At 40.6% G+C, this 72,089-nt stretch overlaps 2 protein-coding genes across 3 annotated transcripts; one reads left to right on the top strand and one right to left on the bottom strand.

Moving 5' to 3' along the window:
* Positions 1 to 22,379: 22,379 nt before the first annotated feature.
* leo1 (LEO1 homolog, Paf1/RNA polymerase II complex component) lies at positions 22,380 to 28,741 on the bottom strand. Its single transcript, XM_057348673.1, has 11 exons — positions 28,625 to 28,741; positions 27,290 to 27,940; positions 27,085 to 27,177; positions 26,800 to 26,894; positions 26,477 to 26,625; positions 26,221 to 26,400; positions 25,989 to 26,123; positions 25,418 to 25,553; positions 23,971 to 24,160; positions 23,058 to 23,155; positions 22,380 to 22,640 (listed from the first exon to the last, which is right to left on the bottom strand). Exons 1-11 carry the CDS (start codon positions 28,680 to 28,682, stop codon positions 22,533 to 22,535), a joined length of 1,893 nt encoding a protein of 630 aa, XP_057204656.1. The 5' UTR covers positions 28,683 to 28,741; the 3' UTR covers positions 22,380 to 22,532.
* Positions 28,742 to 31,022: 2,281 nt separating this feature from the next.
* Positions 31,023 to 68,008, top strand: tmod2 (tropomodulin 2). 2 transcript variants are annotated; one of them, XM_057348225.1, is made up of 10 exons: positions 31,023 to 31,202; positions 50,525 to 50,698; positions 53,114 to 53,270; positions 62,183 to 62,305; positions 62,597 to 62,668; positions 62,817 to 62,947; positions 63,213 to 63,320; positions 63,544 to 63,687; positions 65,361 to 65,505; positions 65,694 to 66,315. In XM_057348225.1, the coding sequence occupies exons 2-10, from the start codon at positions 50,573 to 50,575 to the stop codon at positions 65,762 to 65,764; spliced, it is 1,077 nt and encodes a 358-aa protein (XP_057204208.1). In that variant the 5' UTR covers positions 31,023 to 31,202; positions 50,525 to 50,572; the 3' UTR covers positions 65,765 to 66,315. The 2 variants fall into 2 exon arrangements, with proteins under 2 accessions (XP_057204208.1, XP_057204209.1); XM_057348226.1 differs by lacking the exon at positions 65,694 to 66,315 and adding an exon at positions 66,381 to 68,008 and having other exon boundaries at positions 31,039 to 31,202.
* Positions 68,009 to 72,089: the final 4,081 nt, after the last annotated feature.

Genomic DNA, 72,089 nt, shown 5'->3' with positions numbered 1-72,089 from the left:
GGGAGTGTTGGTGGCTGTGACAGCTTCATCTAGGGTCCACTGGATGGGACAGACAAAGATGAAATCCGGTAGGATGGTTTCCTTAGGGGGTTCTTCTCCAGGTGGGCTAAACATTCGTGAGAGTGCATCGGCTCATGAATTCTTGGATCCAAGATGGTAGGATATAAGGAAATGAAATCTGGAGAAGAACATCGCCCATCGGGCCTGGCGAGGGTTCAACCGCTTTGCCTCTCGAAGGTACTGAAGATTTTTGTGGTCGGTATAAATCTGAAACGGGTGCGCCCCCCAACCAGTGTCTCCTCTCCTCGAGGGCGAGCTTGATGGCCAACAACTCCTTGTACCCGATATTATAATTTCGTTTCACCGGGGTGAGTTTGAGGGAGTAGAAGGCGCATGGATGGAGTACTGGGGAGTTCCCTACTGCTCCAACTCCGGTGGACAAAGCATCCACTTCCACGATGAAGGGTTGCATGGGATCTGGATGATGTAGGAGCGGTGCCGACAAGAAATTCTTCTTGAGGGAGTCGAATGCCTCTGTGGCCAAGGGGGACAAGGACAGGGATTTAGGCTTGCTCCGTAACAGGTTGGTAAGGGGAGTAACCATGGAGCTGAAGTCTTTAATGAACCGACGATAGAAATTCGTAAACCCAAGGAAGCGTTGGAGTTCCTTGATGGAGCTTGGGATAGGCCAATTCCTTATTGCCATCACCGTCCCCCCGTCCATGGAAATTCCTCCGTGGGAGATGTTATACACAAGGAATTGGATTGGTGAAAGCTGCATTTTTAGGCCTTGAAGAAGAGCTGGTGTTCCCTTAGCCATTGAAGGACCTCCGCAACGTGTTGGTGGTGGTTCTGGGGATCCTCGGAGTAGATGAGGATGTCATCAATATAAACAAGCACAAACTTATGGAGAAAATATCGGAGTACATTGTGCATAAAATCCAGGAAGACTGACGGGGCATTGACAAGTCCAAGATACTCGTAATGGCCTGTGGGGGTAACAAATGCCATTTTCCACTCGTCTCCCCGCCGATCCGTACCAGGTTGTAGACGCTGCGGAGGTCCAGTCTTGAAAAGATCTTGGCTCCTCTCAGCTGCTCTAGTGCGGAAGGGACGGTTATCCGATTGAGAGCTCGATACAAGGCTGATACAAGGCCGTAAACCCCCTGTCCTTCTTGGCCACGAAGAAAAAGCTTGAAGCGGCAGGAGAACGAGAAGGACGGATGTACCCTTGTTTGAGAGCTTCTGACATGTACTTCTCCATGGCCCTCTGTTCGGGTAACGACAATGAATAAATTCTTCCATGGGGCACTGGCTCACCCTCCTGTAGGTCTATGGCGCAGTCCCATGGTCAGTGAGGGGATAGCTGGGTCGCCCGTGCAGGACAGAATACGTCTCGGAACTGGTTATACTCCGTGCGCACTTTGGCAGATGACTTCTCTGGAGGGCGATCGATGGTGGTGGCTCCGAGACCAACTGGAGTGGATGATTTGTGTTGAGGAGCTGCCAGGTTCGGGAAGCACATTGGATAACAATCCTCACCCCACTTGAGAATTTTTCCGGTTTTCCAGCAAATTTCTGGTTGGTGACTGATGAGCCACGGGCGACCCAGGATGATGGCCGTGGTTGCCTGCTCCAGGACCAAAAGATCAGTCTCCTTTTCATGACACCTATTTGTAGATGTAGAGGTCCCACTTGGTGTTATACTGTCCGTTTGCTCAGTGGCCATCCTAAAATGGACCGAACTTTGTAGTGGACAGGGATGTCCTTCTTCGGATGCTTGAGCTGGTGGCAGAGGGCGCCGGAGATGAAGTTCCCGGCGGACCCAGAGTCGACGAGAGCTGGGAGAACAATCACAGAATCAGACAAGGACAGACTGACTTCAATGAGTAAAGGATCATGACTAATGGGAATATTCTAGATGTTACTCACCAATGTACGAGGAGGTTGGATGGGGCATGCTACCAGCAAATGCCCCAGGGCTCCGCAGTACAGACACAGACCCTGGATCATTTTCCTCTGCTGCTCAGCTGATGGCAAACGAGCACCCGCCACTTCCATGGGTTCCGAAGGGTTCTCTGGAACAGGCAGGAAATGGGAACTCTGGATGGCAGAACTGGTTATGGCGGAGAGAATGGCACTTGAGTAATTTCTCCAAGCCGATGGAATCTTCCAACTGGCAAGATGTAGTTGTAGCTGGTGTTGAAGTCCATGGCGGTAAGTAGTTATTAGCGCTGATTTGTTCCATCCACTCGCGGTGGCCAGAGTATGGAATCTAATGGCAAATTCATGAATAGTTGACTTTCCTTGACAAAGAGCATATAACTGAACACTTAAGGTCTTTGCACATACAGTCCGTTTTTTCGTATTTGTCTCTCGTTTGTATGGTGTCTCTGAATTGTTATAAAAGGCCACTCAAAATGCTTGATACGGATGCGAAAACGCAGAAAATCGAACCCGGTCCGAATTTTTTTATGACGGACGAAAATATCGGAGGCAGTGTGTAAATGTGATAGACACAACGTGAGGTCGTATTTATTTTTTAACATGCGGAAATTTCGGACGCAAATTTCGGACTCAATGTGCAATGGGCTTTACAGAGGGATCTCCAGTGCACCGTCCGAAAACTTCCCGGAAGTATTGTAGAAACTGGTTGAGCGACTGCATTGGCGGACAGACCTGAGCCCAGATTGAGTCCGCCCATTGTAGTGACTTTCCGGTGAGTAGAGAAATGACGAAGGCAATTTTTACAGTTTCTGTGGGAAAATAGTGTAAATTATTGTCAATGAAGAGGGTGCACTGAAGAACAAACCCGTTGCAATCCTCCGTCAGACCAGAGGGGAGCTGGATGGACCATGGGAGGTGTTGGGTGTTAAAGCCCTCTTTAGCGTGTCCAGGATCTCCTGAAACGGGTCATGTGCGCTCATCTTGTAGTGGTCTGGTCTTCTGTAATAGAACCACTAGCATACGAGATGATGAGAGTTCAGACAGGGATTTATTTGCACACAATGGGCCTCATTCATGAAACACGAGCAGAACGATTTTTTGTGTAAATCGTTCGTAAAGTCTTTTTGACATAAATTTTCATATTCATGAAAATGTTCGTATTTTCAAAATGTTAGTTGGTACGAAAGAAATGTACACCTGCTCCATACCACGTGTAAATAGTGTGTAAAACTGCACGTAACGTTCTGTATTATTTTAGACAAACTGATGACACTGCATTTTGATGCACTATGTATCATAATGATATTACACAAGTTCTTTTGCCCTGTCTTTTATCATTTTTTACTTTTTAACTTTCCGTAAAATGCAGAGCTCGTCACTGTCCTTTTTTACACGGCCGTCCAATCACAATGGAGAAGAGGTGGGACAAACTACATTGACCAACCATCATACACAACAATGGAGAAGTTAATATTAATGGTTAATACATTTTCATATTAGGTAATATTCTTTAAAATAAGATACTAAGTAGGCTAAGTGTTGAGGATATTCTTAATAACACCACCAACCAACGCATCTCCGGAATAACGTGCAGTGCCTCCAAAGCGTTTTCAGGCGCCACCAGCTGGTCATTGCAGAAGAGCACCAGGTTTTATTATTTTAGCTGGCTAAAAACGCTTTGGTGGACACAGTTTAATTGATTAATTTATTGGTAAGCATATAGCCTATTAGTATCTTATGTATTTATGCAATATAATGCAGCCAAACCAGAGAATGAAGTCCAGAGGATTCCAGCATTCCTAGATATATAATTTGCGTAAATGAAATTCTTAGGCAGGGATTATGCTAATTTTGAATGAGCATGCGTGCGCACCCTGTTTAGGAGTGATTGGAATTCATTAACATACACACATTTTACTATCAAACCTGATGTTTACGTCTTCGGGACGGTCTGTTTTACACGCAAATTACTCGGAATTTACTCATATATTTACGAATGTTTTATGAATGAGGCCCAATGTTAGCACAGGTGAGTAAAGACATAGAATGTAAGCAGATGGTTGTTACTGTCTTTAGTTCCAGGAGATCATGGATGGCTGGCAGGTGAATCCGGGAGTGTGCAGGTGAATGGGAACCATGCAGAACTTGGAAGGCTTGCAGACACGTAGAAGACTTGGAAACACTTTAGAAGACTCAAAGACACTTGGGAGACTTGGAAGACTTTGAATCACTCTGAATACTTGGAAAACACGTTGAAGACTTTGAAAACATTTATGCCTCGTTTCCACTGAGTGGTACGGTTCACTACGGAACGCAATTTTAGCGAACTGTACCGTACCACATTTTTTGGGACGCTATCGAAAGGGTACCTAGCACAGTAGTACCAATAGTACCGGAACCTAATGGGTGGAGCTAGTCTCACTGCAGACCACTGATTGGTTCACTTGCACGTGCTACAAGGGGAACGACAACACAGGAAACGACTTTTTTGAAAACACAGCTGAGACAAGAATACAAGAACAAGGATCTGAAGCAAGAACAGGATCTGCTGTATGTCCTCCATTGTTGTTGTTTATTGATTGCTTCCCGGTGTACACCGCGCATATCAAGTGACGTCGATTGCAACTTTCTGGCATACACCACGCCTACCAAGTAAGGGTACTGTTGGAAGTGGAAACACAAGCCTGATACGGGTTTCCTGTACCGAATCGTACTGTACTGAGCTGCACTGAACTGTACCGCTCAGTGGAAATGAGGCATTAGAAGACTTGGAAACACATAGAAAACTGGTAGGTAACTGGTAGAGAGACCGTATTCAATTTTGAGACCAGATGCTGACTGAGTGTGAGTCTTTTATGGTGAGGCTGATGAGGGCATTGATTGAGTACAGGTGCAGGTGATCAAAACTCTGGGGAGCGTGAGCGGAGTGTGGGAGTGGTGAGAGATCCTGTTGTCTCCGTTACAAGTGAAAGGGGCAAATTTTGAAGTGAACTACTCCTTTAATTTGTGTTCTGAAGACGAATCCTATGGTTGTGGAACTACTTGAGGTTGAGTAATTCATGACTGAATTTTCATTCTTTGGATGACCACTTCGATTCGTATCACTTTAACTACTCTAATACGGGTATACCAGATGTGCCCATGGCTTTTTTACTGCCCTTTTGAGAAGGCAATACAAGACGCCGCTCGTTTGCTGAACGCAGTGTTCTTGATGGGATGTAGGAGGGTGCGAAAGTATGCCGGTGCAGATCCAGTGATAGTCCTGTAGGCATCTGATTCAGGCTTCAACCGGTAGCCAGTGGAGAGAGATGAATTTGAATTGTTAAATGTTGAATTTCAACAAAATCAAACCTCAGGAGTGACAAGGTCATCCAACAGCAATGTGAAAAACGGACATCGTGACACATGCAAACTGTGATCAAAATCCAGGTTATCGCATTAAAAAAAAAAAAATTGGAACTTTTCCTAAATACATGTAGAAATATTACTGTTGTAAAAGTGAATATGAACATGTTTTCTTTGCAGTGAGGTCTGAAACAATACTGTTTCTCCCATTTTAATTTTTTGCAAATAGAAACAATATCTTTATATTGAAATAAAATATTGTTTGTAATTCACATAATGAAACAAAAATGATCATTTTAACTAAACACATATGCATATAGCTATAAATAGTATATTTTAAAATCGGAAAACGGTCGCTGAAATGGCCTCTTAATTTTTTCCGTGGTTGTGTGTAGATAGATGCCACATTCGTCAGTTCTAGACGGGTAACTGCTGAGGCTGGTTTCACTATTCACCAGTGAGTTGTGCGTTAGCACAATAGATTTATTCTGGCACTGATGTTAACAGGTTAGAAGCAATTGGTTAGAAGAGTTGAAACCAATGTGAAAGTTTGATTTAGTCTTGAAACAGCAGTGCAGCCAGCATTTTACCACTGAATCTATGCGCCATCCTTGCATTTCTATGTCTTGGACTACCCGATGCGTCGACGTGATTAGTAACAGGTTTATGACATAGAAAGGCGGGGCAATTTCAAACCACCTTTTCGATGCTGTCTTTGGAAAATGTCTTGGTTACGGATGTAACCTCTGTTCCCTGATGGAACGAGACGCTGTGTCGAACTGACAGATGGGGTTAGACTTGAGAACCTATCATCTTCTGACTAGCTTTGAAAAGGCCAATGAAATTGGCAAATTAAATTTGCATGCCGGACTCCCCCCCGGATATCCGGGTATGAAAGGGAGACGGCGTGCTGCATTCATTCACCTTTTGGGTTGAGGAGCCTGAGAGCATTTCTCGACTGCTGCAGCGGGCGGCCAGCATGTCAGAGATTGAACTCCACGCAAACGATGACTCCCTCGACGCCCAGGATCCTCCTGTGTCCACAAGCACCGTCCAACACCGGCCGGCCAGGCCGCCTCAACCGAGCCCCCAGCTGCACCACGGACCCGCCGGCACTCTCGTGCCAAGGAACATCTTCACCGCCAAGGCACTCACCACCTTCTCCGGTGTCCTCATATGCTTCGGTTCTCCCCTCTGTCCCCGCCATCGAGAATTGGACCGTCCTGGGCCTAAGACAGGCTCCAATCAGTGCTGACGTCTCCTGCTGGCTAAACAAGGAGGAATTATACGACCTCCACTCTTCCTTCCACCAGGAAGCTCCGTCCCCAAAACATACTCCCCCGGCGAAAGTCAGCAACTCCCAAAGCCAGGCCTGCAAATCCCCATATTCTCGGCCGGCACAATCCGCTACTTCCGCGAGGAATCAGACCACCGCAGCAGGCCCTTGGCTAGCCTGAGCTGTGCACCCGACTCCCCGGAGGATAGCCCCAGCCCGGAACTCACAGCTAGAGCATGCCTCCGCTAGCGGCTCCGGCGCTATCTCCGGCCTTCCATCCTCCACAGCTGCCCAAAGAGGCCTCTCTCAAACGCAGATCCTAACACTCAGCCGCTGGACGTCAGAGGTTTTCAAAAGCTACATCCGGTCAGACCACAACCACATCAGAGAAGCCCACCGAGCCCTCATCAGCCAACTCCTGTAAAAACGACCCGTTTCCCCTCCCAGCCGAGTAGTCCCAGTAGTGCCGCTTTCCCAGGAGCCTTTCTCTTCCCCACTGTACCTGCTCTCGCCCAATCCTCCTCGAGGCATAAGTAGCATCTCTCCCACTCACTCCCGCAGGAGTCTTTTCACTTTATCTCCTTTCCTCACTGCCGCATCAGTGCCCTCTCCCGCAGGAGCCTTACCTTCCTTCCTCTCTGAGCCTTCTCCGAGGCCGTAGCTGCATCTCCTTCCTTCACTCGTAACTTGCAATGTATTTCCGATAAATTATTAAACCTTATATGGACTGTACTAGTGTTGTCAAAAGTACCGGTACTTCGGGTCCAAGTCGGTACCTAAAAATAAAAAAGTTGTCGGTACCTAATTTTCATAAGACCCGGTAGTACCGACGTACCGGGTCAACCGGGTACTGATGCTCTGTCTGACAAGTTGTCAGTCGGAAACTTTTCATAGACGCAATAAGACGTGATGAGCGGATAAGCGCGGCTCCGATCCACAAGAGATGCGCGCAGAAATACTTCAGATTAAAGTCATATGACGAAGAAAACGAACAGAGTTTTGTGGTGAAAGGAAGAAACATCCGGATTTAAGTAACAATTCAAGCGGTAAGTTTCAATTTCTGTTGCGTTTGCATTATGAATGTTGTAGCATGTTAAGTTAAAGGTTACGTCAAAATAAACGTCCCTGTTTGCGTGTTAATTTGTTAGCGCCAATGCTAACCCAGTCAAGTGTCCTAATTAACCATTTAATGCTTTTATAACTGTAATGGGGTAAAATAAATGGGAGGACAGGATGGGGTTTACAGTACCTATTTTATTTAGGCCTATCTGAAATCTATGTGCTAGAAAACTATCATACTAACTGTATGACTAGCAATGTGTATGTCTTGTATGGATAACTCTATTAGGTTTAAAAAGCCACATTTAAACTAAAGAAAACTATATCTGTTGCATTTATTATTTTAATATACAGTTACCTTAATGTAAGTAATCTTGTGTAAATGCAGTATAAAAACTGATGTTTGTTTTAATATTGCATATGCATGTTTGTTCAGTCAGTTGACTTACTGAAGTTTATTCTATTTGTCTTATACAGCAGCAGACTGAGGAGGATGTTCATCAGCATGAAAGACCCCAGTGAGCACACAACCGTTTCAGCAACAATTAACTTGTATACTTCATGTATACAAAATGGCATTGCTTTCTATACATTCATATTAACAATGAGCTTTATTAATAAAATTGTGTTTCAATTAGCATGTACTGGTGTATTGCTTTGGTACCGAAATTGGTACCGAGAACCGTGGCATTTTACTGGTATTGGTACCGACTACTGAAATTTTGGTACCGTGACAACACTAGACTGTACCATAACTTTGGTTTGCAAAGCTTAAAGTGATAGTTCACCCAAAAATGAAAATTCTTTCATCATTTGCTCACCCTCATGTCATTTCATACCTGTATACATTTTTTATTACTTTTTTCTGATGAACACAGAGAAAGATATTTGGAAGAATGTTAGAACCCTGGATCTTTTTACTGGAAGGCGGGGCTTTCTTCGCTAGAGTGGCCATATTGAGCATTGCCAGAGGTGGGTAGAGTAGCCAAAATCTTTACTCAAGTAAAAGTACAAGTAACTAGAGAAATTGTTACTCAAGTAAAAGTAAAAGTCACTAGTTTAAAAATTACTTGAGTAAAAGTAAAAAAGTATGCAATGAAAAAACTACTCAAGTAGCTAGTTACTTAGTTACTTTGTATCTGATTATATAGGCCTACTACATAAAATTAATATTAATGCCAATATTTTAATATTACATTTTAATCAATATTTTTAATTATCATAATTTTATTTTTTATTTTAATTATCACAAAATCATAAGCAGATATCTTTGCAATATACTAGAGAGACTAAAGAATAGACAAACACAGAAGAGACAAGCATTTCTGTAAATTTCATCTAGTCCTGATGTCAATGTAGTTTACACAACTTATTTAGAATAATAGACCATGTCAAACTAAAGCATGAACTAAACTCAGAGCATTTCCTAAGATGATCTAGAACATCTGCAGTGCTCTCTTAAATGAAATACACATTTTTGAACAAAGTTCATGTTTTCTCGTGTTGTGTACCGTGTGTGTTGTGAAACGCTCTTACTTGTAAACAAACAGTAAACAGTGAACCACACGCCCATCAACACGTTTTCTTCCTTCTGTTCTTCAAATGTATATTTCTGCAAGCCCACGTCTCTGTGTCTGACAGGTAACGCGCATGTTGCTGTGTCTGACGAACAGGTCGCGTGGGTGCGCGCATATGGCGGGCATTTATCATTGCTGGCAAACAATATGACACATTTGCAGTTTTGATTGTATAAATATAGATTAATATCCACTTCATCCAACGCTTTTTGTGTTCTGCCTGTTCTTAAGTTTCGCGCTACGAGGAGTGAGTAATCCTGCTTCAGATGATTCGGATCGTGCTGCGAACTGAACAAATCATTTGAACTGATTCATTAGCCTATTCAAGTGGTTTTGCCCATTGTTCAATTAATGCTTTCAAAAGAATCGACTCAAAAGAATCGATCACTCGGGAATGCCCGTAAAAAGAGACGACAACCTTGAAATAAACAACGTGTTTTAAAAAGCATATTTTAAAATGAAGGAACGAAGGAACGTCACGCAATGTAAGTTATGTAACGAAGTAAAAGTACAGATTTTCTATTAGAAATTTACTCAAGTAAGAGTAAAAGTACACACTTTTAATTTTACTTAAAAAGTACATATTTTCCAAAATGTTACTCAAATAAATGTAACGAAGTAAATGTAGCGCGTTACTACTCACCTCTGAGCATTGCTTTCCTCTCCATTCATTGTAATGGCAGTGGCGCATCTTGTTAAAGTTATCTTTAATGTTATTTTTCAGTTGGTGATGTGACAAAGCTGTGCCAATGACAGAATCTGGACAGTATATCTTGTGAACACTAATCTTGTGATTTGTGACTGCTCACATGACAGGCAGACCAGGTGCAACACAAATAAAATGGAAAGAGAAATAAAATGGTTTAAGACTACATGTAAAACCGTTAAAACTCTAATCTACATACAATCGTAATATATACATATAGCCCCGGTTTCACAGACAAGGCTTAAGGCTAGTCCCAGATTTAAAGGAATTTTGAGCTGTCTTAACTGAAAATATTTTGCCCTGACATATCTTAAAATATGTCGGTGCCATTTTTTTGTCTCAAGATGCACATTGGTTATGTGGTTTCTAAGGCATTTTAATAAAAGCGACTTAAATAGCCTAAATTAACTAAGGCATAGTCCTGATTTAGGCTAAGCCTTGTCTATGAAACTGGGCCATGGTGCTTAAAACTTGTGTGCTGTGTGATAGTCTTCTGGATCAGTTGTAGAATCAGACTCGTAGAGTCGGATACCCAATCTCTGAAATCAGGGCAGATTGATCAACCCCGTCCTCAGAGAGACAGTCCAGCATGGAGCTTATGTATTTATTTAATATGCTATGACATGTGTTTGACTGGAACGCACTGAGGTCAGAGGTAGGCCATTTGAACTGGGATGTTCCCACCTCCAACTTTGTTTCAAACGCAGCATTAGTCCTACAGCGTTTAACTCTGATCAAACATAACTGAACCAGCTAATCAAGATCATCAGGATTACTTGAGTTACAGACAGTTGTGTTGGAGCAGATTGGACCAAAACTTTGCAGGACAGTGGGCTCCAGGAGCAGGGTTAAAGACCCATGATATTTATCATATGCCTGCTTGCATTGTCAGCATTTATGAGACTATTTAGTGCAAAAGATGGGGTGGTTCATGACCTGCATTGATCTGCAGATGTTTATACTGGTGTGAAATTATAATCATGCCGGACATTTTCCTCTAAGTCTCCTAAAACAAGTCTAGTGGCTCTTAAAACAGCTTAAGGTGCAGTTTTGTGTTGAATGTGGGATTACTGTTGAGCAGCAGGTTATGAAAGAGATCTAAATTCACGATCACAGCTACAATAGCCGTCTCTGTTCAACTCAACTGGTCCATAATCTGCTCTCATTCGGCAATAACAGTGAGCTGAACATGAGTTATATATATCATGAGTTTCATTAGAGATGTCCTCAAGAGTAGAGAAGAGCGGAAAGATTACATTCTTAAATGCCTTTTATATAAACACGTACACATACACACATATACACTTAAGGGCTTAAATCTAGTCCCAGACTGAAATGGAAACAGTGCTTTATTCGCAACTGTTTTATGCGATATTCCAATTCTGCGCAATAACTACATTTATAACTGTTTTTTTAGGACGTGTTTATAAAAGCTACTTGAATGTCCTCATTTAAATAAGGCCTAACTCTGGTTTAATCTAAAGCCCTGTCTGAAAAGCGCCCTCTAGTGTGTATGCTATGTAAGTATGCTTTTTTACTTGAGCTGAACATTTTATTGCTTTGGAAGAGGTCATTCACAGTCAGTTACTTTAGCTGTGACATGCTCGCCGAGTCCCACATTAAAACACAGACGGCATTTATCAGCAACACAGAAATCAACCTATAAACGGCTTACTTATAGTTACAGTATAGAATAACGAACCCATTCTCATCAATTGCGTATAAATAACATGCACTGTTGCAATATCGTGTAATACGTACGCCAAATTTCAATTGTGCGTGCATACAATCAGAGGTGGGTAGTAACGCGCTACATTTACTTCGTTACATTTACTTGAGTAACATTTTGGAGAATATGTACTTTTTAAGTAAAATTAAAAGTGTGTACTTTTACTCTTACTTGAGTAAATTTCTAATAGAAAATCTGTACTTTTACTTTGTTACATAACTTACATTGCGTGACGTTCCTTTGTTCCTTCATTTTAAAATATGCATTATAAAATGCGTTATTTATTTCAAGGTTGTCGTCTCTTTTTACGGGCATTCCCGAGTGATCGATTCTTTTGAGTCGATTGTTATGAAAGCATTAATTGAACAATGGGCAAAACCATTTGAATAGGCTAATGAATCAGTTCAAATGATTTGTTCAGTTCGCAGCACGATCTGAATCATCTGAAGCAGGATTACTCACTCCTCGTAGCGCGAAACTTAAGAACACGCAGAACACAAAGAGCGTTGGATGAAGTGGATATTAATCTATATCTATACAATCAAAACGGCAAATGTGTCGTTTGCCAGCAATGATAAATGCCCGCCATATGCGCGCTCCCTCTTCGTCAGACACAGCAACATGCGCGTTACCTGTCAGACACAGAGACGTGGGCTTGCAGAAATATACATTTGAAGAACAGAAGGAAGAAAACTTGTTGATGGGCGTGTGGTTCACTGTTTACTGTTTGTTTACAAGTAAGAGCGTTTCACAACACACACGTGACACAACACGAGAAAACATGAGCTTTGTTCAAAAATGTGTATTTCATTTAAGAGAGCACTGCAGATGTTCTAGATCATCTTAGGAAATGCTCTGAGTTTAGTTCATGCTTTAGTTTGACATGGTCTATTATTCTAAATAAGTTGTGTAAACTACATTGACATCAGGACTAGATGAAATTTACAGAAATGCTTGTCTCTTCTGTGTTTGTCTATTCTTTAGTCTCTCTAGTATATTGCAAAGATATCTGCTTATGATAATTAAAAATATTGATTAAAATGTAATATTAAAATATTGGCGTTAATATTAATTTTATGTAGTAGGCCTATATAATCAGATACAAAGTAACTAAGTAACTAGCTACTTGAGTAGTTTTTTCATTGCATACTTTTTTACTTTTACTCAAGTAATTTTTAAAATAGTGACTTTTACTTTTACTTGAGTAACAATTTCTCTAGTTACTTGTACTTTTACTTGAGTAAAGATTTTGGCTACTCTACCCACCTCTGCATACAATATGCCAATCTTAGTGTGCATATAATACGTCAATTTTAGCGTGCGTGCATAATAAGCGGCAATTTGTCCTATTAACCTGTACCCAAACCCTAAACATGTTAACGTGTGCGCATATTATAACCTGTACCTTAACCCTAAACCTAAAGGTATTATTTTAATTATTTCTTTGTTTCTTCATGTACGTTTCAAAATGTCTGTTCTGCACCGAGATGCACGCAAACATTAGCGTATCATATGCACGGACAATATTGCAATAGTGTGTTATTTATATGCAGATCGATGAGAACGGGTAATAACACTTCACCTTTACACAAGAGATCAATCAGTAAATCAGTAACAAATCAGCAACTTCTCTCGAATGTTTTGACTTACTTAGAGCTTGTGTACAATAAAGAGCTGATTCCTCAACAGAAATCTTGAGGAGCTGCTACAAGCACACACTCAAATGTGTAATAAATGACAGTGTTTAATTTCAATGATTATGTGTTATCATGTAAATTAATTGAGATGTGGGAGTAAAATATAATGGCCCCTTACAGACGCCTGCTCACGGTTTTATTCTTATTTGGACACGCTGTGGTTTTCAGAAGGATGCTGGTCTGATATCATCGCTGCGTGGGAAATCCATTTTTCCACTCTCTACACAAACAAGAAGCTCCACTCACTGATTCTTGTGTACCTGTCTTTCTGTGTTTCTCCTGTTATTTAATCTCACATGGAGATGGGAGGGTGAAGCAGACATGCAGAGAAAGATTGCTGAGCTGGGATTCTCACTGTTTATGTTGAGTTAGATAATGCTTTTGTCAGGGTTGATCGCAGATCCCAGATCTGTGGCTTATAAATGGAATGTTTTTCATCAAGGAAAAAACCCCACAAATGAATATTTTGACAGATCATGACATTTTTATCTCACATACCAAATCATATGCTGTTATTTGTGTTCCTGTGGAATTGAAAAGATTTTTGCAAGAATCATTAAAGTAGTCCACGTCAGACCAATATTCCACAAGTCCTAAAGTCATATGTGTGGAAAAACAGACCAAATGTGATGCAGTTTTTGTGGTGACCATTTGTGCCATTTTTCCAGGACACGTCCTGCCCAGGATTTCGGATGTGTCCTCCGGAGGTCGCTTGTCAATTCCATAAGTAACCGAGGTTTATTATTTCAAAGATAATAATAATAATATTACAAAGATTATGTCTTAAGAGAAAGAAATATGATTTTTATAATGTTTTTGTAACTGAAATTAGACAACCTCAATGACAAATGCGACATCCAGAGGACGCAGCCGAAATCTTGGGCAGGGCGTGTCCTGGAAAAATGGCACGTATGGTCACCCGAGTTTTTCTGTGTCTTTGGTGTGTTATAAGTTGCCCATGCATGTATTAGACACGTAAAATTGCAGAAATGAAAGTGTGGGAACAAAAGATGCATTCTATGTAAAAGCGAATGCTCACCCAGACCTGCCTGAAACGCCTCGTGTAGCCACACCCCCACAAATCTACGTCAGTTGGTGGTCTGATTTGACTAAGACCGCCCAAATGTATACACAAGTGAGGTGGGCGTACCTGTCAGTACAATTGAAGAGGAACCTGATGTTCCAAATATGGTAAGAGGCGTTACATTTCCCTCACACGCTTGCAGTATTCGACCAATCACTACGCACTGGTTAACTGGCCAATCACAGCACACCTCGCTTTTCAGAGCCATGAGCTTTGTTAAAAATCTGCTCGTTTCAGAGAGGCGGGGCAAAGAGGAGATACAAACATGCACGGTGTGTGGAAAACACAGCGTTTTTGAACCTTAAATCATATATACACATTGCATTACATCTAAAACAAACCATAATATTCCTTTTAGCCGTGTCATATGAGTTTTACAACCAGGTTTAGGTGCTTTTACACCGTTGTTATTCACCTTTCATTTTAGGGATATGTTAGCGGTAAGGTTTGGGGTGGGTATAGGCTTTCTCTACAAAAATGTTGTTCTGGGGTCAACAATGTACATTGCCCCAAGAACATCTCTCATTTGGCAACATCAGTTCGAGCACGTCAAGTTAGAGATGTCAAGAGATCTACAGAAGAGACCTGTGCTCAGATTTGCCAAGAGACCAAAGTCTTCAATCCGAAGTATGAACTCATCTGAAACAAAGCAGATACGTTGATGAAATCTCCAGAGATCAGTCTGCCAGCAATACTTTTTCTTCAATTTATTTTTCTTTGAAAAATGTACACCAATGTAGAATGTTCTTCTGGTTTCAGTTATTTGAAATCCTGGAAACCCGTTTGGAAGAACGCACGACCCATTTACTGTAGGTTATCATCACACTATCATTTTCATTTTGATAGCGTTTTATCATTAACCCGCAAGGTAAAATGACCTTAAGATAAGTGGCGGTTTGCTTTGTGCTCATTCTCTGTGACGCATATTAGGTAATGTTGTCCTTGGACAATATCGCTCTTATCCCTCTTGCCAAATAACCAGGATGTAAACCAATGACGTTATAGGCAGCAGTCCAAAGCCAGCTGGTGTGGTATGATGCTGGGAGGAAATTCCAAAATGCAATAGAAAGATTGATACGTTTCGATATGGCTTTGAAGAGCAGACATACTCTTATGGATTCAAGTCATGTGATCCTGACATAGTGGTCACTACTAGAGGAAGTCAATGTCATCGGGTCAGTGCTCAGCTGGTTCGATTTCACAGTTAATGACAGTGTTTCGTTTGGCTAGATCTTTCTGCTCCTCATGTTTTTCTTCACACTTTCCACATCATAAGAAAAGTCTGACTGCTTGAGAAGCCTCCAATCTTCGATGAAGTTCAGGCGGCTTTGCGTTCAGAGATGAAGTGACTTTTCTGGCAGTCAGAGTGATGTTCCTCTTGTGTCAACTCACGGCAGGGTCAGGTGGGTTTTGTTTTCCCAGCCCCCTTACCCTCCCCTTCTGTGTAAAGAAACATTTTCAAAATAGCAACAGACTTTGTTATATCATCTGAAGCAGGGGATTGTGGGTCACGGCAAAGTCCCTTTAAGGAAAGAGCAGCTGTTTCATTCATACAAGGAGACGTTCCATCTACTTGAAGGGGGGTAGACAGTCGCTCATCACTCATTCTCTAATATCTTTCCTCATGACGACAATAAAAAAACATTTCCCACCAACAATTAAACCTGACATCAGCCGTACCATACATTTGGTTTCTTAAACCGTGTCTACAGCAGACGCAGCACGACAAAAGAATGCATTAGAACCCATTATAATTTAAAATGTTCTCCACACTGGATGCGGCACGGTGCGACAATCTCATTAGAACCATTCTGTGTAGGTTGTGTTGCGCCCGGTGTAGACACGCCGTTAGGTTTAAATTGCACAAAAATAGCACTTTTCCCCCAGAACGCTCCAAGATGCTCCTTTGCATCCATCTTTGAAATGGAACACATAAAGCCTAATGTGTTAAAGGAGTAGTTCATTTTCAAAATAAATGTTCATGATAATTTACTCACCCCCATGTCATCCAAGATGTTTATGTATTTGTTTCTTTAGTCGAAAAGAAATGAAGGTTTTTGATGAAAACATTCCAGGATTTTTCTCCATATAGTGGACTTCAATGGACTCCAAGCAGTTGAAGGTCAAAATGACAGTTTCAGTGCAGCTTCAAAGGGCTTTAAACGATACCAGACAATGAATACGGTTCTTATCTAGCGAAACGATCGGCCATTTTCTAAACAAAATAAAAATGTATATGCTTTAAAAACACAAATGCTCACCTTGCTCTGTTCTGCGATGCGCGTTCATGACTTCACCTAATACGTAATTACGTTGAAAAGGTCACTCTTTTTTAATATTACAACATCCAGGATACGCACACGAAATGACCATATCCATATTTAATCACGCCAGTTTCAGCACACTATCTGCTATGTTGAGACCAGATCTTTAACATGGATTTTTGCATGTTCTCTTCATTATTCTGCACATTATTCATTTAACACACACATTTCAGCTTAATATCTTTGAATTTGGTGTTAGATATGCTGATGATTTGAAGTATTGCTTTTTGCATGACATATAGTATGAAAGAATGCATAATTCAGATGTGGTAATGTCTCACTGCTGCAATGGCCACAGCTAACAGGGTATACAGGGAGGAGGGCATTGATGAAATACTGCAGAGGTCTGGAAACCCCCGTATGTGTGTCGACTGGCCAGCACTGTCACACCATTACATAACCTACTGCAGAGAGAGAGAGAGAGAGAGAGAGAGAGACTGCTGCTGATAAGCTATTCGAAACACTCACACTTTGCAGGTTTATACACGTTTGGCTGCAAAAATAAAAAAATATAAAGTATATAGACTGCACAGTAAGGTGTTTAGCACGTGACTGCTGACTCAGTGTGTTTTGTTTTGTACCTCCTGTTTTGTCCATCATACCTCACTCATCATCTTCATGTGTGTGTGTGTGTGTGTGTGTGTGTGTGTGTGTGTGCGTGTGTGTGTGTGTGTTAGAAGGATTTGCGTGTGTGTGTGTGTGTGTGTGTGTGTGTGTGTGTGTGTGTGTGTGTGTGTGCGTGCTGTGCGTGCGTGTGCGTGTGACAGACGCAGAGTGAAATTACTTGTGTGTTTATGCAATTCATTCAGACGGTACAAATCTGAGGCAATATGAAGCTGAACAGCATCTTTGTGCTGAAGAGGAGAGTGTTGTGGAATGAATAAGTAAGGAATACTTGACGACGGGCCGTTCAATTATTCGAGAGTTAATGCACACCAGGTGGTAACGACACGGAGTGGCTGTGTGCATGAACTCTCGTATAATTGAACGGACCGGAGTCGATTATTCCGGTTACCACACCACAGGACATTGTTCAAATGTTTCATTTCAATGTTTGTCATGTTATCGTCTTTTAAATGCTGTTGATGGTAGGACTACTTTCTTGCGCTTCTCATTTCCGTTAGAGCGAACGGACTCTGAAACTTGAGCCACGTGGTGTGTGTGATAATAAACAGTAAAGTTTGACATGATAAATGTCAGATCGAGAGCAGGGTGTTGTGCGGTGATGGCCTGTAGGCTACACTATAACCTTCCTGTTATTTAAACTTGGCGAAGTGATATGGAACTGTAATGCAGTCGGCAGACCTGGAACACCTTCATAGGTGTGCATTTACTGAAAGTTAATACATACCCATAGAACGTTTGTCAACCAATCAGACTGAAGCATTCAACAACCCTGTGGTATAATAACTATTAAATCACCTGCCTTTACTTCTCTTCATTACAGAGAGCACATAAGGGAGAGAAAGAACTAGATATCACACATGTGAGGGATGTTTGCTTGTACAATACTGTGATTAATATGAATTAGAAATAAAATACAGGGTGAAGGTACATGTGTGCGCGTCATTCTGGGGCAATGGGGGCAGATCAGTGTATAAGGGTCTGCTCATTTTTTTGTGTGTCCCTGTGGTTTAATTACATTTAAAAGGGTTCAAATTTCAAAATAAATTTGCTAATTATTTGCAAACATTCTCTTTTCTGAGGAACAAGACTGAATTTACGGTTTTAAAACATTTTGAGAGAATATTTGGGGAATAACTGCAGAAATGTCTATGTGGCAACTGTTAAACCTTGATACCAAATAATTGATCTTGTTTAAAAAAGGTGAAATTCTTTGGTGAAAATCCATTTTAATAGTAAACAAAAGTAAATGGAACACCATTGTTCTGAATATTATAATTAATTTGGGGAATCATGCGAGCCAAGTGTCAAGGTGGTGTAATCACCATTCAAAGAGCAATTTTGTTAATATTATTTAAGAAGACGTGTGACAGAAAATGAATTTACAGAGAAGAACCCCTGGTGACAATAACTGCTGCATGCAAAGGTTAGTAACTCTTAAAACGTGAGATAATTTGACATTTTAAGGGTGTGGTCAGGTTTGCTTAGGTATACATGTCATAAGGTATGACAACAGAAATACAATGATTATTCATCATTATGATAAAATGATGAATTATTATAAAAAACAGTTACACTAATGGACTTCTATCACAAACCTATCTGTAAGGGGCCCATTTAGTCAAATATCACTAGTTTATGCTTAATTTTAAAAAGTTTAGTTAAAAAACTAAACTATTTGGAACTATTTTCAAGTGTTCAATGTTATATTTTTTGAGAAAGTGGTGCCTTCTCAACTTTAGAATTAAAGCTCTGAAAGTCCAAGATAAACTAGATATTTATGTTGCTCATCATTAAAAATGTTTTAAAATGTTTAGCTTTAATGCATATTTCTATTCAATTTATTTACCATTTTAAGCAATGTATACTATACTATAATATAATATAATGTATTAATGATTTATTAATGTAGCAGAATGAAGTGGGTGTCTACATTTCAACATAAATTTAGTGCTAAAAGAAATTGTTTTTAATTAACATGATATAAAATCACTCTCATACACCGGGTGCTCTCGTGGACAGGCGTTGGAGACTGGTGCAGAAGTCAGAAAATTGTTTTTTTTTATTGCGCACCAAAAATGTTCTTCTCGCTTGTTAAAATGAAGGTTGAACCACTGTGGTCACATGGACAATTTGAATGATGTCTTTACGCTTAACTTTCTGTGCTTTGAGTGTATGTTGCATTGCTGTCTATGTTGGCAGTCCGAAAGCTTTCAAAACCATCTTAGGATGCTTTCTCACCTTTAGTTCGGTTCATTTGGTCTGGACCAATGGCAAAAAAATTATACATTGTAGCATATTTCAGCGGTGTTGGTTCGTTTTCACAACACACTGATTGCTTTGGTCCGAACCAGTTGAAACGAACCAAAATGCAGTCACGTGACAACATCCACATCACTAGATGGCGAGAGAGAATGTATTTCCTAAACTGTTTTTATAAACAAAATATAGTCACGTCAATATCGCGTGTCAGATGTGGAAAAAAGTTAGCCCGGTCAGCTGTGCTAGCATCAGTCGCATCATGGTTAGCGGCGAAGGCGATCTCAACAACATCCATCGGGTCAACGTCTGGTTTTGTCCCAAGTATATTATCGAGGTCATCGTACCAGGGGAACTTGGACATCCCGCACTTGGATGTACTGCTGGCGGAGTTTCTTTACCTAACCCGGCTTTGTTCCACAGATCCATTAAACCTGAGTTGTTTGCTAAACAATGAAAAAAATGCGCTGAGAACCGCACCAAGAAGAAAAACAAACTCTGGTGCAATTCAACCGTACTAAATGAGTCGGGTGTGAAAGCACTCTTATTTTGTGTTCTGAAGGTCAAGTCAACTTTATTTATATAGCGCTTTTTACCATTTCATTGTTACAAAGCAGCTGTACATGAAACATATTGACTATAAGCAAAACATTAAAGTTATACAAGTAAAAACAATAAAAGTGAACACACACAGAAAACACACACCCACATGCATAAAACACAACTCCTCATGCACAGAGCACAATATACACACGCACTGACACACCCAAGCACACACACACACACACACACACACACACAACACGCGCACACTTACAAATGAAGATGATGAGTGTGTTTTCTTGAGGTATGATGGGAGAAGGTACAAAACTAACACACTGAGTCAGCAGTCACGTGCTAACCGCCTTATAGACTTGATCTTTTTTAGGTTTCGATATATTCTTAAGATGGGGCCTTATAACAGCCACCTTATATGCTTTAGGCACACGTCCTAGTGTCAGAGATGAGTTAATAATGCTAAGAAGGGGATCTATCATTTCTGGGAGCATCTCGTTCAGTAGATTTGTAGGTATAGGGTCTAGCATGCATGTTGTTGATCTAATGATTTTAGACAGCTCATCGTGATCTACGGTAGAACATGATTGCAATTTCTCCTTAGGGCCGCTGTGGTTAGTTGTTTGATCAGCTAGTGTAGCCTCTGGTTGCATAGTTATCATTTTTTCTCTAATATCATCAATTTTATTTGTGAAGTAGTTCATAAATTCATCACTGTTATGCTGATATCCAAAATCAGAAGTCGCTGACGATTTATTTTTTGTTAAAGCGGAGCCATCATGCCATGTCATGCATTCTGACTTCTTTACACTGTTAAACGTGCTGGCTTCTCATGTTTAACATGGTCAACTTGTTAAAAAACGTGTTGGACGTATGACGTAGTATTTCTGTGCTTGATACCCTCCCCCAACACTCCAACTTGTTTCGGAAAGATTTTTCTAATTCTATATTCCTTTTATTGGCCAAAAGCACGGCAAGGCGAAAGAGCCCGCCCACGAGCCAACCGACGTGCATAATGTACAAAACACGAAGGGATGATGTGTTGCTTGCTCGTGCTGTAGTTCCGTCCCACTCTCCCCACTAGTTTCACCTCCAGCAGCTCGTGTTTTTCTGGAAATAATCGTACAGCTGTATCTCTCTTTTATAAATGTGATCAAACTAAATACCCTTCAACGTATGCAATACTACTGTATAGGCACTCAAGATTAATAGATTGGCAGAAACTGCCTGTGATACGCGATCTTCAATTTAGCCACTTTGTTAAATAAAAACCTAGGGTTGTGCTGGTTTTCTTTCAAAGGTCTTACGGTTGTGAAATGATTTGAGGATTAGTAAATCATAACAGAATTTTTATTCTAACCCTGAACTAACCCTTTAAATGTAGTTACAATACGAGACATGATGATTTCTTGTTATCAGATGTTTTTTCAGCATTGCACTTGTCATCGATCACGATCATCTGTAGAAGCGAGACGTGTAACTGGTTTTGTCAATTGGCGTAACCAGTATATTTCATTAAAATAGAATTATATAATTAAACCAATGTGTGAAAAAAGAAAAGCATCTAGTTTAATGTATTAATATGGTATGAGTGTGTTTACATCCCATCTAGGTGGATAAAATATATAATATTTCTCATTCTTTGCCAGTTTCACCATGTGACATTTTCAGGTACCTTAAGTCTTAATTTTCCTAAAAAATGGTGCAAATGCGATTTTTAATTACACAAACATCAACATAAATACACGAAGTACATTTTAAAATATCTGGTGCATGCTTTTAGAACAAGTTTTTAAGATTTTTTAATTTCGCTCTCACACGCACGCACGCACACACACACAAACACGAGTATACTAGTGAGGACATTACATAGACTTCCATTGATTTCATATCAGGCTTATGATATATTCTATCCCCTATCCCTAAACCTAATAATAACACAAACATGTGCCCTCTATTCCACTTAAAGAAAAACACTATTTGAGCGAATTATGAGCCATTTTATTTAGTGAGGACCAGTAAAATGTCCTCACAAGTGGGTTCACACGTATTTCACTGTGGTACTGAGGACATTTGGCCCTCACAAATATAGCTTAACCTGTACACGCACACACACACCAAATCGAGTCTTGCTTACGTTACAAAATGATTAAATGTGTAACTGAGACTTTCTTCTGTCAAGCACAAACAGGCGGTGTTTTGATGATTCTTCTTTATTGATGTGTTGCAATGATGAGCATTTTCACTCCTTACAAAATATATAAAGAAAGCACTGCATTTTGTTGGGATACTGGAGACTTGCATTATTGTGATCAACCAATCACAGAATAAAAAAACAAACAACTGAACATCACTCGTCTTCCTCCTCCTCTTCATCGCTGATGACATACTTTTTGTGTTTCTTGGCAGCAGATTCCTCGTCGTCTTCAGCCTTTCTCTTTCCAGAGTTCTCTCCTTCCTGAAAGATTGAACAGATAAACACATTCAACATTTTTTTTTTTACAAATATTACAAAAATACAATTTACAAACATTTTCAAGGTAGAACTGTGACAGCTGTTAGGCACTCATCAGCACAATGCATTTATATAAAATAAACTAAAAACATGGAATTGCCTAATGGCTTACAGCTCAGTGTGTCTGTAGCTCAGTTGGTGGAGCGCGATTGCTTTGGGTTCAAATCCCACACCCATAAAATGTCAAGCTTAAATCCAGCCGCTGTTACCATGGGAACGGGAATCATGTTGACGTGTGAATTAGGACTTTTAATATGTTGAGGCACTTTTAGTTGTAACAGCACAACCATTATGGTTTTATAAAGAGTTGCGGTTTGGTTTCAATAAATGTTTTGTGGGGACCAATGGACGAGTCCTCACCTCATCGCTGTCCAATCTCTTGGCCTTCATCAACCGTTGGGCTTTGTCTTCATCCGAACCTTCATCGCTGTCTGATGAATAAATCCTGGCTCGGTCCTCTGTGACCCACAAACAAACACACAAACATTTTTTTTTTTAAGTACAGCTCACAAATGTGAACCTATTTTCCCAAATGTACCTCCATTCCAGAGAGATGTTCTTTTAGTTAAATACTTCTTACCAGAACTAATCTAAATCTCAGCCGGACTCCAGCATAATGCAGTCTCAAGGAGCCGGCAGGAAATCGGCTAACAGCTACAGCTCTTACTGTCAGCGGGAACGCGTGTGTGTGCGTGTGACGTGCTGTTTTGGGAACACAAGCTGTTGTTGCAGTGCAGAATGTTCTGGCTGATCGCAGCAGGTCTCAAACTCACTGAAAGAATCTGTTGTGCAGAAACACCGACCCGCAGGGGGCAAGGGAATACAATCTAGAGACGAGACCAAAAACCCGGAGTGGTTCAGAGGGCATCTGTACTGCCCTAATTCCTGGAGACACGAGGACAGCTTTCACGCTGGAGCGTTCAGCGATGGGTTCTTATGGTTCTCCACTTTCACGCTTTTTCATAGAATCAAAAAGTACTTCAAACACTTTCTGTCCTTTCCGTCTGTTTTTTCACAAAGACATTGTATGGATTTAAAAATGAATGTTTTGGGATTTATTCACCCTCGTGTCATGTCAAACCTGTATGACTTTCTTTCGTCTGCAGAACACAAAAGAAGATATTTTGAAGAATGTTAATAACCAAACAAAACTGAACCCCATCGACTTCCACGAAACCAGCGACACAGTTCTCAAAATATCTTTTGTGTTCCACAAGAAGAAGAAAGAGTCATATTACAATATAATATGAGTGGAGGTTTGTATGTCACTCACCCCTCAGACCGCCGCCCTTGTATTTGCTCTTGATGGCAGCCAGGCTGATGGACTCTTCACCCTCTTCATCCTCGTCGTAGCGGTCGGGCTCCAGATATCCAGCGTTCAGACCTCGCTGATGCTGTTTCTCTCTCATGCGTCTCTGCTGGGACTCCCGGCGGATGGACGCTCGTAACCTCTCCTCCTCTTTCTGCACACAGAGTTCAATACCAATAACGCTAATGTTCCGGTAAATGTTGACAAATATAAACATCGTTAAATGACTTCATTTATAAACCTGCTATAATAAAGTCATATTCTTAGATTCCTGCACTTTTTAACAACCAAACTGACATTACCTTCGTAGGCATTCATCATTATTTCATGTTTTCTATAAAATACTCTTAATAAAGCTCATGAAAACATGACTGTAGCGTTATGTTGAGGTTGTCTAATGGGGCGTTTCCACCGCGGGAACTTTCCCCCCGAACTCGGGACTGTGTTTCCACCGCAGGTGCCGGGATCAAAACAAAGTTCCGGGTAAAAATCCCCCCCAGAAAGTCCCTGCTCGTGAGGTAGTACTTTTCCAGAGTTCCGGAAGATTCGGGGGTGGGCCTTGGTCGTCGAATATGCTCAGTTCACGATTTCACTGGTTGACTCTACATGCTGCATCGTGTTCCGGTAAAAACAAACCACCATTTTTAAAAGTTTGTTGCGGTGCGTGTAGTTTCAGCTGTTTAGTGTTTGAAACGGATAAAAAATACGACAGATGGACCGACGACGAGGTCCAGGCTTATTAAGTGTTTTTGCTGAGGACGAAATCCAACGGGAATTGGAAACGATGACCCGTAATGAAAAGGTATACTTAAAAATATCGAGTTGGTTTTACAAGATGCGCATTGTTGCACAAAAAAAAATGACGAGTGTCCGTCGCTTTATGTGAGCCATCGTTGTTTGACATAACCGCCCCCTCCTGGACTGGGAGGAGCCCTTACATGCAGTCCTACGTCATGGGACTGATTTGCCTAATCTTCACGGTACTTTAGACCGTGCGCTATGGAAACACAGACAGCAACAGGTCTGGGGAGAAAAATGTTCCTGGGACAAATTGTTCCAGGTAATTTCGTTGGAAATGCGCCATAAGGATTACTGGGTCTTTACTGCTGGCATTTCTGACTGATGGCTGATCATTTGATATGAAATCTGGACCTTTGGACATCAGACGTGTATGTTGAGATAAGAAACACAGCGCTCCACCTCAATCAATCTGTTTAGATAACTCGGTTATATGTGCAACTCCCACTGTCGTAGAGATGCATTACGTGCCACGAGCAAGTGCGAGACCTCGAAATAAGAATAATGTGTCCCCATCAGAAAATAACTATAATTATACTGTACAACCCATCAAATGTTTTTGAGACACATTTTCTATCAGTCTTGTGTTGAACTGAAAATGTGTGTGTGTTACCTTGATCATCTCATTTCTCTGGGACTCAGGGTCTCTGCCAGCCATGGGCAGGATGCGGATCTTCTGTGTCTTTGAGCAGCGGTCAGCCAGAGAAAGCGTCATCTTTCTGTGTGTAGCGCTGTCTGTGGAGTGAGGTCTACACACATCACACACACAGCTGTTAGTTTAAACGCACACATATATACACAAGTTTACTTTTTGAACAGATCCTGATATGTACGTGGAAAATCACAAGGCAACGTTTTCTACACAAAACCACTCTGTGGTGCTGCAGAGACTCCTGCAGGTGGAAAACTGAAATGATTCATCGGCTGAGCAACATTGATCATTTACTCGGTGACGGCCTTACAAAAAGCTTAGATCAGCCTCTGCAAGATTCACAGAATCCGGAAGCACACATTCTGGAGCAGACAGACATCTAAAATGTGACTCTGCGTAGACTGCAAAGTCAAATGACAGTTTTTTTAAATAACAGCTAAAATCTGCTTGAAAAGTTGTTTTATGTCATACATTCATACTCTTGAAGCCGATTCATAGCAACAAAGTCACTAATTGTGTGTGTGTGACACACCTGAAGGTGAGTTTGGTCTTAAACACGGCCTGTCCCTGCAGTCCTGTACCCTGACGGATGAACAGGTGGTTGTGGTCGCCCTGCAGTGGTGCTTTATACACATCAAACACCTCATTGCCCAGGTGCAGAGACATGCTGAGAGAGAGAGAGAGAGAGAGAGAGAGAGAGGTTGACTTCTGCTGCATCTCATCTTCTCACCTGCGCGGCACAAATGACGTGTTTGTCTCCTCACCTGCCGTCGGACCATTTCACTATCCGTGCGTTGCTCTCTTTGATTTCATTTCCTTCTTCGTCTCGACGAGAGCGCCACCTGATCGTGTTCTCCACCTTCAGCTTCAGACGCGTCCGCCCTTCCTCATCCAACATCTCCTCGTCCTCAAACTCGTCCTCGTAGTACTGTGGGTCAAAGGGCCTGTAGAAACGCAGAGAGTGAATCAATGCGAGGATGAAGCAGCCACGCCTTCAGTGCTTTGAATACGTCAACACACCTGGGCTCAACGCTGAGGAAGTTGGGTAATTTGACGAAGTAAAGATCGCTGCCCAGATCCGTGCTGACTTTAGGAATCTCCACCTCAATCCTGGTCTCTGGAACGGACTCTTCCTCGGGCTGATCTCCGTCCATGCCGTCCTCTGCGTCCTGAACATACAGATCGCATCAGTTCAGTTGATGAATCGCATGCAAAGACGTTCAACACAAGTCTGAACACAGGTACAGACGTCTGGAATACGGCTTTCATCATAAACATTAAACAACATGTATACTGATGAAAAATATGATTTACAACCCGTGACATGCGTGTACATGTCTCACCAGTGGTTGTCCAGGTGTGGGGGGCTTCTCTGCATCGCTGTCGGATGAAATATCATCTGCTTCTCCGAACAGGTCATTCGCTGCCGTTTTCTTGCCTACACACACACAGATGCTGCCCTTTTAACATCTAACTCTTCTAAGCTGCTTGATAAAATGGCAGGAGGACTACTTGAAGTTACTGCATTTACGTAATTTTGATCAGTCAGTGTATTTCTGGGTATGGAAGCCGTGGCCCTGGTGTTGTTCAGCAACGCTTCATGAAGCCGTACACTGCGTGTTACTCACTGTGTGTTCCTGAATCCGAATCCGAGTCTGACGCTGCATTTTTCTTTTTCCTTCTTGTGATTTCCTCCTCGCTGTCACTGCCCTTTAGAGATTCTAAAACGAATCACCGCAAACATCTACATCAACCTCTACATGCGTGTCTTTAATACAGGACAGATGTCTTTTGTTAGTAAAAACGGTCCGTCTAAGGTTCAGTCCCACCCACCTGACTTCCGCCTCATCCCTTCCTCCTCTGAATGCTCCCTCTCGTCGTCTGAGTTCTGCGGTTTCTCTTCGTCCTCTGATTGGTCACTCTTTCCATCCCCACCCCACTTCTCATCTCCCGAGTGCTGAGGGGTCTCTTTCCCTGACCCTTCACCCTCTGAATGAGGTGTGGCGGGATCCGAGCGACCGCTTCCTGCTTCTGAGCATGGACTTGCACTTCCTCTCTCGGACCGGCGACTTCCTGCCCGTGAGGCAGGGCTCCCCACGTCTGACCTGTGACCCCTTTCATCATCATCCTCCTCATCATCATCCTCCTCCTCGTGATGCCGCTCTGACCCGCTGTGCTCATTGTCCGAGTGCATGCTCGCGTCCGACTGGTTGCCAGATCGCTCCGATTGGCTGCCGCTGTGCTGGCTGCCGCTGTGCTGGCTTCCGCTGCGCTGGCTTCCGCTGCGTTGGCTACCGCTGCGCTGGCTACCACTGCGCTGGCTACCGCGCTCGTCTTCGCTGTCATCTCCAAAGAGTTCTTTATTGCTCGGCTTTCCCCCGTCCTCATCCTCGTCTTCATCGCGATCCCTCTCGCTCTCGCTGCCTGAAGCATTGCTGACGGATCTGGGTCTCTCGTGCTCAGAATCAGAGCCAGAACCAGACTCTGAAAACCATCAAGTACACATCCAGTTCATTGAGCTGAGGCTTTAATTCTAAATATCTAGTTACTTATTTAGCGTTATAAACTTGAATCATATACCACAGGGCAGCACTTTATGAATAATAAGTTACACTACATATTTAAACCTACAGAACATAAACAATAGATTCGTAAAAATACGTCATAAATACGTAATGCATGTAGTTGTCAACAAAACAAATGAAGTATCGTTTTGCATTAGCTGTTGAGTTTGTGTAATTGCAATTAATGTCCAATAGTTCCATTTTTGTATAATATTATGCACTAAACAAAAATTCTAGACTAGAGATGTTTTAGGGCTAGCGCAATGGTAAATTAAATGGATTACTAGATATAATAAATATGCAAACACATTATAGAGAGTAAACGAGTACTGTTATCGACACTTTCTTGAACAAACGTTTCTTATTTGTTTTACATCAAAAGACCACTATTATACCAGCTTGTTACAAATGTAACTGTGATATTTAGGCAGTATTTTAATATCGTTGACCTGATCGCTGATAAATGATCAATGAACTCATTTGTGCAAGACTAAAACTGACCGATTAAAACTATACAACTGAATAAATACGAGACCAGGTAATGCAAAGAAATATAACACATAGATCCAGCAGGTTTTCAGCGGTGGATGAAAAGTGAAAGCACCTCGCTGCTCATTCTCGCTGTCTCCATCGCTGCCGAAGAGCTCATCCATGTCCGCCATGCTCACCGCCGCCAGCACGAATCATCCCCAACATCCGGGTGAACATTTACAAAATAAAAGCCCCAACAGAGCCAGATGAAAACAAAAGCCCGGTGATTGCATCGACTCACTATCACCACGCTATGGCGGCAGAGAGGCGTGTTGTTAGGGCTTTTTATTTGAGACTTATGTTTGGGCCATCATTTGATTATATAAAATTGGCGTCTAATAATGAGTATAATAAGAAAGCTCTTATGCAGTCAAATGTAAAAAAAATAATGAAAACTTTTGGACGAATACAAATGTTTTATTTATTATTATTTGTTAACATGTATTATAGTATGTATATTTCTACTTGAAGGGATACTCTACCCAAAAATTAAAATTATGTTACGAATTACTCACCCTCAAGTTGTTCCAAACCTGAAAACTGTGATCTACCTGTGACCTTTCATCTGACATATTTGATTGAAATGAGCATTATATTTAAAGATTATGGGGGAAATCGCTCATCTTTTGAAAGTACTAGTGGAGGGAAGGCTGCTGCCGCCCTCTGGGGATTTTGGTGCAGGTGAATGTGACGTGTCGTTCAACATGTGCACCGATCTGACTGGTTTTACTACAGTCCTTCAAGTATCGTATTACCGGCTTTTAAGGAAGTAATTTTCTGAAAAGTGCTTCATTTGATTGATCACCAAAATTATCATATTAATCGTACTAACCATAAGAACACAATAACACAAACAATAATACATTTAAATTGTAATATTAATTAAATTGGAATAATATTTCAAACAAAATAAAATGTAATAAATACATAAGCATATAAACAATTCAATAGGGAGGCTAAGAGATGACTAATTTTCGTATGCAAAACCCGGAAGCGAGTTAACATTTTAGGATTTCCGGTTCGAAGGCTACGGGTTTTTGGTAAATCGCCTGAAAAAAAGTCTGTGGTAAACAAAACCTCTAAATATTTTCACATTTTATTCCATGACATAAAACACACGAATTATAACCCACTTGTGTTGCTAGCTTCCTTTGGCGGGGCGCTCAAGCTCACAAATAATGCAACATGGGAACAACTCTCTTAAAATGTAGATGCGGAGTAATTCACGGAATAATTACTTTCTAGCGAACACTTTTTAAATAAAGTTTGAAAGAGTTGTCGGAGGCTTGGTGGTGGTGACGTTGATATCGAGCGACCTTAAGTGTAGCTGTTTATAGCATCGTGTTAGCGTTTTACTTCTGCCGATTGTATTTCGGCTTCAAAAGTAACAAATGTGGTGTTCATTTATAAAGATTATCTTGATATACAAAACGTGTAAGCATCATAAACCGTTGTTAGTCACAGAGCTTATTTTTTGCGATCTTCTAAGAGTCTATGGGGAAAATGCATCGGCTTTCGGTCGAGGGATCCAGCGCGGCGCTTACTTCCGGGTTAGCCTACAAAAATACGTCATCTCTGAGGTACTGGATTCGAAGATAGCCTAATGACACACCCATGTCAAATATTAAGAAATACATTAGATCATACATTTGATAAAAAACAGTGAAATATTTCAGAACAGCTTATCTAAATTTTCCTATTCTCCCCAAGGTAAAAGAAATGCAATTTAAAACATTAAATGATATATATATCCTTCCAATACATTTTTACATTCGAAATTTAATTTTGAAAATGTGCCTTGCCATTTATGCAAACAATTATTTGAAGATACAGAACATATATTCTTTACTTGTTATTTGTCTCAGTCTTTCTGGAAAGCTTTGCAGGACTGGATGGAAGAAAGGGGTATATTTGCTGATGGTTTCACTCTCACTTCACAAGTGATACTGTTTGGAATTACCAAAGAGTGCTCTGTTTTGAACGATTTTATTAATATTATTATATTATTAGCGAAACACTTTATACATAAATGCAGATATTTTAAATCTCCTCCTCTGTTTATTGTATTTAGAAAGGATCTAAAATACTTCTCAGATGCCCTTAGTAAAATGAAAAGTCAAAAGGCATTAAAATTATTTAATATGTTTATATTGTATAATCTGTTGTAATTTTATCATTTTTATATAATTTACTAATTGACTTTCTTCTTTGTTTATGTTATGTTTTGCTTTCTTGTTTTCTGTAATATTTCTTTTGTCTGGGAATAATATGGATCTACTGTGTTGAGCCTTCCATACCAGATTAGTTTCCTTTATATAGTTAATGATGCCATTTTGTTGTATTAATAAGTTGTACTTAATAAAAAAAAATATAGCCTAATGACGCAATCTTTGCACTAAACATCCCGAAGGGGACAGCTACACGCTCTCTGATTGGTCGAGGGGCTCCAGGGGACGGGAACACCCTTTGAGAGGCGTGTTCTTACGGTTTCGATTGGCTTTTGTACATGTCAATCATCAGGACATCTCTAGTGTCTAGTTTCCTGTTACCGCCCTTGGACCGAGACAGTGAAGACGGGTGCGGGAATTTCTTACATTCCCGAGGAGGAAAGGACAACAAAAGGTTAAAACGCGAGGAGGAATTTCTCTAGGGTAAGATACATGCTCGGTTATTCTCTCAGTAACAGCAGTATTTTAAAGAAACGTATACTAATGTTGCAGTTTGTGTGGTTCAGTGGTTAACTTTAGCTGGCTAAGCGCTCGATTGATATCCGTGAGAGCGCGATCAGATGGGCCAACAGTTTACTATATTACAGATTTCCAAATATATCAAATTACATCATAAACATAAGACATTGATTTATGTATGTAATTCTCGTAAGCCGGAGATCTAAAATATCTTAACAAATGATTTACCTATTTACCATTGGAGTCCATATGTGATGTGCACACCCATTGCAGTGACTGGAGACTGAGCTGTAACGTTAGGTTGCTGTCAAAACTATATGATACTTATCTCCGATAGCATGGCAAGTTTAAACTGTACATGTTTATGAAATAGTGGGTGACTGTTGCTGATAGTTATTAAATATGGGCCATTTAAATCGGCGTATTTTAATTGTTTTGTTAAATCCTGTAGGTTGTAAATATAATTTCTATGCGTGCGGTGTAAACCCTCATGAAATTACATCATCATACGCATTTGATGCTGATGGCTTCTCGGGTGTCATGGTTAGCACTTATTCGGTTTCTATAGGACTTTAAGATTATGTTTATTACAATAATATTTATTAATAACCATATCTGTCCGCATGAGGACTGTGAGCTCTTATATCTTGTCTCCACCCGGGGCGTGACCATGACATGTGTGTCTTTATAACAGCTCATGTAATGCATAACAAATGGTTTTAGTATCGCACAATATACTAATGATAACAAAACTATTCTGGAGGCTTGAGGCACTGTTCGAACAATGAATGTTGCAAATCAACTCAGATTTGTGTTCTTAAGATCCGGTACAATCAATTTACGTTTAGCCTATAGCGCTTTTCACAGTTTACACTACTGCAAAACAGGTTAACACAAGGACACAATATAAAATATAAAACAATGTAAATATAAATAAAAAATTAGGAATCATTTTATAGTCTGTAGCTGGCGTCATCAGAAGTCCTTGCAAGGGCCGGTGTCATCTTTCCGCATACCAACTATCAACATATATATTTGTGTTGGATTTAAAGGGGTGATTGAACGCGATTTCATGTTTTGCTTATGATTTAGTGTGTTATATAAATATTTGTGCATGTATAAGATGCCCAACGTCACAAAACTCAAAGTTTTGCACATGATGATTTACTCTAACTAAAAGAGAAGTCTGATCCAGATCTGCCCAAAATGTCTCGATTAATCACGCCCCCACATTTCTGCGTCACTTTGTGGTAATGTTTGCATGACGCCACCCAAATGTACATGCAAATAAGAAAGCGTAGCTTCAGTTATCACAAACGTGGTGCTGCAGCCGCCATGTCACAGTCGAAATGCATAAGACAACATAAAAAGTGCCCCGGGCGGCCTCCTTCGCGATCCAACTTTTAGCTGTGGACGTGCGACAACGGTCCAGTCTGGTGTAAAACAGTCACGGTCTAATAGCTGCGTCAGTGAATCTCTGTCAGAATCTGTCATACATGAGCGCACCTGTATTAAGTTCTCTTTCGTGCTCGAATGAACAGAAACAAACAAGATTATGCCAGAAAGCCCGTTTTGTTTAGTTTTTTCGTAAGCACAGATTTCGACGTGCTAAATAAAATCCTAAATGAATGCAAAGTGTTGTGAAATGGGAAAGCGCGTCAGATCTGCGTAGAGCGGTAGCTCTTAAAGGGGCCGCGCTCTTAAACCTGCTGCTGTGACTCCTGTCATTAATGTTCATCAAAGAACAAAAGAAAAGAGGAAATCAATGTGTTTTGTTGCTTTAATTCCATATTCAATTTAGAATTTAGCATTAAAGACTGTAACGTGTTTGAGAACTTAATTCAATTTCTGTATATTTCCTCCCTGTTAGACATGAGAGCTCTCAGTCATACTGTACTTCAATGTTAAGTGGCTATAATTAATGTTAAAATAAAGAAAAAATTATAAATGTATTGGAGACATTAGTTGCAGTACTAATATCAGAATGTTGGCTTTCATTCATAAAACGATGTTGTTACAGAAATCAGTTGTTTCTACATTAATTTGGAGACTAAATGTGAAATTATTACAATGTAAAAGTTTATTTAAAAACATTAAAGGTGGGGTGTCCGATTTCCGAATTACGGTTGTTTAGACGAAGTCGGGCCGACCAATCACCTCCTTCGCATGTTGTTATGGAAACGACACACTACTCGCTTGTCATTGGTTAGCTGTGAAAAGGAGCTTGACGTATGGTGTTTTTTTCAGAAAAGTTGAACTTTTTTCAACTTAAAAAGACGCCCTGAGCTGCAGAAAGAGACGCCGGCGCTGGTGTTTAAAAAAGTGCTCAGGACGTTTTTTGAAAACACGGTGTACTCCATAGGATTATAATGTGAAACAGACGCTAGCAGCTTCCTAAGTCAGGTCTGAACACGGCCTTATATTAACGACTTATTTCGCTCTTAAACATTTACAAAAGTGTGATGCTCTCCAGAATGAGAATGTTAATAGCAATAGCAAATAGCTAATGCATTGTTTATGTCCCGATAGAACTGTTTTCTATATTTTTACAATTTTTCTAATATTGTTACTCAGCAAGCAGTAACAGTGCCCAGAGGGTTTTTTTTGTAGGGCACTGGAAACAGAGCCTGAAAGTGGGGAGGACATATTTTTATAGATGCAGATGATCAATGTGACTCTTTAGTTTCTATTCAACTCACACCCACACTGCTCTTCCTGTGTTTCCTCTAAGAGGGATTTTATGAGTGAGCAGCACATTAAAACTACATCGCTCCAGCGACATGCTTTTCATTGATTTATACCCCAGTAGATTGCTTATAGTGCAGATGCAGGCATCATTACATTTGATCATGCAAAAAATGAAATTCCGCAGTTCTAAATGGCATTTCTCGAAACTAGGGATGGGCATTTTTCAATAATTTCATATTTGAATATTTGAGCTCATAAAAAATGAATATTCGAATATTGGTTTATTTAAATTAAGTTAATAATGACGTAATTTGTTACGTTTTTATTTAGTCACAATTTCACATCAAGCTTATAATTATCATTAAATAGTCATAATGCATTAATATTATATCCTGTATATCGTTTTTTATGTTGAAAAAATAGAAAAATACATAAAAACTGCATAAAAAATACATAAAAACTGCAGAAAACGGACTTAACAAAACGCAACGTATATTGACAGTCTGTGATATATGGTTATTTTGTTTTTTTTGTTTTACATGTTATTGATAAGAAAAACAAGCATATAGGTCTATTTTACTCTGGTGAAAGTCTGTTCAACAAGCCAACGGTTAACAAGCCGACAGCGGAGAAAACGCGTTGCTCTTCTCTAACTCCCGGAAACAAAACCCAGATCTGACAAGAATATCTGGCTTTATTGTTTATAATGTTGATAATAAATAAAGTAAATGGGCTTGATATCTCATGCCGACTGTTAAGATCCTAAAAAATACCCCGCAACAAAGACGGAGCCATAGTGCTTGATTCCCTGATTACGTGACCGTCATCTTTATATAAATATTGTTTTCTTTGTCGTTCACGGTCAGTGTCTGTCTTGTTTAGCTTTGCTTTGGATTTGCATCAATAAATAAGGTAGGCCTATTTATTTCAACTAAGGTAAGGAATTACAGCGCGTTTTAAAACAAACAAACAAAAGCATCCACAGGCTGTAACTTGAAGGCGACGACCCTATATGAACTTCTAGAAGGAAAATTCTTGCTTTTAGGTATGTAAAAATGTGCCAGTCTTATGTTAAGGTCAAATTCATTAACATTTGTTGCAGTGAAATGCACATTTTCATGTTTCAAGTTGTTGAAATTAGCATTACTTAATGTATTTTTAACGAACGAATATGAATTTACTAAGAACAACCGCTGCAAACAAGTAATGGTAATAAATGAATTATTGTTAATCATTTAATATTACGTTGATATTTTTATACCTAATGTAATGTTAATGAATTCTGTGGCTCACCAGTTTTGAAACATTTTAATATGGTGATGTGAGCCGAGCATAAAACGCGATCCGGGCATCCGGTGTGTAAACTTAAAATATTTAAACGAGCTTGCGATCTGAGTGAACAAAGATTTAAGAACACATACAAATGATTTTTTATATTTTCTGTACATTAAAAAATCATTACAGAAGAAGTGAAGAAGCGTTAAATAAGACCTGACTCTAAGGTCTTCTGTAACGGTAACTTAACCTTGTGGTGTCGCAGTTTTATTCTTATGAAAAATAGGAATATTCACATAGCATTTTTAATATTCGAATTGTTATTGCCGATCGAATATTCAAATGTTGGAATATTCGTGCACATCCCTACTCGAAACCTCTCGTTTAATGATATTATGTTACATCATAGAGGTTGTCTCTAGAAATTAGGACCTGTTTAGACTATTGAAAGACTCAATCAATACACCACCGTCTTTATTTTTGGTTTATACCAGAATGCAGAGGCCTGCGCAAACCTGGAATGTGGATTTTTTGACATTAGCTGGTGTAATGCATTTCCCTGCTTTAACATTTTAATGTACATCACCATATGATATTAACAGTGTTGCATTATTTTGCTATAAGAGTAGAGCGTGACGAGAAATGTACAGCTCAGTCAGTCAAAGGAAAAGATTAGAGTTATTTGTAATGATTATAGCGTGGCCTCTGTCTCTGTGATGGGATGCAGGAAGTTGTTGGGAACGTCCTATTCTGTTTGGTGGGTTTGGGTGAGGCCCGAGAATCCCTGATGTGATCGAAGATGGTTGAAATCTTTGGAGTGTGAAAGATCTGCATTCATCGAAGTCAGCACAAGAACGTTCACTAAGAGCTAGAGAGATAAAGAGTTTGTTTGAATAAGCCCTTCCCTTTTAAAGAGCACTTGTCTCAATCAATGCTCTTACACAATAAACATATGTGGGAAATTTCATAACACACCCTTCGTCTGGTTTTCATAAGACCTCTCGGAGGAAGTGCTGGATGAGAAAGAACCACAGAAAAGAGTCCGAGTGTCCTCAATCTCAGGAGCCCAGCTAAATTTAGCATTTTCCCATTCTAGAGGAACAAAGCAGATCTCCTGTAGTTTTACTTTAAGGATATTAGGTTTCTTGTCCGGGATCATCGCATGCGGGCCGTCTTGACATTCGTGTGAAGGTTCTTCATTCTGTGCAGTGCAGAGATGCTTTGCTTCCATGTGTGGTGGTGGTGTGACTTTGTGCCCCGATTCTTTTCATCCGTATTATGGGTTTGTCCTGTAATGCACTTACGGCAGACAGGAGTGAACAGAACGGGACAGATTTCCTCCTTGGTTTGTTTGTCTGTCGGATTAGCTTGCAAGAGGTGTCAAGATTTGTGTGATAGAAAGCTACAGAAAATAACAAACAATTTCGCAATACTAGATTTTTTGATTACCTCGACTGTTATCACAAAGGTTGTAGGTAGGATACAAGGGAAGAGCGACCCAGAGCTTCCAGAATCACATTCCATTTTTAGCACTGTTTAACCCTTAAGACACTTAAACCCACTTTGCTCTAGGTCGTGTGTCCATGTGTCTACTATCATAAGTCACGCAGACAGCAGGAAATCTGTCTGATTTTAACGTTATGTTATGAGTGAATCTAGCTCTGTGGTGAGCTGCTGACAGCTCCGTGCAGGGTGTTAGTGTACCCAAAAAGGATCATTATAAAATGGTCAGTTCTGGTCCTTGATTCTGATTGGCTGAGCCGAGTTCTAAGCCATTATAAAATACCCTGATTTATAACGGCTGACCGCATCACATAGCCTAAATAAATATCATTTTATTTACTTTATTTTATGAAACCTTGATACGCATATGGCAGAGGGGGGCAAACTTTTTAGACCAGAGGGCCACATCAAGTTTTGCAAACCAAGTGAAGGGCCGCATGCTACAACCTTGATAATAGAACATTTATTTAAACTGGAGGTATGCATGGAAAATATATTACCTGACAGAAAAATGTGTCATATTAACACATTAAACAACAATTCTTATTTAATATCTATTATTGAGTAATATTTACAACAGATATAATCTCACTGCACTTCTATTACTATGTACATATCAGTCATCATAAAACTATGTCTGATAAAAACTCAGGAAAACCTTAGTAATTGCCTTTCCAAGCCATGGTTATGACAGTGTTAATGTGAGCAATGAGCCTGGTCCCCTCTCCTTGCAAGGGTGTCAAAGTCTGGAGTGATCTTTGATGTAGAGATCCTCAGGATAGCTGACAAGTGGCTGTTTGTTAGGTTTGATCTGCAGTGGGCTTTGTTGTAGTTCATGATTGAGTAGGTTTGTTCACACACGTATGTGGATCCAAATAAAACAAGCATTCTTTGGGCATGTTTCTTAATGTTTGGAAATTTGTTTTCATCCAGTGAAGCATAAAACTGGATAACTGGTGTTGTCTGAAACTTCTCCTTCAAAGTAATGTCACACTGGATGTCAATGAGTTCCAGTTGTGTGTCTGGTGGTGCATTCTCACTGTCAAAAGATAGGGGGCATGAGACATGTTCAAGCTCAGTCTCAATTTTTGCAAAGTCTGTGAAGCGACGGGAAAATTCTGCATGCAAGTCGCTCAAAGTGCTGCTGTACCTCTCAATGTGAGACTGTTTTATTGGTGAGCTTAGTCCGCCCAGTGTTGGAAAATGAGCAAAATCTCGGCTGGATATATGTCTGGAGAACAATACAAGTTTGGCTTTGAACGCTTTCACGTTGCTGTACAGTTCGTGCGCAAAAACGTCCTTTCCCTGAAGTTTCAAATTGAGATCGTTCAGATGCCTCAGTGTGTCGACACCGAACGCGAGGTCGGTCAGCCAGTTTGTGTCTTGTAATTCGGGAAAGTCGTCAGTTTTACCAACTGTATTGAGGAACGTTGCTATCTCAGCTTTTAGTTCCCAGACACGATGAAACACTTTGCCGAGACTTAGCCAGCGCACATTTGAGTGGTATAAGAGGTCATGGTGCTCTGCCTCCGTTTCGTTAAGTAGCTGAATGAACTGCCGATGGTTAAGCGCTCTTGCCCGTATAAAGTTGACAAGCTTCACAACCACTTTGACAACATTTTCTAGCTTCAACACACTTTTACACAATGCTTCTTGATGTATGATGCAGTGAAGAAATATTAGTTCTTCTGAGTTCAGGCATTCGTCTTTTACTTTGTCTTGTAACCTTTTTAGCAGTCCAGTGTTTTTACCGGTTAGGTTTGGAGATCCATCCGTTGTGACACTTGTCAGCTTTCCCCATGGCAGGTTATTTTTCCCCAGGCAGACGGACACACTGTCATATAAATCAACGCCCCTGGTCGTTCCCATCATTGATTCCATCCCAAGAAGTTCCTCTGATATTTCGAAATTTTCGTTTATTCCTCTGACAAAAATCAAAAGTTGAGCAGTGCCCGCGATGTCAGTACTTTCATCCAATGCGATAGAAAAAAGACTGAAGCCGTCCGCTTTCTTTTTTAGTTCGGAGAACAGCTCCTCGTCAATAACTTCAACGCGCCTGGTGATTGTTCTCCGCGATAAGCTAATTTTCTCAAACTGACTTTTAGAACCAGGACAAAGTATGGCAGCAGTCTACACCATACAGTTTTTCACAAATTCCCCATCCGAAAAAGGCTTGCTGTGCTTTGCAATTTTATGTGCCACTACATAACTAGCTTTCGTCACAGATTCTTGAATTGCGCACTGTTTCGTAAATGTATTTTGCTGGGCTTTTAAGTTTGTGGCAAGTTTTAAAGCCTTGTTTGCCTTTTCTGCAGATGACAGGTTCACAGCATAATTCGAATGCTTGCTTGAAAAATGACGACTGAGGTTGTAGTCTTTAAAAACGGCAATACTTTCATGGCATATTAGACATACCGCCTTTTGTCCGATACTGGTGAAGAAGTATTTTGTTGTCCATTCTTCGTTGAACACACGACATTCAGAGTCCACTTTTCTTTTTTTCGCCACACTCATTTTCACTCATTAACGTCCGAGTTATTACCAATGCATTCTAATTCTACGTTAGGCCCTAATTGTACTGCGTGCGTTTATACTGCCACCTATTGGCGTTCGCTTGTATTGCATCAAATTAGTAATTCAGAACCAAAACATTACTCAAATGCAGTATTTTTAAAAAAACTCCCTCGTGGCTCGCGGGCCGGATGAAAGTTTTCAGCGGGCCGTATATGGCCCGCGGGCCGTAGTTTGCCCCCCTCTGGCATATGGAATAACTGTTTTATAAAAGCAATAAGCCCTGCGAAGCGGTGGGTTAGGGTCTGATCAGACAGAACGCGTCTTTTGCTGTGAGAATCGCCTCTTTTGAATTGTTTTCAGTTGGCAGGGAGTGTTTTGCGCGCTGCTTATGCGCGCCGGGCGCCTCGCATTTCTGCCGCCTGCTGCGCCTCGCGTTTTAGGCGGAGCGCTCTGAGTGCCCGAAGTTGAAAAAAACTCAACTCTGAGCAGAAAAGCGCTTGACGTCATGTGCACTTTTTTCCATTGTCCAATCGAATGAGTGGAGAGGGGGGGCTTTCCTTGTGGCAACGGAAGTTTACAGATGCTCGGAACGCCTGGAGACATGAAGGAGAAACTTGTTGTGGCTGTTTCGGGTTACCTAGCAACACACAAAAAAACGCTGCGTGCTGCTCTTTTCAAAGAGTCACCAAAAGAGCAGCACGGCGCGCCTCGCGTTTTCCAACATGAAAAGCGCGTTCTGTGTGATCGTACCCTTACAGTGCATTTAAAACAGCTAAGGGGGTTTTAATGACTTTTTTTAGTGCCACAACGCCCTTAGCGGTTATGAAATGCAATGTAACCCACTGCTTCCTGGGGCTTATTGCTTTATTTTAAAACATTATGGCCTGGTTTCACAGACAAGGCTTAGCTTAAGCCAGGACTAGACCTTAGTTAAATTAGGATATTTAAGGCATGTTTATTCAAACGCCTTAAAAAAAACATTACTGGTTTGCATCTTGAGGCATCTTAAGTTATTGTCAGGGCAAGTAATTTTTTTAGACGGGTCAAACATTCATTTTAGTCTTCGACTAGTCTTGAGTCTTGTCTGTGAAACCGGGCATATGACTAATTTTGTGTTTAACAAATAAAAGGGACAACACAAGGTTGAGTTAAAAGTAAGACAAAAGGACTAGCTAAAGACAGATTGTGTTGTTTTTAATGCAACAGTTGTGTGAGAACATTATAGCTTTATGTACTCCTGGGAGACTCTTACAAACCTCAGTCACGACTTGAGAGCTAAGCCGATAGCAATCCTGCTGAGCGGCCCAACAGCGTTTTAAACTCAGACAGATTTACCACAGGCTTCTCTTACTCTAGTGAAAGTCTAGTTTGCTTAGCTTTTAAGCACTCATAAGTTAGATTGAGTTAAGCGTAAAGTATTGCTGTGATACGTTGAGTTTGAGTTAAATACTTTAACACAATCTCCAATAGTAGCCGGGTTTTCATCACCCTGGTTTTATGCGCATTTTGAAGTTTCGTATCCGAAACGAGTGGTGGAAATGGCAAATTTCGAAATGAAACCGTTAATTTGCAAAAAAAGTTTTCGCTCACTTGAGGTGGTTTTTCTTTTTTGCTCAAAAAGGGTTTAGGGCTGAAACGATTCCTCGAGTAATTTGAATATAAAAAATCATCGAGGCATTTTTTTTTGCCTCGAAGCTTTGTTTAATCCATTTAACTACAGTACACACAGAGCACTGCGTTTCTCCACGGAGCGTTATTACTGACGCACAGCCCGCTAAACTCTGTTCATGTTACAGGGCATTTTAGTCTGTTCACACGCTCACACGTGTTTCTCATGCTGATAAATAACTGATAGCTTATTGAAATGGTGAACTGCTATTTCACTTAGTTTTAGTCTATTTTGCGAATGAAACTTGTTTTCTAGCTGCATTGAGTCCATCAAACTAGATGCGGACTTGTGGATGCCAAATCCTGTTATCACACATGTCATCTGGCTGTTCTGCGTGTCTGCGTGAATGAACTGCACAGTTTAAGGTGCTACACGCGTGATGCTCATGAAGTTGTCTGCGTCTGCGCTGAATGAGGACATGAACTTCATCTCCAGAGTTGCTCTGAGAGTTTATTTCAGAACATTTTATTGTTTGAGTGAATAAACAGACACACTAAAAAAATAAGCGTCTTCCGACAACCTGCCAAAATAAAAGTCCGCTTAACTCTGTATTTTATGTGGACAAATATATTACTATTTAATAGTAAAAAACAGAAACTAATACCAATTTAGATAAACTAAATGCATCATGGAAAAACTGAAGTTAATTGTTTTCCTTTGAAATTATTCTTTCTCTTTTTATTCATGTTTCTTATTTATTTATTTGTATTATATTGCATTTTGAATGTAATATGGAATGTACTAAATTGGTTTAGTTTTCACAGATATTAATGTATGCAATTTCAGCAATAAAAATGTAAATTTTTCTAAAAAGGAAACAAATAAGTTGTTCATTTTAAGAGACCTGTCTTATTTTCTCTTGTATATTTAGTATTGCTCTTTAATAAAGAAAAAGTACTTATTATCCGAATACTCGATTAATCGATGGAAAAACCAGTAGAATACTCAGCCCTAAAAGGGTTAATGCGAATAATGGGAGATGGTAACATATTTTCCGAATAAATTCCTCCTAAAAGTCATGTAACTTTGCACTATGAGATGGTGTTACCTGACTAACCAGAGTACTGATCTTGTTACACAGCATCTGAAATGTTGTTATGGTCGTTCTTAAATTTAAAACTTTTAAAAAGTAAAAATGCTGATTTTAATGTAATCAAGGATTCAAATGTTCAGATAACAAAATTTAAGTATGATGTGCTTTATAATGTAAGAAAATACTAGAACTTATTATTTATTGGAAAGTATGCCAAAGGAGTAATAAAGTAATCCAAAAGATAATTATTAGATTAATCGAAAAAATAATCATTAGATTAGTCGACAATAAAACATTGTTAGTTGCAGCCCTACTTACATTAGGCATGATGACAAAATTTCCAAACACCCCTAAACTCAAAATAGATCACATGACTAGACAGAGCTGAAAATTCCCTTTACGACGACACCTGAATTGTGAAAATCAGTTAAGGATTGCAAAAGTTATGATATTTAAAATAACGGGGAATATATAAAAATAGTATACATTAACTACAATAGAAGTCATGTGACCGAAAATGCTTATTCACACATTTTTGCTTGTAACTTCCTCATTTTATCAGATATTTGCATGAAATTTGAATAGAAGGTAGAATTTTGTTAGTTCTTTAAAATGAAATCATGAAAATTTACTGTTTTAGCTGGAATGGGCTAAATAGAACGAGTTAAATACAGACGATGTTTTTTTTTTTTAGAACGACGCCTGCAGCACATTCGCTAATCTACCCGCCACAAATGTGACTACATAATTTCCGCGATTTAGTAAAATACCTTCTCCTCTATGGATTTCGATGGAATTTCGTCAGTACCAAGATAAAAGCTATGTATTTATGTCCACCTACCTTTCAGTAGTGTCCAAAGCTTAGATGAAGCTCGCGGACCGGTTGAAAGCCACGCAAATCTTCCGAAAGTCGCGGTGACCTGAAATCACCTTAGGGCTGAAATCCCGAAGTGTCCAACGCTGCAGGGGTTTGCACTCGATGTAGTTACCGTCGTATTCAGGATAAACATACTCCCACCAGGCGGCCAGGAGTAGATATTGAATGACACACACATTTTAGTACTACGCAGTTTGAAACAGATTGTTGAGACAGAATGTTCGCCGCGAGTGGTTGCTATGTCATCATACCTACTTACATCCATTTACTGTTTATAAGTTAAACGTTTTACCACTTCCAACTCCGTCATTATTCAGACATTTATTTACTTTCCACCTGTAACAAAGTTCAATGTAGGGAAGGAAGGAGGCGGGAACCGGCGAACATTTAAACAATAAATTTTAATCAAAAATAAACAAACAAAAACACGGAAGTAAAAGACCGGCAGCCACCTCACGGTCGACTGCCGGCCACACAAACATAAACAAACTTAACAGCTTCCGGGCCCGGTCCTCTCTCGTCGGCAGTCCCGTCGCTCGTCCTCTTATGCTCCCTAGCTCCCCGTGAGGCATGCGGGACCGGTGCGCGTACAGCTGATACTCATTATCACTCACGCCACCGGCCCCGCCTTCCTGCCCCCCGGCTCTCGTCCCGCCTTCCTCGCTACACCACCTTATTTGCAATGTTGTCTTTTGTGTACGCTAAATTTAATACTTGGGTCATCATAGTGGAACTGGGTGTTTCCTTTTGAGCTGTGGGCCAAAAAATGAGAAATGATGAAAGAGTTGTTGCGTAGATGACATAGATAAGAAAGTATTTTTGGGTCGTTGGGAGTTTCTCATTTTTCAGATGGCTGGCCGCATCTTTCAGCACAGTTAAATTATGGCTGCCAGGACTAAAGTCAACATGCAAATGGCAACCCATTTCACATTATGTCCGAGTGAAACAGCACATTGAACAGAAACCTTTTCCAGAGGAAAAATGTAAAACAATATTCATCACAAATTTAATTGAATGATGGAAATGATTTACAAGACAATTGGCTGAAGAATTTTCATCAGTGTGTGCATTACCTGGGAACTTTAACCTGTGACCTTGGCGTCGCTAGTGCCATACTATAGAACAGTCATCTTGAATTGACGGACCGTGGGCCAGATCTGGACCTTTGCTTCGTTCCATCCGGACCGTGAGACACAGCCTGATAAACCATTTCAAACATTTTACTATTTTGGTTGTTTAAATTGATCCGCCCATCTTCACAATGGAGAATCACATCACACGCGCTCTCAGGAACATTACATATTATGTAATTGATCTTTTGCCGCCATATCCTCTAATATCTTTATTTAGCGCCAAACACGCTTCGTTTTAACCCTTTCCGCACCACATGGGCTGCTTCTCTCCGTGCTTATTTTAACAACAGTAGTGCAGACACGTAGAGCAGGTAAATGGACACACAACAGTAAACAAAATGCAGCAAAGTATTTGTATCCGTCAGTCTGTTTACTGTTTGCTATATGTCTCCAACCTTTCAACCAGATTTGTGATATTTTATGAACCATAACGTTTTTATTTACATTTAGCATTAGCATTATTGATCAGCATGTAAACATTTGTGACCCTGTGAAAACCCAGGCTAAAGTCTCATTATCAAATTAATTATTAGATAATCAAAGATTAATTTCAAGCATTAATTTCACTAAGATTTCAATCTTTAAATTGGCAATATTCTGTCAATATTGAAGATGTTATGTTTTCACAGAATATTCAGCAGGATGATTTTATGTAGAAAACAGTAAAAATACTTTTGCTGGGTTTTCACAAGCAGGGTCACATTTAGTAATGAACAACGTTCTAATTGGGAAATGATTTAAAGATAGAAGTAGTTCTGGTATGAATGACATGTAAAGGCTAATTTAGTAAGTAACTTTGTTTTCTGTTTATTTACAAATATTAACTATCAGACTTCTATGAAGAGGGCATTCCCCTAAAGCCACAGAGCCTACAATACATACATACTGTGGATATCAAAATATAAAATAAATGGCCTGATAAAAGATCATATCTTTTATATACAGTATATCATGTGACCTCCGTTTGGAAGCAAATATAAAGACCGGACCTCTTGGAACTTTAATTGAATAACCCTGCCGTTGAAGTTGAGCTACAGGAAAGTTTATTCAGGGGTAAAATTCAGAGCGGGAACTGCAAGACTAGCAGTTAATGATGAATCAGAGGGCATGTACAGTGAAGTGGAGCATCAGGAGTGAAGTGTTCTGAATGTAGTGTACTGTAGTAATGTAAATGATGATTAGTGTCTTTGATGAAACACAGCAGCGTGATAAACTAGCTGTGGATTTTTTACATGTTGGGGAGTGAAGGTGAAAGGTCAGACTCTTTCCAGATGGGAATGAGATTCTGCAGAATTCAGTTCCAGCAGGAGGTGAGCGAGCGATCATGTGAGGGAGGCACACAGTCTGTACAGGGCTAGACTAACATTTGAGAGAGGTGGCACTGGTGCTACTAAGTTGTGCAGTTGGAGGCACCAGCCCTTAATTTGGTAGCACCAGAGTCATGGGGTGAGGCAAGAAAAAAGTATCACTAACAGGGCTCTAGACTAACTTTTTGCACTGGTTGCACTGGTGCGCCTTACCTTTTTTTCTTAGGTGCACCAGCACAAAAGTTAGGTGCACCCAAATTTTCGACCGCATCACATTTAACACCGCAGTTTTACCAGTTTGCTTTTTTTTTAATCGCTGTCCATATAGGCAGAATTGACTTGTAAATGATTAACTAACAATCTGGTCAACATAAAGTTCTTTATTTGAAGCACAATTCTACAAGAAAGGTAACTTACTGAAAAAGTGTTGGTGCTTAAAGTGCTTCACTGAACTGAAACTGAAACTTAAAACATCTCAAGATAAATGGACCAGGGCTTGACATAACCTGGGAGGTTGATGGCTCCGTGTCAGAGCATTGCTTATGATTTTTGGACTGATCAGGCCTTAACTTAACATTATTCACGAAAAAGTTGTCAATCGTTCTTTTCATCTTCTCTCCTCATCCGCGCTACATCCACTCTGTTTATCTGACGGGCCTATAGGCTCCTCCCCTCTCTGTCTGACTGCAGCACACGCATTTTCACACGTACACACCAGAGGTTGCGCTAGACTTTTTTATTGTCCGTCATTTTGACTGACAGGCTCGTAAAAAATCCGTCATAATCTATTATTACCTTGTTTATCATGTGCATAGTGTCTGGACTTCTGATCATCCCTTGTATGTTTTGCGATCGCATGAGCAGCGATCCGGGGATAACTCCCGGTGCTGCAGACGGGGAGCTCTGTCATCTCACGAAAACATTGTATAAAAAAAATTAGCATGCCGTAGTTTACACAGGACTGGCGGGAAATGTGCATTGATACTCATTCTTCTGACACTTCATTCTTCATGTTATGTGGTTTACTTTGATAGGTGAACTGTCTTTCCCACGTCCCAGCGCGACATCCGACAGGTTTTCTCAGATCGCATCACATATGTCTAGTCAGTACTAGAGGTCTGCACGGGCTTTAAACGAAAGCCCGAACCTGGCCCGTGCCCGAGATTGTTTAACCCGACCCGGCCCGACCATTACAGTTACATTTTAAGCCCGAACCCGACCCGAACCCGAAGTGCGTTTAACAGCAAGCTTTGTTGAAATGTGCTGCATTTAATGATTGCTTGCGATGATAATTAAACAAATAGCTACATGTAAGCAAACACAGTTTCATCAAGGCACGGCGGCCCCCTCAGCAGTGAACACACAAGAAAAAATAAGACATAGCACAGACTTACCAGTAACGAAACTTTGCTGTGGGTGAACAGGTGTAAAAGTCAAAAATCATTTTTGAACCCTCTGGAACTGTTGGTTTAAGCGCCGTCCTCCTCTGATTAAAAGTTAGCCTAGCTGCACTGAAGTTCCTCTCGCTGCGGCTGCTAACGTCACCTGCAGGGATGCTGAGGATACTACAGGCCAGTCTTGACAGTAATGACAAGATCATAATTCTTCCAGAGTGCAGCTTTCCCTGCATCATTTGGAACTGTAATACATTTTCCATCGCTAATATTTTGCTTTATCGCACTCATCTTACCATCACCTGCTGTGTTGTGACAACGAGGACAAGAGCGGGAGCACCTGCGCAGAACAGTTTTTGCAAAAAGTGTGTTTTCTCTCGTGTTTTTTTGTGGTCACAACGCAGCAAACACGCAAGCACACGCCACGGCACGCAAACTTGTTTGTATATAGCCTATATATTTTTTTAGTTACAAACCCAAACCCGAGGCTATTCATTAAACATTAACCCGACCCGAAGCCCGCTAGTTTTTCGGGCCCCGTCGGGCTCGGACGGGTTTGCAGACCTCTAGTCAGTAACAATGACAGGTGAAAACAGCACGTCCCTTCGCGAGCATATCACGCTCTAATGAAGGGAAACGGGGGGTTTCATATTGCCCTCATTGTAATCCGTCAAAATGACGGACAAACGGCCTTCAGATTTTTCCGTCACTGGTAAAAAAAATCCAGTTAACGCGACCTCTGGTACACACACGTACAGGAATATCTGGACCACAGCCAATCAGAGTGGGGGTCCGCCCTTCACTATCTCTGATTGGTTTAGACCACGATATGGGCCTAATGTGTGTCTGTTGTTGAATCACAGGGAGACTTTTAGAGTCGCAGAGACTTTTTTCTCCCTCGAACGGCTGGTCGCACCGTTGCGACCTCAGATTTTTTTTAGTCGCACCATTGAGAAATACGGTCGCACCCTAGAGCCCTGACTAAAACTACATCGTTGCAGCCCTAGTTTGAACAAGAAACAAGATTTCTTTCATAATAAGAATGCCACCGTTTGCACGCCACACATGGCAGCTACACTTACTGATAGCATTCTCTTTATGTTTGAATAAACTGAATTTAGTTGAAGTATTTTTTTAAGAAAATGATTTCATAAAACTTTTAAAGTTTAAAATACTAATGGTAGTAGAAGCTGTACTTATTATTTTACTGGAAAGTTTACCAAATAATAAATACGGTAATCCAACAACAAGCATTAGATTAATCTGAAAAATAATCGTTAGATTAGTCGACTAATCCAAAAATAATCTATTGATTAATCGACAATAAAAATAATCGTTAGGTGCAGCCCTAATCCAAACCTGTTTAATACATTAATAAATCAATTAAAAATGAATACAAATCATTGTTTATGATTTAATGTTTTTTATTGTATGTAAACTGTCTTTCAACACTTTACCATATTAAAGCACATCTTTAACAACAAAATTACTGTATGCTATTTTCTTCCTTTATTTGTTTTGAACAACTCATATAAGAGAACACAATTCCTTTAATATCAGTGAGGATTATTGGGCCCGTCCTTTGTTGTCTGATGAACATTATAAACAGAGATCTTTATTATACTGCTGCCCCTTTAAGAGCTCGAGCATTATACTGAAACACACATGCGTTTTGTTTCCCAACTGTTTGTTTCACGAAACTGACTACTATTACAAGGATTCTTGCTAATATGGGAATTTTGTGTTTATATGTCTGTTTTAGAGAAAGAAGGCGTGAAAGAGAACTCCGTTTAGTATGTTGCGCTGTGACTCTTTGGGCACGCATTAGTGCTGGGCGATATATCTGTTCATACCGAATACCAGTGTGTATTTTTGTTATGATATTAATTTTTTATATACCACATTAGCGGTGTATGTTGCTTAAACAAGGCGCAGCGCGACACTGTTTCAGTTGGGTCCCTTTTCACTGTTGCACTGTGACTGGCTATTCACACAGAATGCATCTTTAACATAGGCACTACTTTAACATAATTTTTCTATATAAACATAACGGAGCTAAACGGAGGCGTTTGGATGTTTGCGTGTGTCTCGCACGTGAGCAGTAACGTTACATACTTCTTTCGCGTCGCAATGGGAGCGCGCACCGCACGGCTGAACAGCAGCACAAGTGTTGCAATTGCAAGAGCGCATTACGTTATGTTAAATATACTGACGAACAAACATTTTCAAAAAACGATCGTGTTCCCCTCATATCTGTTCAATATAAGCATATAATATGATGTGTTTTTAGTTTGAACTGTTTCTCTGTATGCTATGATGAGAAATAAGGGTCAGTAGAGGAAGGAGGATTGACAGCGTGATGCAATCGCTTTCGTCTCACATATCTAATTTAAGCCTTTGTTTTATGATAAAAAAATATGATTTCAGGAAATCATGAAGCCTTTGCATGCTATTCAGTTGTTAAAGAAGTCTAAACTTTGCAGTTATTATAGGGAATACTGTCACTGTCACCATGACAGAATAAAAGGTTATTTTAAGTCAATCAACACCAGTATTTCCTCTCTCAATCAGTAGAAAATACACCATGTCCCAGGAAACCAGTATAAATCTGGAAAATACCGTTATATACATTTTTGGTCATACCGCCAAGCACTAGCAGGCATATCTCAAACAACCCGCTAGACCTGAACGCTTTTAGTTAGTAATGTTTCTTCATGAAAGCTGCTTTTATCCATAACGACTCACAAGTAAAAAGTATTTAATGTGATGTACAACATTTTGTATGCTTTGCAGTTTTGTAGGAGAGCTTTATACAATAGTATTGTGTTTAAAGTTAAACACATGTTCCCTGCATTAGCTTCACACTGCATACAATACACACAACACATTTCATTATCTTTGCTGTTTTGTACCTTAGCCGGGGAAACTCTTGTATTCTGCAGGCAGCACAACATTTATTTCAGGTGAAAGATTAACCGCTTCAATCGTCTGCTCTGTCGATCTTTCTGCTTCATCATAACATTAAATGCGTCTTTTACACCTGCGCATTACAACTTTGGGGGTGGGGAAACTGATAGATAAGCAAATGGTTGAAGGAGGGGAGACGAAAATGAGTGTCTGAATGCGCCACTTGCGCAATATAACATTTCTGCTCATTAAATTTATAACACGCAAAAATTATATTTTGATCAGTTTGGCAGAGGCACCATTGCAACCATTCAGAAAAACTGGTCGTAACGGCAGGAAAACTAAAAAGCGAAAAGCAAAATGCGACCATTTGGTCACAGTCTAGAGCCCTGCTGTAAGATATCACATATGGTTCAGGACATATATAGAGTAAATCAAGGAAATGCTGCTAAAACTTGCGTTACAGTTAGCTTAAATTAAAATCTTGACCATTTTAATAACAATGTAATTCTGAGGTCAGAGGTATTTCATATGCACACAAAACTCTGAAACGCAAAACTATTTAAAGTATGCATGTAGACTTCTAGATTCTGATCAAACGCATTCAATCTGTGCAAGGGTTTGTTTTCATTGCATTTCACGTACTTTTTTTCACAAAAGTTCACCATTTATTGCAATCGCAGCCTAATTTATTTTGTATCAATAGATGAATGTTAACAAACATTTTTGCATCTCTACAAAGACAGTACATTTTTAGTAGTGCCAAAATCATTGTCCTCTTATTTTTGGGTTAGGTTTCCACTGAACTAAAGAACGGATGAAAGCGAATGAGTGGGCTGTGAGTGAATGAAAGGGATTGTGTTTTGTGCTGTTTGGTTGTGTGATCTCACCTTCTTAAACGCCTCCACTGAGAGAGAGGGAGAGAGAGAGAGAGAGAGAGAGAGGAATAGCTGGTATTAATGTTTTATTGATTTGTCTGTGTGCAGACCCTCACTTGAACTGGACGGCGGTCTCTCTGACGGGCGGCGTGAATCATGGCTCTTTCCTTTAAGAAAGATCTGGAGAAGTATAAGGAGATTGATGAGGATGAGATTCTGAACAAGCTCTCAGAGGAGGAACTCAAACAGCTGGAGAACGCTCTGGAGGAGATCGACCCAGAGGTGACGCACACAAAACACCTCAATCTTAAAGCTGTAGTGCCGAGGAACTGTTTGCTCTATAATTGATTTCTGTTTATTTTTAATGCAAAAACAGTTATGCTATAGACCAGTGGTTCTCAAACATCAGATCAAGCACCACCTTTAATAAAATGAGTTGTCCCAAGGACCACCTAATGACCGCCACAGAAAATCACATGAATAAACACTCAAATTAATAGTAGAGCTGTGAATTTTTATCTTTACACCTCGTCCTCCAATTCTAATGTAGTAATAATAATACAATACACTTTTTATTTTCAAGCTGTTTTCAAACTAAAGAACATGTTTTTCCATGTCTTTCAAGTTAGCCAGCAGTAATAGTGGACACAAAACACTTTTCTGTAGTGCACTGTAAACAGGGCTCTGTAAATGACTTATATGGGGGATATATTAACTTTGTGGGGACTTGCAGAAAGACTACAAACCTATATCAAAGACAGACAATGTAGAAAGAATATTTAACACAGAAGATAAATATTCGTATACTTAAACATCAAGAGAACAGCTGTATATAACATACAGACACTCACACTTTACTGCAGCGGCTCGTCAATGCGGTGCGTCAAAACTAAATCACAATGCGCGCTTCATTGATTTAACCTAGAGTAGATGCAGACGCGTGTTGAATTAGCGCTTTACAGCAATAACAACAGCTTTGAGAGAATGTGAAGCTGACGTCACGCATAGCTTGCATAGTTTAAAGGGTAATGCTGCAATATGCAGTCCCTGCAGGATTTTGCGATCGCAGAATTTAACGCATAATCGAACAAACTCCACAAAATTTGGGGCAACTTGCAAAATTTTGAGATTGTTGCAGATTTTCCGAATAATTTGGCCAAAGACGCGCCATGTGACGTCCTCACATCGTGCATTCTGTCAAAACCTGCTCCAAAAGTCAAGCAGAGAGATACTATAGAAGGGAGATATAATTTGCTAACATCATCCATTGCCATCTATTTAAAAAAATAGCCTCTGGTATCCTTTCCTTCGTTCCGCTGAAGGCGTTAGCATTACATCGCGTCCTAACCAAACGTGACGCGACGCTGCGACACGCGATAAAAGGTATATTTTCCATGTTAACCAGAGGTTTTGTCCTGACCAGCTGCGACGAGCAACAGCCGTTTCTATTTTAGAATAGAAACGCAACGTGGCGTCTGACAGCTCCACCCACACAACGGTCTCATTCGATGTATGTTCTGCACCTCATGAATATTAATCGCCAAACATGGATGAGGACAGGCTATATACGTTTGATTACATACGTTTAGATTCTAAAATCATAGCATAGCGTCCGGTGAGGCATCACTGAAGTCATGAGAACAGGACGAATCTCTCTTTGTGCACTCTTTAGCTGCAGCGTGCGAGGCTGCGTGGACAGGGAAAAACTGTTCTGATTGGCTGTGTTTTGTGATTGATTGTTGCGTCCCGCCCCCTTTTCGCGTTCGGTATGGACAAACAAATTGCTTATCGCAGGAATCTTATCGCGGCACGTTTGGTTAGGATGCGGTGTAAGCCATTACGCTGTTTTGGCTAAAGGTTGCAGGCTAGTGGCTTTGAGTCAAGTCAGCCTTACTGATGTGTGTGTCACGTTCTTAAACAACACACCTGGAAACAACATAATGTTGTAAACATCATGTTTATTTGGGTATCAATGAACATTCATCACAATCAACTAAACGCTGATTTCTTAAAAGTATGCAAGGTTCATAGCATAAACTCATTGCATAGACTTTCCACAACCATAAACATGAAACGGCAAGAAACAATATGTGATTGGTTGCTTGACCTGTCAGTTAAAATGGCCTTTTGGGCGGGCCTTAAACTTAAAGCGGCCAGACCTTCAGTATGAATCTAATGCATGCCTTTTAATCATAAGTAATGCATAAATAATGTTTTCACAGGTGGTAGTTTTAAAGAAGAACCCTATTTGCCAATTCAAGTAGTTTTTTGTTACTTTTTCGGTAAAAACCCCCTGCAATTTTTATCGCAAAATTAAGCATTTTTTGCCGCAGAAATCACAAAAAATCTCTGCAAAATCCTGTGGGGACTGAATGTGGTGCATTTAAAGAGCAAAATTAAGTGACTCAATCTATAAAGAATACAATAGCGAAAGTAGTAATTTAATCATTGGCTCCATAGATATAAATGGTGAACACGTGGTAAAATGAAGTAAAAAAGTGTTTAACAGTTGAACTAATTTATTTATTACCATATATTAAGAACCAGTGGTAATAACATGGTAAATCATTTTCTAACGTTTGCTAGATAAAACAATAAATGAATTATACATTTTTACTTGAAATCCCAAATATATACAGTATAACAACATGTCAACATCATTAATGTGTTAAATCACATCTGTTTTTTACCACCCAGCATGCTTTGCTGCCAGCTGGACTCAGACAGAAGGACCAGACGACAAAGATGGCCACCGGTACCTTTAATCGTGACAAACTCCAACAATATCTGGAGAAGGAGGCCATGGATTACAAAGACAGAGAAGATTACGTCCCCTTCTCCGGAGAAAAAAAAGGTACAAGAATGTGTGGTTGACCCGAGGTTTAATACAGTCATGAAAATAATGTCTGGATTATTTCTAGGGCTGGTCTCGAATATTCGTTCGGTGGGTTGGCATTAGATTTTCAATTTTGAGATTCGAATATTCGTTCTCATTCGCGCTTGAATATGAATCGCCTATGAGTGAACGTCATGATTGAGTTAATCTGGAATAGAAGACAAAAATGCCGAAGACCTCATGTGCGTGGGAACAATTTAAATTCTGTGAGGACAAGACAAAGGCAGTGTGCCAAATATGCGGTTTGAAACTGGCCTACCACAACAGCACATCAAGTTTGAAAAATCACATGAGTTCCGCAAGTAGTACTCCTATAAAAATGCTAGTTTGTGATTTATTATGTGTTCAACTTTATGTGTGTGCTGCGCAGATCTGCTTATGTTATCAAAACAACATGAGAGCAATTAATGAAAGATGCTTTTTGCTGTTTGGTCTGCGCAGCGCTGCATGATGTCCGACAAACCTAATATTTGGAGCAGTTTGGGACCCGGTAAGGATGCAGGTTGCATGTCACTATGAGCGCTTTTCCACCATCGTGCCGAAGTTATGTTTCCATGTGAGCCTGGTTCGACACGACGCGATTACAAACCGTTCTCGGCTCGGAATTTTCAGCACGGTTCTATAACTGAGGAACTGCATTATCCCACTCGTACAGTGTGCTCATTTAACTGGATCAGTTCACATCTGAATCTTAAAGAAACGCTTCACCCAAAGTTGACATCTTTTCATGACTTACTCCCCCTCATGTCCATTTCAAACCTGTATGACATTGCTCTCAGTATCAGTTTATCAGTAAACGGCTCAGGGTTTTACCCAATACAAAAACTTCCTGTTAAGTTAGTAAACGATTAGCTGATAATCAAGGGAAAACAGCACAGAAGGCATTCAGACGTGTTTTGGAATGTAAAGGTTTACATTACATGTTATATTATATATATCAAACAAATATCACTACTTATTGATAAACTTTTGTAAAGCAGCTGCTCTCTTCCATACAATAAGAGCATACAGTGACCAGAGGCTGTGAAGCTCCTCTTCTTTTTGAAGCTCCTCAAACTTTTTGAAATGATCTTCACTCAAGAGACCAGAAACACAAGCTTTAACAAAGAAGTTTCACATTTCTGCAGATTCCAATGTTGAGGTGTGGTCAACTCTGACCGGTGAATTCCTATCACTGTGTTTCAAATGGAGGAAACACTGATAATATCAGTATTGCTTTAAATAGCTTTTTAATAACAAAAACCGCAACGAGCAAGTCAATCTATGGTGTGACCGCAGTTATAGAATGCGAGTGAATCATAGTAAAGGCTGTGCGCTGCGTGAGACAAATAAGTAATATAGCCAAAATGACCGCATATACAGTAGCTGCTCTTTAATGTAGATGTATGGGGATTTTGTCAGACCGTGTTGCGTTTATAAATCAGGATTTTAGCAGCAGTTAAAGTGACAGTTGTGTTAAACACGAGGTGTTACTGGGCGTTGTTATACTCATTTCATGTGTGAGAATAGCATTCAGTTGTATTTCAAAACAGTATAATGTGACAGAGCAGGGAGTTGAAGTGAAACAGATTTCACGTACCGACACTAGACCAAACGCAAACACGACGGCATGACATTATAAGTATGCTTATTAGTGTGTGACGTCATCAGCTCTACAAGTCTCTCAAAATCCTGTGGGAAACACTGATTATAAAATGATACATTTGATAATGCATGACGTGAGAATGATCTTTAAGTCATATGTTGTATACTGGTTAGATGAATCAACGGGCCGTTCACATCATTCTCTCTCGCTCTGTACTTTTGTGGCTCTGTTGTTTTGTTCTTAGTTGTTTGTTTTTCTGTGGCCTGGCTGAAGTTTCAAGCATGTTTGTCATGTTATGTGATGTCATCATACACTGCACAGGCTGTGCGTGCGTGTGTGTGCATGTGTGCGCGCGTGTGTGTGCGTGTGTGTGTGTGTGCGTGTGTGTGTGTGCGTGTGTGTGTGCGTGTGTGTGTGTGCGTGTGTGTGTGTCCGCGTGTGTGTGTCTGTGCGTGTGTGCGTGTGTGTGTGTGTGTGTGTGCGTGTGTGTGTGTGTGTGTGTGTGTGTGTGTGTGTGTGTGTGTGTGTGTGTGTGTGTGTGTGTGTGTGCATGTGAATGGCCCACCCTGTAAATAAACACACATTGATTTTAACTGCTGATAGTATGTAGAGGAACAGTATAAGGCCATGTTCACACTTGACTTCTTTTTTGAAGCTGCTAGCATCTGTTTTACATTATTTACGCCTGCGTCTTTTTCTGCAGCTCAGAGTGTAAAAAAAAAGCTTCTTCACAGCTAAACAATGACAGAGACCTGTCGTTTCCATGACAACATGCGAAGAACGTGATTGGTACAGAAGGCTCAAGCTCGAAAAAATAAAATGGTGGCCGAAACGCCCGTTAAAGCATAGTTTTGTATAAATGTAAGTTTTTTTGATTGCATTTCTATCGAGAAATGAGTATTGTAGTAAATATGTGATTAGTTATTGCAAAGATGCTCTCTGTTTATAATTCAAATAGACTTCTGTTACGTTGCCTATGAAGCCTGTCTCTCTTAAGCTGCCTCCGTGCACAAATGTCTTTGAATAATGCCGTCTGCTATTTGTAACCACAACGCTGCAAGCTTCTTCTTTTTTTTACAAAAAAAGCGCCATTGTCAACTTGTCAAAAAAGAAGCCAAATGTGAACACAGCCTAATAATGAATGATCCTGTACTGTATGTGTGCCTTCATAACTGTAGTTTCCCCAAAACGTTAAGCTAATTTAACCCCCCCCAATTCAGGAACATCATCAGATGTACAAATGATACATAAAATATGTTCATTTTAAAAATGCATTGTTTTGTTTATGGTTAGTCTGTAGTTCATTAGTTTTATATACCAGCAGTTCAGTTTAATAGATTTTAAGTGTTTGTGTGTGTGCTTGATTTTTGTCTGTTTGTTCAAAGAGTTTGATGTATGATTATGTGTTTTGTATGTGATTTAAGATATTTTATAAAGATGATGAACAGACTGGTGAAGAACAGCAGTGTTTTCTAACATCTTTTACTGTACTAGTGTGATAAACGCTGGTCTTAACATAAGGAATCTCTAGAGGTCGATTGATCGGCCGATTTTGGGGATTTTTTAATTAATCGGCATCAGCCGATTGTGCCACAAATTAGGGCGATTAACAGGCAGGTGCATCTGAGCGTTGTTGTGGAACGCGCGATGCTGCCTCTTGCGGCATAACACTGTGATGTCCCTCTGCCTGCTAACTTTTTAACTACCTGATAGCTTCACATGAAAACGGTAAGACTTAAATTCTTTTTATCCTTCGTTCTTAATCTAGCCTTGTATATTTCATTGATTAAATATGATGCTACTTGAGAATGCGAGTAACTTTTTGGAACTCTATTGTTAGCGAGCCTTCAACCACATAGTTTAGGCTACATGTATGCACGGGTACCAAAACCTGGTGACGAACCCAGTGGCTAAATTATTACAGTTGTCCACATTGTATAGCTAGATAAACTCTGACATTATCAATACTGTTTGTGTACCGGAGGATTTCTCTCCCTCTGAGGCTACGTGAGAGACAGAGCAACTCTGCAGCCAAGCCTTGTTAAAAGACCAAACTTCAGGCTAAAACGTGCACGTTAACTTTCCTGCTTAAATGTGTCTGTGGGTCGGACTCTGTTTATACTTGGTGTTAAGATGCGTTTTGTTCGATCTTTCTATCAAATGGAATAAATGAATGCACACAATTTACAAATGAACGCGACCGGGGCAGATAAAACGTACAGAGAGAAGCGGGTTTTTTTCTGTTCTGACAGCAGCGAGACACGCTGAACACTGTTAGTGTGTGTTAGAAATCTGAAATGGAGAGAAAACATTCTGCTTTCTGGTTTTTCGTCATTAAACCAAACTTTTAAGTCTTCAGCCAAAGTTGAAATCCTGACTTGTTGTTTCCCCTCGTTTACGCATTATGTCCGTCTGCGGTCTTTTGCGGCTGTTTAAACGCATTCGACCACAAGAGCGTCTACTTTCCTGTCAGGCTAGAAAAAGGCTAAATATAACTAAAAACGCAGTTATGAGCAGCAGGATGTGTTATATGAGTGATTTTTTTATTTTTGTTTTCACTTGGATTATGACCATTTGACTATAGCAGTATCTGCCAACAAACAAACACAAGAAGCATGCTTCAGAACAGTTTGAGAGGGTGCTTAAAAGTTTTGAGCAATGTGTTATTACTATGAATTAGACTCTTCAATAAACACATACTCAATCTTTCTCAATCAAGTGCACTGATTTGAAGAGACATGTCTTCAATAAATGTTTCATTTAAGCAATATTCTGTATCACTTCTTATTACTTAATTTGATTTAATGAGATCAAGGTGGAAAAAAAAAACGGCCAAACATATCGGCCACAGAAAACCCCATATCGGTCGACCTGTATCTCTGATGTCATGTCTGTTACAAGAGATGTGTGCGCATTTTTACATGCTGTACTCCTGTCAGTGTTTTCAGACGTGTCTACAGTTTCTTTCCTGGCCTTGAGCTTCTGGTCTGCTAAATCCATTATCTCAGATGGGTTTAAGGTCATATTTCTCCCAGTCAGCATACACACGTGCATGATTAGATTTTGATGCATTAACGCACACCAGAGTTAAGGCCTGTTCACAACTACAATAACTGTAATGATGCGTCTATTAGTATCCACACCAGTGAATGATAACGTTGTGTTTATTACAAGCTTCTGCGCTGGCGTTTCTCATTTTGAGAGCCCATTAAATGTGAATAGATCTTGATTGGATGTCAGCGTTTTATCATTCATCAGCTGAGGGAAAAGTCACTCTACACTACCAGGATACAAGATATTGTGAAGAGACAAAACCTAAAGGTTCAGTTTTGTACTTTATTTTCCCTCTGAATTGATATAGTTTTCGTGCGGATGCTGCTATTCTCTTAAATGAAGACGGATTTTCATGTGTTGGTATAAACAGACTGTTAGTGTCACAGTGGCTTTTATTTACATTGATGCTTTGCGCCAGTTTCCTTTAAAGTGACAGATTTCTTCTTTTGATCACATGGGACAATCTCGCATAAACCAAATGTGCAACATGATGGCAACGCAGCTGTTGTGTGTTATAGCTGCCAGACCTGTGGAAGTCTCACACGGGGTTGTTTTCCTCTTTGCCTGTGTTTTGTTCTCAGTCACGTCTAGTTAGCTCATTTTTTGGGGTCACTGAATTCTAATGTCTCATCATTAATTCATTTGTCGCTGTCTACAGGACACACGCACATGCTGACGGCATTTATACTCTCATACAGTTCTGTTGTGTTACCCAAGTTGGCACGGATGACATTGTGCTGACTTCAACAACCTCTGCTTTTAAATACAAGTACAGGAACAATATGGATGAAAAAGACTGGAGAACATGAGTTCAGAGAGCAGGAAACAGGATGTGCTGGAATTCCTTGGGGATGAAGCCTTAATGGCTTTTAGCGACAGAGAGAATGTGAGCGATAGGCATCTATTTCTCTCTTTTGCTGGATGTTTCTAGGGTAACATAGTCAGGGTGGCCAGGCATGATGGGATACACCTCAGTGCTCCAGTCTGTGGTTTAAATGACAGTGGTAGTTTTAGTGCGTCTTGATTTATGGGATGTGTAAAAATTGCAGAAGCTCTTTTCTCTTTGCTGAGGGCTGTGAGCTGAATCGCTCAACCTCAGGGGTGATTGGGTCCAGCGAGGACAGGAAGTTCTTGGGGAGGTAGAGGTCAGCCAAAGGTCAGCCCAGTGGCTCCGCCGAGCCCATTAGACACCCGCTGTATGATGCTGCAGGGGTTTAGATGAACGGAACAAAAACACCAGCTAAATAAAGCTTCTCTTCTCCCTGTGAGTGAGGTCTGTGACATAAAAATGCCCCTTGAGATTCAGTACAGAACGTCTCTGTTCATATCTGTCACCAGTGAAACCCAAGGTGCAGAGTTGATGGCAGAGTAATGGTTCAAAAATCAGCCCTTAAAAAACATCAATCCCAGATCTTTAACCACTAAACTACCATTCTGGTCTCCTAGAGGTACAGAATGTAAAGATTAGATTGCTGAATTACTTCTAGCGTTTAGAGTGCCATGTCCATTACACTTTCTTGTGTAGAGCTGCTGTTGTAAGAGTCTAAATCAATATTAATAATGTCACATGATTTATTCATTGATGGATGGACAGATGGACTCACTTGGTGAAAGTGTCTTGTAGTGGCAGTAAAAGGTCTGGGTGAATGGGTAGGCCGTTTTTTTACATGTATGACTGATTAAAGATGTAGATTTGCCCCTTCAGTTGAACAAACAGAATGTGCTGCTGCTTACATATAAAGAGGTTTGATCCCAGGTACAGGTGACGTTGACTTGACAAGCCTTTATACTGTAAGTTCTTTCAGGTGTTACTCTGTAAGCCAAACATGAAGACCTCATAAAAGCATTTGCCGTTGTTAAAATAGTTGCGGGACGAGCTAATCCACATCATCGTGTCCTGCTGTGTTGAGCTCAGTACTGTTTTGTCAGTGGTTTCTGTTGCATAAGAGCATTGATGTGTTGTTTGTATTCTTTTGTACAGGTCTTAACGGCATTACATTTTTCTATACGTGTTACACAGACAAATAGCTACATTCCGTGCATATGTTTTATAAAATGTTTTATAGCTATTAAAGTCAGTGTGTTTACAGGGCAGCTATTCCCTGAACACGTCTCTTTCAAAACTCACACAGTTTTTATGTTTCTGTGTTGCCTTTTTTGTCCATGTTGCATCTTAACAGTCCCCATCCGTTTACATTGTTTGAAAGAGAGCTGCTAAAACTCTGTTGTTATTCAACAAAATAGAAAACTGTAAGCAAGTAAATGATGCCAAAAGTTTTTGTGAACTGTCCCTTTAAAAGCATATTTAATGAAGAACTAAATTTACTGACAATAACTACAATATGTGAATGTGTGGGTGGTTGCTAGGGCATTGCTTTGCCGTTGCTATGGTTTTCAGGGTGGAGGCTAGTCATTGCTTAATGGAAGTCAAAAGAGCCCCTCCAAGAGACTATAGAATTTTTTCACAGACCACAACCACTAACAGCATGATTTAAGGTATAATTTCTGTCTGTAGCATGAAAAAAAAAGTTAAGGTTAGAGGTTCAGATCCCATAAGATGCAGAAAACGCCAATTATCGCACTAAACACAATAAAAATATAGCTGCAAGCAGCGATGGTGGGCCCACATGACTCACAATATCCACATTAATGTCATCCTCAACATGCATTTTTTTTACACAAAGGGGTGCTACAGAGTCCCAGTGCCACGCCCATGTGCCAACATTTGCCTGAGCCTAATGGCTGACGACTTTGGACATTTGTGCCAAGTTTCAAGAGTTTTTGAGCATGTTAATGGCTCCAAAACAGTAGGGCTTCGTAGGGCTGGGATGATTTCTCATGCAATTCTTATGCTCGGTTTCTCAATGAATTACGGTTAAACGCAGCCACATCCGAAAGCCAGAGGGCGCGCTCATGCAGAAACTCCAGATATGGACCGCAGAAGAAGTACCATTTACACATGTAGTTCCAGGAAATGCCAATGGGCATATTCTATCACTGTTCTTCAAACCTTTTCTGGGATTTTCATGATAATAAAGTATATTTATAATGATGATGTTTGAAGAGTGTTGCTTTTTCAAATGCACATTATAAATGACTCAATCTCGTAGTGATTTTAGATCGAGCAGTAGAGCTGTAGTTCACGGAAGAGCTGTGCATAAAATCGAAGAATCGAAAAAACAGAATCGAAGTTTTTGCGATTTCAGATTCGCCCTAGACAGGTATAATTAGTGTGAATCGCGATACATCGTCCCAGCCCTTGGGCTTCGCACCTACGGTGCTTGGGCCCTAGTTCCTCCGGCAAGTACGCTTCATTATCCTTACTGTGAGATGTTTGTCTTTGTCAAGCCACAAAATGATCAAAGCAAATTGCCACCTTAAGCCAGAATTGATGTGTCATCACAAGCAATGGCTTAAAATTCTGCTCATTCAGTTATATTTTGAAGTGTACTTAGATCGGATTTATAATCTGGCTTTAGAAGTGTAATAAATCTGCCGTGTTGGGTGGGGGCCCAGAAATCTTGGAAAGCTTTAAATAAAATCTAGATCTAATGTCATATTCTGCTTCAGTGTATAATGCGTTTTTCATGGCATTCACAGGCTTGAGTGTCTGACATCATGCTCAGAAATGCTTGCGAATGTGGAAAATTAGAGGAACCAGTATTTGCAAGTGTGAGTTTGTCCGGGCTAGATCTGAGATTAAATATGACGTGTGTCTGTGTAATGAGAGGTTTGTGAGCAGTCATGTCATTATGATGACTGGAAAGATTCTGTCATACTGTACATAAAGGGCCAGAATCAGCTGTTAATTATAAGGCATCTTAAAGCACCCATTCATCCAAACCTGTATCATCTTATGTCCTCCATCCAACACCGCCAGATGTTTTGCATAGTCTGAGCTGTTCTTTTTCATACAATGGGAACAGACTATGTCAGACCAGTCACACAGGACCGTCTGCATGTTATAGTCACGGTACATGTCACGTGCAATTTGGAATGGATGAGTAAATTATAACTAAGTCAGGACATTTGACTTTGATTTCTTTGGAAATATTTCAGTTACATGTTGAATTGTAAATTGTCATTTAATAGATGTGGTATAACACAAGGGCAAGAAACGATGACATAAGTTTTATTTTTGTGTGAGCCATCATGTTAAAAATGTCTCGGTAGTCTTTATATACTGTGCGAAACATTTCATTTATGTTTCATTTTGTTTTTTTGGCTGCAGGAAAGGCGTGGGTGCCCAAACAGAAACCGATTGAGCTGCTTAAGGAGGAAGCCACGACCCTTGACCCAGAACTGGAAGAGGCTCTGTCCAGCGCTACTGACACTGAACTGTGTGACCTGGCAGGTACACAACAGATGAATGATGGGAATCACCTCACTGAATGCTTTTTTATAATGTCAAATGCTTCATTCTTTCCATGCGCTCGGTCGGGATGAATATTAGGAATCACTGTGGCTTCATGCAGTAACATTGCTGATAAATGACAGATACATTACCCAGTCGAATGCTTTACATATTACACGATCACCACAAGTGGATGATATAGTGGCCAAAATTGTTAACTCCTGTCATAAGGTGTTCTTTGTAAATGTATAATCTGTAATAAGAGTTTGTGTGCTGTTGTTGTTTGTGTAGCTATTCTTGGAGTGAACACACTGGTGACAAGCACACGGAGTTATGACGGCACCTGTAAAGACGGTTATAACAGTGAGTTTATTCTCTTTCTCTTGCACTACACAGCATTTTCAACACATCCATACATGATGTTCTCTTGTTTCAAAATGTCTGTTTGTGCATAATAACTGTTTGTGACGTCTCACACCAGCGTGACAGTTAAAGCTGAGTTGTGTTGTAGATGTTATTCAAGGGGAGAAGGTGAAGCCAGTATTCGACGAGCCACCAAACCCAACCAACGTGGAGGAAACTCTCCAGCGGATCAAATCCAACGATCCCTCGCTGACTGAAGTCAATCTCAACAACATCAAAGTAATCAGCGCTCATTTTAAAATCCATCCAGTCATTTCATTACAACACCACGTGACGTATTGCATGTTCCGCCTGTGATTTTGTGTTGTTAGAGAAACTCACTGTTTATTTTTGTTTTGGTTTTAGAAAGCTTGTATTTGACACACTGATATCACAACAATGGCACTCATTCTCCATTTGGCTCCAAACCCTTCAAAAGAGGAGAATATCAAAACATTCCTCATGTGACTGGATGATGTAACTGTGTTTTGAACGTTTCTTCCAGAACATTCCCATCCCGACTCTGAAGGAGATTGCTAAAGCCATGGAGAGAAACACTCATGTGAAGAAGTTCAGTTTGGCTGCCACTCGGAGCAACGACCCCGTGGCTGTGGTGAGGGACACGATGATGTGCTTCACAGCGTCATTTCTCATGGGTTGTGATTGGATGAATGCCGGATCTATGGGCAATGAAACATTTTTAACCCCTTATCCTTAGAAACGGCAAATTACTCTACTTTGTGAATGTTGTGTGTTCCTGAAAGTTTTACTAACTCATGATTTGTTTCATATAGAACCTGCCAGAATGTCATTTTTGTTTGCGTGTTTTCGGGCAGGCGTTCTCAGATATGTTGCGAGAGAACAAGAGCCTGAAGAGTCTGAATCTGGAGTCTAATTTTATCACGAGCGCAGGAGCTCAGGCTTTAGTTGAAGCCCTGCGGGAGAATGACACGCTCACAGAGATCAAGATCGACAACCAGGTACCATCATACATCATTACCACCTTTCCACTTCACTAATAGACAAATAAACTGAGAGAAAGCCAAGACAACACTGACATGTGTGCATCATCAGTATTCAGGCCTGTCATGATTATAGTGAATATATTGATTTAAACTGAATGCGAATATTATTGACAGTGAGTGCGTTTACATGTAGGGGTGTAACGATACTTCGTACTACGATATTTCGTGATGCAAAAATGTCACGATGCGCATTGAAGAGAGATGGGGATATTTTACGATATGATGTTTAATTGTATTCATTGAGCGGTCAAGACACTACCTACTCTGTGCCAGCGCGTCACGTGTGCTTATCTCACATATGCGCTAGAGAGAGAAGCACAAGACACAATCTGTGTCTCCAAGTGGTTTACAAAGCGTCATATTTTCCTTCACAATCGCCGTTAAAACACAGCAAACTTGAAGCGTGACTGCAGGCGAGTCACCCTAAAACTCATTACAAAGGCAGCACAAACGTGTTTAAATGCCAATGTTCATTTATCCACTAACGTGAGCTGCTGCATAACGTGATATGCAACATAAAGTAAGCCAAAAGAAACCAGCGCTGTACCGATCAGAGAAGCGATGAAGTGAGTCGTACTGTATATTAAAAGATCGAATGACATGATAAAAACAAGTATGTGATCTGCATGATTGAAGAAATGTAATACAGTTTATGTAATATGTCTTTTTGAAAGATGTTTCTCATTCATTACTGTCTCAAGCAAAGACAGCGCAGCTTCAAGGAGACACGAGCCAATAGCGCTTGAGCGTGAGCTCTGTCAGAGCGTTTCATTGGTTGAATGTACTGAATGAACACGCCCTTCACTGAACGAAGGAGTCAGTTGAGTCAAAATGAGACTGAATGAACTGCTACATGTCGTTCATGGTCTAATATTCTCTGTGTTGCAACAATGCATATCCAGTAGTTACTCAACTCTTCTGAAAAATATAGCTAATGACCTGGTTTCATTTAATTCTAAGGTAAAGTAAATGATGTCGAAACAGATAAATCTTTGTATGGAACATTTAATTACACCAATTAAATTAGTTAAACCAGATAGATTTTGTCGACTAAAACTAAAATGATGGGGATGACTAAAATATGACTAAAACTAAATTGCATTTTAGTCAGAAGACTATGACTAAACCAAAATCGAAATTTGCTGTCACTCAGTGACAAACCTGCAGTACAGAAGGTTCAGTTAAGCCTTAAAATGTTAAAATTCTTTATTAAGTTGTGTGTGCAACAAAATAAGTTACTGAAATTGTTAATATTTTGAAAATAAATGTTATTTGAATTTCAGTTTCATTTTTTAATTTTGTTCAGAATATCGAGATGTGTATCGTATCGTGAGCTGAGTGTATTGTTACACCCCTATTTACACGCATAACCAGTAAGGTCGTGTAAACACGTAAAACAGTTTTCTGTTATTGATTATCAATGGTGACGTCACTGCACGCGAGAAACCAGGCAAGACTTAAACTTCGATGTAGACGTGGTTTTCTGCGTAGCCGGTTTATTGATATGCATGTAAACAGGTTTCTTTTATAAGCTGATTTTCACACTCGGTGAGATGTTTATGTAGAAGTTGTGTGATACAGGCGATGATGTTTCTCTTCGTGTGTGTGCGTGTGTTGTTGGATCTCAGCGGCAGCAGCTCGGCACTTCGGTGGAGATGGAGATCGCCAAGATGCTGGAACAGAACACGAGCATCATGAAGTTCGGCTACCACTTCACTCAGCAGGGTCCTAGAGCCCGCGCTGCTGCCGCCATCACAAAAAACAATGACCTGGGTAAGATCACATGTACTCACACTCAATATAGAGCTTAAGTGGACATGTGTCAAACTCAACAGACGTTTGATTGAAGGACACCGTGGGGGGAGGGACTTATACTCCGGTGTGTCCTGATTGTTCCTTTTCTGTTTTCAACTATAATAAGCTCCATTACTCTCTTTCTTTCTCTTTCTTCTCGTGTAAAGTTTGGATCTGTCTCCTGTCCTCCAGTCTTATTATGTTAGCACACACACACAGACTGTGTAGTGTGACATGATGTCATGTGCCCAGCTCTGCTCCAGCGTCAAACACAACTTTAGGTATTATGTGTGAACGCACGGGTTTGAGCTGCTGATATTTGGGCATGTATGCTAACGGTCTGTTTTTAGTTGTCGTGTTGTTAAGGTGATGCTATGTTTGTGTTTTACTTGCATGTACATTGTACAAGAATTGATCAGATCCACACTGTGCTGAAATCACACGTGAACTAACCAAACACGCACACAATCCAGACACGATTAATGTGTGGTTCACTTTACACAGGAAAACAATCACCGTTCATTTAAGTGATATTGTAACGGAATCTAAACCCAAAATAATGATACCACCGAGTCTGTAAGAATGCAAAGTGAATTGAAAGTAAGGCTTGTTCCACAAAGTCATAAGACTCTTCAAACAGGCGTTTGTTTTTATTTTTTATGGACAGACGGTGAGTGAGGAGAATAAGTGATTTGACTGCTAGAAAGAGTTGTGTATGTTTGATTGTGTGTAACAGGATAACGGTTTGACTAACACACCTTTGATTCATTGAGCCTCTTTATGGAGCAGATCTCATTAAAGCTTGTGCTCGCTCACAGCATGTTCACATGGCACTCTCTCTCTCTCTCTTTCAGTGCGGCGGAGGCGAGTAGAGCGAGATCTGTAGAGTCTAGTCTCTCTCTGGAGCTGATCAGAGTCTTGTGCCAAACCCTCTGAGGGATCCACTTCACCTGAAGAAGGGACACAACTGGATATTCTCCTCTCTACTGTTTATACTCGAACATCTGTTTTGTTGTTTTATATTAATATTATTGTTGTTGTTTATTATGTTTGTTTTCGCAGCTGAAAAACAAAACTTTTTTTTATCATATTTTTGTGTTCTAGTCTCTGTAAGTGTTCAGAATGGACAGGTTTAAGACGGTTACACACATGCGCACATCATGCTCTAGAGAGATCTGGGGCTGATTCACAACTCGTCGCTCACATTCACTCAACTGTACTGAATCTGCTGTGTTCCCCGCTAAATGTGAGCTTCATCTGTCTTTGAAGGGCACAGTTAGTCATGAGGTGACGGTGGCATTGAGTGTAGTGCTGAAACACTCTCACTTCCATCACTCCGGCTGCTGCTGCTACTACTGACTGCCACATTTTCATCAGTTTGTGTTGTAGAACTCCAGAAACACACATGCGGTTCTGAGAAACTACAGGGCTCTTGAGGACTTGTGTCCCAGTTATGTCTGATTGAAACAAAACTGGTCCTGGATCAGCACCCATGAGAACTTTGACCCGTTTGACACCCACTGAACCATCTGTGCGGTTTAAGGTCCACCTTTGACTTTTCACGTATTGCTTGAAAGTGCCGAAAACAACAGTGCACTGTTTGCTGGGAGGAACAATTGACAGTTTTTCTGTAAATTGTTGTCAGCTATAGATTATTTCTAATGTAGATAAATGGCTTTTTTAATAACTATGCCAAAGACTAACATCGACATGCTCTGATATTTACTCTGGCAGGTCAATTTGGGGTTTTCGGGTTTAATATAGATGAGTTCATGTAGAGACAGAGAGCAAATAAAGACCATCTTCAGGCGAGTGGGCGGCCCTTCTGCAGCCTCGCCCCGTCTCCACACAGTGTCGCATGCATGTTTGCACGAGTTCTCTTGTCACTCAAGATATCTGACGTAATCTGCACATGGCTTGGTTTGGATGTGTTCATCGCTGGTGACGGGGTGTAATGTAGAGCACAGAGGCTTCGGCACGCTGGTCTCGTGCTCGCTGTGCATTACAGTACATACATGCTTTACATCTGTACTACACTTGGACCACTTTTCTCACCTTGATGTGTTTTTTCTTTTTACTTGTTTGTCTTGTAAAGATGACAGAGCCTTGTGTATCAATTGACTGTTCGTCCTTTACGTTTCTTTGCGAACGCATGCCGAGTCGTTCGTGTCTGTGGGGTTGTTATTTCCGCTCATCTTTCTTCGACTGGGTTTAACGGTTCATGCTTTGCTCATGTTTGGAAGCAGGAGCTGTGCAGTCTTACCAAGTTTGTTTCAGACATCCATCTCAAATCCTCTTCCGAAGAGATTCCTATGTATGCATTCAAATATCATGTATGTCATGTATTGAACACAGCACATATATTGCTGAGGTTTTATATACTAACGTTACACGTCCGGAGTCCAGAAGAGGAAATCTTGTTATGTACTGTTAATAACATACAACTCTGTAAAATATCAGACGTCCTCAATAAAAATGTATGTTTTTACAGATTTGTTGTTCTTTGTGTCAACCAGGGATGCAAACTTGTCACCTTTCATCGAAATTCGCCGTTTTGGATCCAAAATGGGTCATTATTGTGACTAGAGTAGATCTGATGAGTTTTTGAAAATGGGGGTGAGGGGGGTCTGTGAGCCTTTGGACGGGATCGCAGTGAATGAAATTATGAGAATCATGTCCAAGTGTTGTGGTAGTTTGCGGGTTATGTTTTGAATGCTGCGCAGATTGAGCGCACATACTCAGCTCGTAAATCAATTAGATGTAGTCGAATTACGCAGCAATTCGACTGCGCATTTCTGACCTACTTCAACACAACCGTCACTAAGCAACAGGTAAAGGCGCGTTGGTTTGTTTGCCTTTAAAGGAACGAAGCACAGACCCAAGAAACATAATATGGGGAAAGTGCGTTAACGCACTGTGACAACCGCTATCACCGCATTTACGGAGAAGCCCTGTTGTGTAAAAGGAATCGTACTGGACAACTAACGTTAGTTTTCTGTCACGTCACTCCCCGTAACGTTAAATGTGCTAATGATTCCACGGAGCTGATGGCAAACTGCTTTGTTATGTTTTGCACAGCCGATCTATCTACACAATAGCTGCGCTACAGTATAGTGTGACACCAGATCTAATGTACAAAATACTGTGAGTGTTGCGTTTGGTTTACTAACATTGCAGATAGTATCACACCTAATGTTGTTGTTACAATGCAACCTCTTGTGTAAAAATAAAATTGAAATCGGTCACTATGGTTACAGGCATGCTGTGCAAATAGTGTACGAGTTTGACAGTTCATTCATGTTTAGACTAGAGCTGTGACTGTAAGCTGTTGTGTGTTTATTAACAGAGTTAATTTGCAGAAACCGATAACTCGGTTTTTTATTGTGCATTCCAAGTAATATCATTTAAACAGTTCTATTGTTTTGATGAAGTAATAATAACCCAAAAAATACAGATAAATGACACAGTAAAAACACGATAACACAATAAAAACATGATTTATGAACATTAATAAAAACAGAGTTATCTGGTTTTGCAAATGAACTCTTCATGTGGTTGTCTAGACACTTTTAGCAGACCGTGGACTATTCGGATTTAAAACAACGTCGAGAGACCGACTGAAGGGGAACGTCTCGGTTACGACTGTAACCTCCGTTCCCTGATGGAGTGACTGGATGTGCTACTTGCACATTATAACATTTATGCGCATTAAATTTATAACGCACAAAAATTATATATATTGATGTTCAGTTTGACCATTCTGGTCGCAGTCTAGAGCACTGCTAAATGGAATTAAAATATTACACTTTAAACTGACCAGTAGGTGTCGCCAGGTATGTTTTAATAAATGAGTCATTCCACCGATTTGTTCAAACTGCATTTGAATCATTCACTCACTTCAATAAGTAAGGAAACACCGCTGTCTGTTGCTCAAAGACGTGCAACCGTTCAGCTGTTGGCTTGCTGTGTACATTTTCGTTGGCAAAAAACAACAACAAGGTAATGCACAGACTTAATTACCTGTTAAAATAAATGTGAATTTGAAGGTCTTTTTATATAATTTTGATCAAAATTTTGCCTCAAGTCTCTTCAAACTGGTGTGTGCGGAATGTAATGGGAGTGTCAAACTTTACTGACGAGGCGAGACACACCACGGATAAGTTCCGTTCCTTTTAATAAGGAGAGTTGCACAAGCAAACAGAAAACAGTCAAATAATCCACAGGTTAATCCACAGATAAATCGATAAGCAAAACACAGTCTGCACTAGCAACAAACATAAGACAACTAGACCTGACAAAGAACAATGGAATGGGGTGAGTTTATGGGTTGCAGGTGCGGGTGCAATCAGTATGCTGGGGAGAGTGGGCGTGGGAAATGGTGAGAGAGCGCTGGTGTAGGGGGCGTGGTCGGCAGAGGCACTGAGTTTGTGTCAGTACCCCAGCCTTCCCCCCCCCACCACGGTTCGTCCAAGCGGACCAAACAGGCCGACGGCCATTCCGAGGTACCTAGGACTGTTCCTCTGGCCCATACCCCTCCAAGTCCACCAGCTATTCTAAGTGACCGCCTCATTGCCTCAAGTTCAGAATGACCTCAATTCGGAACTTTTGATGGTTGGGGTCGATGGGAGGAGGAGGAAGATCATCAGCTGTACCAGGCTCTTTGGAGGGAACAGAAATAGGATTAGTGAAGGGCTTGAGGAGGGAAACATGAAATGAAGGTGAGATCCTTTAGTGATAGAGGAGTTGCAGATGGTAAGTGACTGGGTTAATCTGATGAAGGATGATGAAGGGTACGATATATTTTGGACTCAGCTTCCAACAGGGCTGCCGCAGAAGCAGATCTCAGGTGGAGAGCCAGACTTTCTGTCCAGGTTGGTATAGTGGTGTGGTGGATCAACGAGTGTCAGCCTGTACCTACTGTCTGTAGACAGCCTGTTGGAGTTGGTGGTGAGCTGCTGAGTCCCAGGCCCTATTGCTCTCCTGGAACCAGTGGTCCACAGCTGCAACAGTCGATGGGTCTCATCACCAAGGGAGCAGGGGAGGTTGGTACCCGAATATGCACTGAAAAGGGGTCATCCTGTTTAAAGCATGACGGAGAGAGTTCTGCGCATACTCGGCCCAGGCTAGATACCGGTGCCAGCTGTGTTGGTGGTTGTGGCAGTAAGATCTCAGGTATCTCCCGATATCCTGTATCTTCCACTGAGCATGGCCGTCGGCTTGAGGGTGGTAACAGGAGGTAAGACTGACAGTAACATTGAGGTGGTTGAAGAAGGCTTTCCAGACACGGGAGATTAATTGTGGGCCCCTGTCTGACACAATATCCTCCAGAATCCCGTAATTATGGAATACATGGTTGAAGAGGGCTTCGGCGGCTCAAAAGACAGTGGGTACTGTGGTAGGGACACGAGTCTGCATGCTTTAGAGAAGCGGTCGACAGTAACCAAGATGCAGGTGAAGGAGCCAAACGGGCAGATCTGTGATGAAATCTATAGCCAGGTGCGACCATGGGTGGTGAAGCACTGGTAAGGGCATGAGTTTACCTTCCGGAAGGCGACGGGGAGCTTTGGAGATGGCACAGACTGAGCAGCCCTTGACTGGGAGAATTGGGAGATATCCTGAGATATATCAGTAACGGGAGGATAGGAGCGAGAGGGTCAGCTAACTATCTGGGTAGCCTGATCCCGGAACAGAATTAGCTGAGTCCATGAGGGTGGCGTGAAACTCAGGTGGGAGGAAGTTCTTGTCCTCAGGACCTCCCGGCGGAGCAAGGTGATTACTGGTGGCTATCTCATCGTCCAGAGACCATATGATGGGGTTCAAGAAGATGGATAGAGGGAGGATGGGATCAGGTGCAGAGACCTTGGGAACTTCACTGTGCAGACAGTAAAAATTGACAAATCCTAAGAAGCAGTAGAGTTCTCTGACAGTGGTGGGTTGTGTGGCCCCTGGTCCATTTTGACTGCATTATGGCTGATGACTTAAGTAAGTCTCTTAAAATATCATTCGTAAAATTCTGAAAAATGGCTGGGGCATTTACTAAGCAAAAGGGCATGGCCAAATATTCATAGTGTCCAGAAGGGGTTATGAATCTTATGAATCTTCCATTCAATGCCAGCCCTTATCCAGATTAAATTTTAGGTGCTGTGCAGATCCAGTTTTGAGAAGATTGTGGCATGAGTTTATTGGCTGGGACCAGGGAAAGAGGGTAGGTGAACTTTTTAGTGAAGCTGTTTAGTGTCCGATAATCAATGCACGGTCTCAGACCCCCATCCTTCTTACCCACAAAGAAAAAACTGGAAGCGGCAGGGGACGTGGATGGACGAATGAAGTTCTGCGCCAATGCCTCCGAGATGTATTCCTCCATGACCTTCTGTTCCAGGATGGTGAGAGGGTATATCTGACCTTTGGGCATGGGGGCCCTAGGTAGCAGCTCAATGGCGCAGTCCCATGGCCGGTGAGGGGGAAGTTTGGTAGACAGTCTCTTGTAGAATATGTCCTGGAACGCCATGTACTCTTCTGGGACGTCGACGTTGGTGGAGGTTTCTGGACTCTCCACCGAAGTG

The sequence above is a fragment of the Triplophysa rosa genome, linkage group LG12, assembly GCF_024868665.1.
Source record: "Triplophysa rosa linkage group LG12, Trosa_1v2, whole genome shotgun sequence".
Lineage (NCBI taxonomy): Eukaryota > Metazoa > Chordata > Actinopteri > Cypriniformes > Nemacheilidae > Triplophysa > Triplophysa rosa.
This window is presented reverse-complemented; position numbering and strand designations above follow the sequence as displayed.

What these genes read in the sequence shown, in the direction of transcription:
- leo1 (XM_057348673.1), bottom strand. Translation starts at nt 28,682, where the DNA reads ATGGCGGACATGGATGAGCTCTTCGGCAGCGATGGAGACAGCGAGAAT. An exon ending in CCACACCTGGACAACCACTG is followed by an intron (nt 26,626 to 26,799) that starts GTGAGACATGTA and finishes CTGTATGTTCAG; the next exon opens with GACGCAGAGGACGGCATGGA. An exon ending in AGAGAAATGAGATGATCAAG is followed by an intron (nt 24,161 to 25,417) that starts GTAACACACACA and finishes CTCTGTGTGCAG; the next exon opens with AAAGAGGAGGAGAGGTTACG.
- tmod2 (XM_057348225.1), top strand. Translation starts at nt 50,573, where the DNA reads ATGGCTCTTTCCTTTAAGAAAGATCTGGAGAAGTATAAGGAGATTGAT. An exon ending in CTTCTCCGGAGAAAAAAAAG is followed by an intron (nt 53,271 to 62,182) that starts GTACAAGAATGT and finishes TTTTGGCTGCAG; the next exon opens with GAAAGGCGTGGGTGCCCAAA. An exon ending in TGAACTGTGTGACCTGGCAG is followed by an intron (nt 62,306 to 62,596) that starts GTACACAACAGA and finishes TTGTTTGTGTAG; the next exon opens with CTATTCTTGGAGTGAACACA.